General features: G+C 49.2%; 1 protein-coding gene across 1 annotated transcript; it reads right to left on the bottom strand.

The window, feature by feature from the left end:
• Positions 1-28,967: 28,967 nt before the first annotated feature.
• LOC135885822 (cytochrome P450 2D17-like) lies at positions 28,968-61,081 on the bottom strand. Its single transcript, XM_065414030.1, has 9 exons — positions 60,869-61,081; positions 46,283-46,454; positions 44,813-44,965; positions 43,878-44,038; positions 43,577-43,750; positions 35,140-35,281; positions 34,208-34,395; positions 32,892-33,033; positions 28,968-29,146 (listed from the first exon to the last, which is right to left on the bottom strand). Exons 1-9 carry the CDS (start codon positions 61,079-61,081, stop codon positions 28,968-28,970), a joined length of 1,524 nt encoding a protein of 507 aa, XP_065270102.1.
• Positions 61,082-71,446: the final 10,365 nt, after the last annotated feature.

Here is a 71,446-nt window from a genome sequence, read left to right as displayed (position 1 = left end):
CTGAGACAATATATTCTTGAATGCATTGCACATCGGCATTGGCAAACTGCTACATGTGTAAGCCTGCCAGGGTGCAAACTTGAGAAAGGGCAACATATGTTGTTCCTTCTTTGAATACAGTTGATCCAACATCAACCATAACAGAATCTAAGTTCAAGCCTTGGAATTTGTGAATGGACACTACATAGGAAATGATCAATGGAAACTGTTTACAGATAATAGACAAAAATCATTAACAGAAATGTCACTGAAACTCTTAACATTGGTTGAGACTGTCCCAGCTTATCATATTTAACAATGATTTCCTCCACAAATTGGTTGTGCATGTCATATTGGATGTATTGCACAAAGCCCATTCCTCCATTTACCAGGCCATTTTTAATGTCACTGTTACAGCAAGGCATAACTCTACATTGCCAAGTGATGGCTAGGGAGGTGTCTAAGCCTGCAGTTCTGGAGACATCTTATCTTGCTGCTGATTTTATTACTTACCCCTTTTACTAATCTTGGAGTCATGTTAAGTACATCTAATATGTCTAGGGCAGGAATTAGCATAGTGCTTTCATTATCTCTTTCAAGCATCATTTTATTAAAGTTATTACATGCTTTCAGTGTAGGCATGAGACAAACAGGAGCTGTTCATTGTTTGCCAAGGTCTTAAAGATTTCAGCAGCTTCCATGTACACACCCATCTCAGTTTTGACAATGCACTCCCCAATCTGACTAATGTCATTTGCTTCCAAGTTTCCAACATACACTCAATTAAAAAGGTGGCCATATTGCTCATCCTTCTATTGCCACACATTAATTTGCAGTTCTGCTTATTTGAAAAATTGCCAAAAGTTCACATGCCTATGTGATATTGTTGACATGAACTGTGACCGTATAGATCATTGTTGCAACCAGGGTCGTAAGATTGCAACAGGTCTTGTGCAGAGGAGGGAAAGTGGGGTGCCTATGGAAAAGTTGTAGTTTGCTGGTTATGCTTATGCTGTCTATATGTGTGTATCATTTTTGTATTTGAAGTTATGACTATTGGCTATGCACTTGTATCTCAATGTGTTTGATTCTAAGTAGCCTCAGGGCTTGTCTACACTGCCGCGCTAGTTCGGCGGCTGGGGATTGAAGTTCCGGGTTCGATTTATCGCGTCTGGTCTGGACGCGATAAATCGAACCAGGAAGCGCTCGCCGTCGACTGCGGTACTCCAGCTCGGTGAGAGGAGTACCGCGGAGTCGACGGGGAGCCTGCCTGCCGCGTGTGGACCGCGTCTGAACCGCGGTAAGTTCTAAGTAAGGTATGTCGAATTCAGCTACGTTATTCACGTAGCTGAATTTGCGTACCTTACTTCGACTTGGGGGGTAAGTGTAGACCAAGCCTTAGTGAAGCATTTGGTCAGCTTCTTGAGAAAGGGCTATTCTCAGTAAGTGCCCAATCAAGAAACACTTAACTGACAATGGACTTTGGGAGACGCCAATCCACGTCTGCGCTTTCCTGGGAATGTTCAAACTAACATGTAAACAATGGCGTAGACCTGCAAAAAGCTGAATCATTCATAGATATGTGACTTGCCTAGTAGCTACAAACTCCATCTTGTTGCTATGATTTTGCACAGGAGAACAAAGGGGTTTTCACCCACAAGAGAAAGAATATAAAAGGCCCTGGAAACCTCTCCATTTGGTCTTCAGCTGGCTTAAGAGATGGCCTCTCCACTCCCAAGAGCTGCCTGAAAGAAACTGGAACAAAGGACAGTAACTATGGGGGTGTGAGTGATTGCTGGACCCAGACTAGGAAGGAGCCCAGTCTGTGAAAGAAGCTTATTGGACCATCTCTAAGGGTGAGATTTACCTGTATGCAGTTTCTTAATGTATTAGACTTAGACTTACGTGTTTTGTTTCATTTTGCTTTGTAACTTACTTTGTTCTGTCTGTTATTACTTGGAACCACTTAAATCCTACTTTTTATACTTAATAAAATCACTTTTGTTTATTATTAAACCCAGAATAAGTAATTAGTACCTGGGGGAGCAAACAGCTGTGCATATCTCTTTATCAGTGTTATAGAGGGCGGACAATTTAGGAGTTTACCCTGTATAAGCTTTATACAGAGTAAAACTAATTCATTCAGGGTTTGGATCCCATTGGGAGCTGAGTGTCTGGGTGCTGGAGACAGGAGCACTTCTTAAGCTGTTTTCAGTTAAGTCTGCAGCTTTGGGATGTGTGGTTCAGACCCTGGGTCTGTGTTGGAGCAGACTGGTGTGTCTGGCTCAACAAGGCAGGGTTCTGCAGGCCCAAACTGGCAGAGAAAACGGGCTCAGAGGTAGTCTCAGCACATCAGGTGACAGTCCCAAGGGGGTCTCTGTTACCCAACCCATCACAGCCTAATACTGTCAATAGTAATAACATGTAGTTAGTGTGTCAAATACATGTTCTGTCTGACAAGTGTCATCTACATGAGGTCTCCAAAGAGAATGACATCTTTTCCTCAAAAGAGCAGGTGCTACTCAGTTTTGAGAACCTCTTGAAACCATAGGCATATTAATGCCAACATTGAGTTGGACACCATGCTGATTTCATTCACAATCAGAAGTTTAATTTGTTTCAGTGTTTTTCCAGCCTCTACTAATGCTTCTCCAGTTGGCTATCTGTATTCTGATGACTTTCCATGTTTACTGGAAGCATGAGAAGGTGATGCAATGTGACAGCTAAACCTGTAGGTGGAGACATCACACAGGCTAAGGGAGATCCACTTGTGTCCTGTATGAATGTAGAGATGGTATGGATTACAAAGCTTTACCTAGAGCCTGTGGGACCACTGTCATAGAGAAGAAGACTGTAATCTGTACAGGAACATTGCTCTCATAATGAAGTCTGTGCTTAAAAGTGGATGTTGCTTGTGTGACCCTAAGAACCCTTCAATGTCAGCTGGCAAAGGGTTCGCTGTTCTATAACAGCAGCTCCTAGCAGGCCTGACAAACTCACTAGACCTCGCACACGGCCATCATAATATTTAGCTATAAAAATGTCGTGTGAGATCTTAAATGACAGCCAGGATCACACTGGTGATTAATGTCATTGTGAAATGTATGTACTGACACTATGTAAGGAGTTACATATATATACTGGAAAATATGTTTTAAGGTCTGAATCAAAGCCAGGTGGACCAATAAATTTCGCCAGACAAAGAATGTATATTCACCTGGCTGCCTCAGTTGACATGTAAATTAAGCATTGTAAGCCAACACAATGAAAGACCTATTTGCGTACAAAGTCAGCATAAGGATGTGAATTCAACATGAAGTCAGCACACCAGGGAATAAACCCCCAGGGGGTCATCCTGATTTTGGGGACAAAACAATGAACTTTGGGGGTATAAGGAGAAAGCAAAAGGACATTGTTTTATTCTTCAACAAGGAAACAAAGAGGACAGTGCTTTCTGCATTCATGAAAGAGGGATCCCAGCCATGCTGGGTGGAGATGCTGGGACATTGCATTAGGTGAGATAAAGGTTTAGACTGTTAAAGTTACATTTAGACTGTAGAAAGTGTGTTATACTTTGTGTTTTATATGTGATCCTGTTTGTTTCCATTATTATCCTTACTTACTATCTCTTAAATCTGTCGTTGGGGTGCCCCGTGCCAGGGCACCCTGTGTTTCACTGTAAATCCGCCTCTGTCTTCTAGGGAAATCAAATCAGCAGCACGCCTAAAATATATCCTTCCTTTTGACAGTCCTTCAGCAATATGTGTTACAGTGATGCCTTTGAAATGCATTTATCAAGTGATGTAGTGTAGGGGAATCCAGTTCTTTGGGGAGCAAGCATGTGGCATATTTCTGCAGTGTTGCTTCCAAACAGTGGTGCGTCCTCTCCCCATAGCAGCATATGAATGGGGTGCATCGCACATTCATGACTCTCATATTCCACCAGCCAAAAGAAACATTACTCTGCCAGTGAAGGATTGTCTTTTGAAAGAAGAAAGCAAAGCATAGCAGCACATCTGGAATGAAAGTGTCGGAACACGTTCACAGGATTCGTAACACAGAGTGCTCCGACTGACATGTTTTCAATGACTCAAACGTCTTGATTTGCCCAACAGAGCATTTCCAGAAGTTGAACTCAGGATTCACCAAAACGTAGTGTGCCAAACAGGGCCGGCTCTAGTTTTTTTGCTGCCCCAAGCAAAAAAACTTTTGGCTGCCCCCCACCCCAGCCCTGGGCTCTCCCCCTCCCAACTGCACCCTCCTGCTGCCCCAGCCCTGGGTCACTGGTAACTCGCTCCCAGGGCGGGTCATTCAGTAGGAATTTTGGATGTGCACAGAACACAGACAGGATTGGTTCCCATATGGTTACAGAACTGCAGTAAAGTGGAACAATTTTCAGCTTGTGTGACTGGAGGATATCTGGATGCGCATTATAAGACTGTCCTACATAAATGAGGAAAAGTTGAAGTGCCTTTATTATTCTTTTGTTCCATTCTTTGTTTCTATGGGGAATCTGCCAATGCACTATCACGGTCTTTCTTTTAAACAAATAAAACTAAAACTTAAAAAAAAAAAAAAAAAGCAATGGCTGTTGAAAATAGCAATTCCAGTCCTAATAACCACTGGGAAGCATTTCTTGCTCAATTTATTCTACTTTTTCTACAGCAAGTTACAGTGGATCAGTATATTTGATTTGGGGGAAATGAAGTAACAGCTGCCCAAACTGAGCTTGAGCACTCCTGAATTTTGAGGGTGTTCAAATCTGGAAGGCAGGTGCTAGAGTCCCTTTCTGAATATTAGCTATATCTGGAGAGGAAAAGTCAATTTGTGCTTCCATGACTCAGAAGTGGAAATCCTCCTAAGTGCCTGGTACTGTATCTAAAGCTGCCCAGGTCCAGAGCCTCCCCTCCCTTACTTTTCATTTTAAATTCTAGTGGGATCCACATACCTCCCTTGCTAGGCTTCAGATAGAGAGGTGCACCGTCCATTTAGTCCCCCCAATTCCTTCTTTGGGGGAGAGCCCAGGGCTGGGGCGGCAGGAGGTGCGGGTGGGGGGGAAGAGCCCAGGGCTGGGGCGGCAGGGGGTGCGGGGGGGGGGGGGGGGAAGAGCCCAGGACTGGAGCAGCAGGAAGTGCGGGTGGGGGGGGAAGAGCCCAGGGCTGGGGGAGCAGGGGAGTGCAGGTGGGGGCCAGAGCTGGGGCTGCAGGGGGTGTGGGCGGGGGAGAGCCCAGGGCTGGGGTGGCAGGAGGTGCGGATGGGGGCCAGAGCTGGGGCGGCCGGGATGCGGGGTGGGGGGGGGGAAGAGCACAGGGCTGGGGCGGCAGGGGGTGTGGGCGGGGGGAGAACCCAGGGCTGGGGCAGCAGGGGAGTGCAAGTGGGGGCCAGAGCTGGGGCGGCAGGGGGTGCGGGGGGGGGGGGGAAGAGCCCAGGGCTGGGGCAGCAGGAGTTGCGGGTGGGGTGAGAACCCAGGGCTGGGGCAGCAGGGGAGTGCAGGTGGGGGCCAGAGCTGGGGCAACAGGGGGTGTGAGCAGGGGGGAGCCCAGGGCGGGGGGGGGGCAAAAAACCTAGAGCTGGCTCTGTTCCTACCATTCACAACAAGCTGCAGATTTCAGTTCCATACTCCTTTCCCACACCCCTTCCTGTTGCTAGTGGCCAAGGGAATGCTGGGAAATGTAGTTCTTTCCCTGCTCCAGGGCTGGCTCTATAGGCAGGGAGCTAACCAAGGAACTACAGCTCCCAGGGTCCCCTGTTGGTTCTTAGCTCCCATGCTGGATTCTTGCGCCCCTTGCAAATCTGCCGCCCCAAGCAACTGCTTGCTTTGCTGGTGCCTAGAGCCGGCCCTGGTGCCAAACCAGCACAGCGTGCACTGAACCTCAGAATGTGTGAGATGTCAGTACTCCTTGGTCGCGCGCATGATGGGCAGGATATTCTTGAAAGTAATGTAAAGACTGTCATCCTTTTGTGCTACACTGTCTAGTAACTGTTGAGCAGTTAGCTGTGTGGGCAGTGCTAGCTGCTAGTGTACTCAATTCCCTCTCCAGTAGCAAGTGGAATAAATATTGCATGTGTCTGCAGAATTGCAGATCTACAGAATTAATGGGACTGCTCCAGTATTCACATTTGGAAATTGATACCTCCTGACTGTCGTGAAATCCCCCTGTACCGTGTGGGAAATGGTCAGACATGTTGCTTCCAGTATTTTCTTTTACACACTAAGGAGTGAGTCATTGACAGGTTCCATTTGACACAGATCAGTATTGTCCCCAACTGGATCTTGACTATGTAATGGTGTATTGTGTACTGGTTGTATATGGGTTCCCTTAAGTGCTGCTGCATATTATAACCATATGGTGCAATTCAGACTGGGAGCTTATGCAATGTAATGTACAATATATTCACTTATTTTAATTTGCAAATTGCATTCCTTACTTGTACAAAATGTATCAAGTCTTGCCAAGTATGCTGGTTTTTAGTGGCAACCCCATTGACTAGAATTAACAAGTGCTCAGGGATATCAGTATTTTCTCCAATGGTTACAAGAGTCTCCCATAAAGGTAAAGCAAGATAAACTACGGTACTTTTTCTTTAACTGCATGGATTAATTGTTTGGATAGAATGTTTCCCCGTTTAGTATTTAGAAATACCACTGTGTCACGTGCTGGTTGGTCCTTTAAGGGGGGTCAGGCTTGACCTTGCTTGTGACCATCAGCTACACTCCCTGCTGATCCTAACCAGCTGGGGATCAGGTTGCCATGGCTAATGATTGGACCTAGCTGAGAGAGTAAGGGATTTTCACGAAGAGCTGAGAGCTCAATTAGGGCACCTGGTTGCACCTGGAGGGTGGGCCAGACCCAATTCAAGATGAGTCCTAGATGGGGGAGGATCTGGGTGGTTACTATAAAGAGAGGAAGCCCAGAGTAGGGGGATGGCTGCAGAGAGAGGGGGAAAGAACTCTGCAGTACCTTTCTTGGTGGTGGAGAGTAGAGACATGGAGAAGCCACTGGGGTGTGGCAAGCCCTAGTAAAGGGCAGGACCCAGACCTCCAGGGAAGAAGCCCAGGGAAACATTCAACTGAGTAATGGAGCACAGGAGAAAGTGAGGGATGGACGTTCAAGCCCAAGGAGAGCAGCAATGGTTTACATTTATATTTTCATTTGGAATTTATTGGAGGTCACCGTGGGGAGCACTGCAAACCCATGCCCTGAATGTAGGGTGAGCCTGGAGAGGCTGTGGAGCCTGAGAAGATAGAGGTCATGAATCCCTGAGACAAGGGGTGTAAGGAACACTGAGCGCCGAGTCTATGAATTATTTGTTGGACTTTTGTTTGCTGGACTCTGTTACCCTGGAAAACGGGAGACTATAAGTCATTGGGCTGGAGGGCTGAGTCACAAGAAGAAGCAGACCACCATAGGGCTGGAGCTGCTGTCAGCGGGAGACACTAGATGAGGAGAACCTGCTATGCCATGTCTTGCCACAGGGAGGCACTCCAGCAGAGAATCTCCACTCTTCTACACACTTTTTGGAAAGGCTTAACTCTTTGCACTAATATTTTCTCATATAATTCAGACTTTTAAGATCAGAGGGTAATAGATGCTCAAATACATTATTCTGTAGATATTATTGTTATTCAGACTTGGCATTTTATGGCACCAGATTTTCCCAAGATGTATTTGCAGATATACATAGCATCAGTGCAATCCTCATGTTTGGCACTGTAACACACTGTAATTGCTCTTCCTAGGTCACATGCCTCAAGGTCATTCATTTCCCTCACCATTCTGACCTGGTGATAATAGAACATCATTCACAAGATGTGCTCACCTTGTTAAATCTTTTAGCTTGCTCCAAAGCAGCTAGTTCTTTGTGAAATTTTGAACATTGTTCTCTGAGTGAATGTCTGTGGAAGCAGCTGTTGAAATTGCAATTAATGGGGTGTGAGGTGGTTGCTAATGAACTCATTTATGTTAGTTATCTGTTCACACAAACAGAAGTATTCAGAGTTTGTTCAGCTAATGCTAATGAGCATACACAAAGCTGTTTGAGCATATTCCAAGTGCCACTGTTGTGCATTGCCAGGATACACATGTGCCTTAAACTACTCAAACAGTTTTTTGAATGTGCACATGCAAGCAGATGTCCTGCCCATTGTGGTTATTGTAACATGTCTAAAGTTTTTAGAATTTTTTTTGCAAATCTGCATGTAAAATAAGTTCTTATAAAAAGTTCTATTGCCTGTATAAATTCCACTGGCTATGTATATGTTGAGAGACATGGTCATTTTGCTCACATATGCTGGGGGGAGGAGGTTGCTTCTGCTTGGAACATTTCACTGGTGTGAACAGTGTTGGGGGGGGGGGGAGAAGGGGAGAGAGAGAGAGAGAGAGAGTTCAGTGAGTATATAAGGGTATGTCTACACTACGAAATTAGGTCGAATTAATAGAAGCCGGTTTTATAGAAATCGGTTGTATACAGCCGATTGTGTGTGTCCCCACATAAAATGCTCTAAGTGCTCTAGTCGGCGGACCGCGTCCACAGTACCGAGGCTAGCGTCGACTTCCGGAGCATTGCGCTATGGGAAGCTATCCCACAGTTCCCGCAGTCTCCGCCGCCCATTGGAATTCTGGGTTGAGATCCCAATGCCCCAATGATGCAAAACAGTGTCGCGGGGGGTTCTGGGTACATGTCGTCAGGCCCCTCCCCCTCCGTCAGAGCAACGGCAGACAATAGATTCGCGCCTTTTTACCTGGGTTACCTGTGCAGACAACATACCACGGCAAGCATGGAGCCCGCTCAGCTCAGCTCACCGTCACCATATGTCATCTGGGTGCCGGCAGACATGGGACTGCATTGCATCAGCCCCTTGCCTTTTGCCTTTTGGCAGTAGATGGTGTATTACGACTGGTAACCGTCGTCATCGTACAGCAGTGGCTGGAACTCCATATGTCCCCCATCCCCCCAGTCATATTCTGCTGCCTTCACAATGACGATGATGGCTATCAGTCGTAGTTACCTATTACAAGTTGGATCATCGCACATTAGCAGAGTCTAACTGCCAAGCGCCCAGTATTTGCTGCCAAGCACCCAGAAGATGCCGAGGGCTATCAGTCATAATAATAATAATTATAATAATTAATGGAGATATGCTATCTCCTAGAACTGGAAGGGACCTTGAAAGGTCATCGAGTCCAGCCCCCTGCCTTCACTAGCAGGACCAAGTACTGATTTTGCCCCAGATCCCTAAGTGGCCCCCTCAAGGATTGAACTCACAACCCTGGGTTTAGCAGGCCAATGCTCAAACCACTGAGCTATCCCTCCCCCCGGGGGATAGCTATCCAGGTTATCCCGAGGGAGGGATAGCTGCACCGTCATGCTGCACCGTCATGCTGCACCGTCGTCTTAAGATGTAAAAAATAGATTTGTTCTGTATTCATTTGCTTCCCCCTCCCTCCGTCAAATCAACGGCCTGCTAAACCCAGGCTTTTGAGTTCAATCTCTGGGGGGGGCCATTCTGTGTGACAGTTGTTTGTGTTTCTCCCTGATGCACAGCCACCTTTGTTGATTTTAATTCCCTGTACCAGTACGCCATGTCGTCACTCGCCCCCCCCTCCCTCCCTCCCTCCCTCCTTCCCCTGGTCCGTCAGATACTAGTTTCGCGCCTTTTTTCAGACCAGACGCCATAGCTAGCACTGAGATCATGGAGCCCGCTCAGATCACCGCGGCAATTATGAGCACTATGAACACCACGCGCATTGTCCTGGAGTATATGCAGAGCCAGAACATGCCAAAGCTAAACCAGGACCAGCCGAGGAGGCGATTGCAGCGCGGCGATGAGAGTGATGAGGAAATTGACATGGACATAGACCTCTCACAAGGCACAGGCCCCAGCAATGTGGAAATCATGGTGTTACTGGGGCAGGTTCATGCCGTGGAACGCCGATTCTGGGCCCGGGAAACAAGCACAGACTGGTGGGACCGCATCGTGCTGCAGGTGTGGGACGATTCCCAGTGGCTGCGAAACTTTCGCATGCGTAAGAGCACTTTCATGGAACTTTGTGACTTGCTTTCCCCTGCCCTGAAGCGCCAGAATACCAGGATGAGAGCAGCCCTCACACTTGAGAAGCGAGTGGCGATAGCCCTGTGAAAGCTTGCAACGCCAGACAGCTACCGGTCAGTTGGGAATCAATTTGGAGTGGGCAAATCTACTGTGGGGGCTGCTGTGATCCAAGTTGCCAGGGCAATGAAAGACCTGGTGATATCAAGGGTAGTGACTCTGGGAAACGTGCAGGCCATAGTGGATGGCTTTGCTGCAATGGGATTCCCAAACTGTGGTGGGGCCATAGACGGAACCCATATCCCTATCTTGGCACCGGAGCACCAAGCCACCGAGTACATAAACCGCAAGGGGTACTTTTCAATGCTGCTGCAAGCCCTGGTGGATCACAAGGGACGTTTCACCAACATCAGCGTGGGATGGCCGGGAAAGGTACATGATGCTCGCGTCTTCAGGCACTCTGCTCTGTTTCGAAAGCTGGAGGAAGGGACTTTCTTCCCGGACCAGAAAATAACCGTTGGGGATGTTGAAATGCCTATCGTGATCCTTGGGGACCCAGCCTACCCCTTAATGCCATGGCTCATGAAGCCGTACACAGGCACCCTGGACAGGAGTCAGGACCTGTTCAACTACAGGCTGAGCAAGTGCCGAATGGTGGTGGAATGTGCATTTGGACGTTTAAAAGCGCGCTGGCGCAGCTTACTGACTCGCTCAGACCTTAGCGAAAAGAATATCCCCATTGTTATTGCTGCTTGCTGTGCGCTCCACAATATCTGTGAGAGTAAGGGGGAGACATTTATGGCGGGGTGGGAGGTTGAGGCAAATCGCCTGGCCGCTGATTACGCGCAGCCAGACACCAGGGCAGTTAGAGGAGCACAGCATGGCGCGGTGCGCATCAGAGAAGCTTTGAAAACGAGTTTTGTGACTGGCCAGGCTACGGTGTGAAACTTCTGTTTGTTTCTCCTTGATGAACCCTCCGGCCCCCCCCACCCAGCTCACTCTACTTCCCTGTAAGCCAACCACCCCACCCTCCCCTTCCCCCTTCGAGCACCGCTTGCAGAGGCAATAAAGTCATTGTTACTTCACATTCATGCATTCTTTATTAATTCATCACACAACTAGGGGGATAATTGCAAAGGTAGCCCGGGATGGGTGGGGGAGGAGGGAAGGAAAAGGACACACTGCAGTTTAAAACTTTTACTCTTATTGAAGGCCAGCCTTCTGATGCTAGGGCAATCATGTGGGGTGGAGTGACTGGGTGGCCGGAGGCCCCCCCCACCGTGTTCTTGGGCGTCTGGGTGAGGAGGCTATGGAACTTGGGGAGGAGGGCTGTTGGTTACACAGGGGCTGTAGCGGCGGTCTCTGCTCCTGCTGCCTTTCCTGCAGCTCAACCATACGCTGGAGCATATCAGTTTGATGCTCCAGCAGCCGGAGCATCGACTCTTGCCTTCTGTCTGCAAGCTGACGCCACCTATCATCTTCAGCCCACAACTTGCTCTGTTCATCCCGCGATTCAGCACGCCACCTCTCCTCTCGTTCATATTGTGCTTTTCTGTAATCAGTCTTTGACTGCCTCCACGCATTCTGCTGTGCTCTGTCAGCATGGGAGGACATCTGTAGCTCTGTGAACATGTCATCACGCGTCCTACGTTTTCTCTTTCTAATCTTCACTAGCCTCTGTGAAGGAGAAACATTTGCAGCTGGTGGAGGAGAAGGGAGAGGTGGTTAAAAAAGACACATTTTAGAGAACAATGGGTACACTCTTTCACGTTAAATTTTGCTGTTCACATTACACAGCACATGTGCTTTCGTTACAAGGTCGCATTTTTCCTCTTATATTGAGGGCCTGCCGGTTTGGTGTGAGAGATCACTCACGCAGTGCCAGGCCACAGATTTCAGCTTGCAGGCAGCCATGGTAAGACACAGTCTTTTGGCTTTTTTAACCTTCTTAACATGTGGGAATGGTTTCAAACAGTAGTGCTCTCATTTCCCATACCAAGCACCCGTTGGGTTGGCCATTTAAAATGGGTTTGCAATGTAAAAGGAGGGGCTGCGGTTTCAGGGTTAACATGCAGCACAAACCCAACTAACTCCCCTCCCCCACACACCCAATTCTCTGGGATGATCACTTCACCCCTCCCCCCCACCGCGTGGCTAACAGCGGGGAATATTTCTGTTCAGCAGAGCAGGAACGGGCACCTCTGAATGTCCCCTTAATAAAATTGCCCCATTTCAACCAGGTGACCGTGAATGATATCACTCTCCTGAGGATAACAAAGAGAGATAAGGAATGGATGTTGTCTGCATGCCAGCAAACACCAGGACCATACGCTGCCATGCTTTGTTATGCAATGATTCCAGACTACGTGCTACTGGCCTGGCGTGGTAAAGTGTCCTACCATGGCGGACGGGATAAGGCAGCCCTCCCCAGAAACCTTTTGCAAAGGCTTTGGGAGTACATCCAGGAGAGTTTTCTGGAGATGTCCCTGGAGGATTTCCGCTCCATCCCCATACACGTTAACAGACTTTTCCAGTAGCTGTACTGGCCGCGATTGCCAGGGCAAATTAATCATTAATCATTAAACACGCTTGCTTTTAAACCATGTGTAATATTTACAAAGGTACATTCACCAGAGGTCCCCTGTGTGCCCTCAGGGTCTGGGAGCACGCCTTGGGTGAGTTCGTGGGTTACTGGTTCCAGGTCCAGGGTGATAAACATATCCTGGCTGTTGGGGAAACCGGTTTCTCCACTTCCTTGCGGCTGTGAGCTATCTACATTTTCTCCATCCTCATCTTCCTCGTACCCCAAACCCACTTCCCTGTGTTTCTCCAGTGAGGGAGTCATAGCACACGGTTGGGGTAGTGGTGGCTGCACCCCCTAGAATGGCATGCAGCTCCGCGTAGAAGCGGCATGTTTGCGGCTCTGCCCCGGACCTTCCGTTTGCTTCTCTGGCTTTGTGGTAGGCTTGCCTTAGCTCCTTAATTTTCACGCGGCACTGCTGTGCGTCCCTGTTATGGCCTCTGTCCTTCATGGCCTTGGAGACCTTTTCTAATATTTTGCCATTTCGTTTACTGCTTCGGAGTTCAGCCAGCAGTGATTCATCTCCCCATATGGCGAGCAGATCCCGTACCTCCCGTTCTGTCCATGCTGGAGCTCTTTTGCGATCCTGGGACTCCATCACGGTTACCTGTGCTGATGAGCTCTGCGTGGTCACCTGTGCTCTCCACGCTGAGCAAACAGGAAATGAAATTCAAACGTTCGCGGGGCTTTTCCTGTCTACCTGGTCAGTGCATCTGAGTTGAGAGTGCTGTCCAGAGCGGTCACAATGAAGCACTGTGGGATAGCTCCCGGAGGCCAATAACATCGAACTCCGTCCACACTACCCCAATTCCGACCCCCTAAGGCCGATTTTATCGCTAATCCCCTCGTCGGAGGTGGAGTAAAGAAACTGGTTTAAAGGGCCCTTTAAGTCGAAAGAAAGGGCTTCGTCGTGTGACCGTGTCCAGGCTTAATTCGATTTAACGCGGCTAAAGTCAACCTAAACTCGTAGTGTAGACCAGGCCTTAGGCTGCAAGGGGAAGTAGGCAAGTATGTGGCTCTGTAGTAAGACCACTCCATTAGCTGTTATTGGAATAACAGATTTGTCTGTTAAGGACGATAAGGCCATTGCGGAGAAACTAAATGAATTCTTTGCACCGGTCTTCACGGTTGAGGATGTGAGGGAGATTCCGAAACCTGAGCCATTCTTTTTAGGTGACAAATCTGAGGAACTGTCCCAGATTGAGGTGTCATTAGAAGAGGTTTTGGAACAAATTGATTAACTAAACAGTAATAAGTCCCCAGGACCAGATGGTATTCACCCAAGAGTTCCGAAGGAACTCAAATGTGAAATTGCAGGACTACTAACTGTCATCTGTAACCTATCATTTAAATCAGCTTCTGTACCAAATGACTGGAGGATAGATAATGTGAGGCCAATTTTTTAAAAGAGCTCCAGAGGTGACCCTGGCAATTACAGGCCAGTAAGCCTGACTTCAGTACCAGGCAAACTGGTTGAAACTATAGTAAAGAACAGAATTGTCAGACACATAGATGAACATAATTTGTTGGGGAAGAGTCAACATGGTTTTTATAAAGGGAAATCATGCCTCACCAATATACTAGAATTCTTTGACGGGGTCAAAAAGCATGTGGACAAGGGGGATCCAGTGGATACACTGTATTTAGATTTTCGGAAAGCCTTTGACAATTTCCCTCACTAAAGACTCTTAAGCAAAGTAAACAGTCATGGGATAAGAGGGAAGGTTCTCTCATGGATTGGTAACTGGTTAAAAGATAGGTAGGGTTACCATTCGTCCGGATTCCCCCGGACATGTCCGGTTTTTAGAGTTAAAAATAGCGTCCGGGGGGAATCTGTAAATGTCCGGACTTCCCCCTCCCCTGCAGAGCACGCGCTGCTGACAGGGCAGCCGGCCGGATGGTGCCACTTACATGGGGCTCCGACAGCCAGAGAGAGCCCCTCCTCCACTTCCCCCTCCTCTCCCCTGCAGCTGAGAGTACTCCCTCCCTCCCTCCCTCCCTCGCAGATCACCAGCCGGCCGTTCGCACCGGCAGTCTGGAGCTCCTCCCCCTGCTCCTCCTCCCCAGTACGCTGGTCTGAGCGGCAGAGTAAGGGGGCCAGGGGGTCGGAGAAGGGGCAGGGAGGTTCTGGAGGGAGCAGTCAAGAGACGGGGGGGGTCGGGCGTTTGGGGGGGGCTTTCTGGGGGTGGGGGTGTGGATAAGGTTTTGGGCAGTCAGGGTACAGGTAGGGGGTAGGATCCTGGGGGGGGCAGTTAGGGTGGGGGGGTCTCAGGAGGGGGCAGTTAGGGGACAAGGAACAGGGAGGCTTAGGTAGGGGGTGGGGTTCTGGAGGGCAGTTAGGAGCAGGGGTCCCAGGAGGGGTAGTCAGGGGACAAGGAGCGGGGGGGCTGTTAGGGGGCAGGGGTGGGGAGAGGGATCGGAGCAGTCAGGGGACAGGGAGCAGAGGGGTTTAGATGGGTCGGGAGTTCTGGGGGGGGCTGTCAGGGGGTGGGGAGTGGTTGGATGGGGCGTGGGAGTCCCGGGGGTCTGTCTGGGGGTGGGGGTGTGGATAAGGGTTGGGGCAGTCAGGGGGCAGGTAGGGGGTAGAGTCCTAGGGGGCCAGTTAGGATGGGGGGAGGGTCTCAGGAGGGGGCAGTCAGGGAACAAGGAACAGGGAGGCTTAGGTAGGGGGTGGAGTCCTGGGGGGCAGTTAGGGGCAGGGGTCCCAGGAGGGGGCAGTCAGGGGACAAGGAGCAGGGGGAGGGTTGGGGGTCCTGAGGGGGGCAGGAAGTGGGAGGGAGTGGAAGGGGCAGGGGCGGGGCTGGGGCGGGGCTAGGGCAGGACTGGGGCGGGGCTCCTCCCGTCCTCTTTTTTGCTTGCTGAAATATGGTAACCCTAAGATAGGAAACAAAGGATAGGAATACACGGTCAGTTTTCAGAATGGAGAGAGATAAATAGTGGTGTCCCCCACGGGTCTGTACTGGGACCAGTCCTATTCAACATATTCATAAATGATCTGGAAAAAGGGGTAAACAGTGAGGTGGCAAAATTTGCAGATGATACAAAACTACTCAAGATAGTTAAGTCCCAGGCAGACTGCGAAGCGCTACAAAAGGATCTCTCAAAACTGGGTGACTAGGCAACAAAATGGCAGATAAAATTCAATGTTGATAAATGCAAAGTAATGCACATTGGAAAACATAATCCCAACTATACATATAAAATGATAGGGTCTAAATTAGCTGTTACCACTCAAGAAAGAGATCTTGGGAGTCATTGTGGATAGTTCTCTGAAAACATCCACTCAATGTGCAGCAGCAGTCAAAAAAGTGAACAGAATGTTGGGAATCATTAAGAAAGGGATAGATAATAAGACAGAAAATATCAGGTTGCCCCATCTCAAAAAAGTTATATTGGACTTGGAAAAGGTTCAGAAAAGGGCAACAAAAATTATTAGGGGTATGGTATGGCTGCCGTATGAGGAGAGATTAATAAGACTGGGACTTTTCAGCTTGGAAAAGAGATGACTAATGGGTGATATGATAGGTTTCAGAGTAGCAGCCGTGTTAGTCTGTATCCGCAAAAATAACAGGAGTACTTGTGGCACCTTAGAGACTAACAAATTTATTAGAGCATAAGCTTTCGTGGGCTACAACCCACTTCTTCGGATGCATATAGAGTGAACCATATATTGAGGAGATATATATACACACACATACAGAGAGCATGAACAGGTGGGAGTTGTCTTACCAACTCTGAGAGGCCAATTAAGTAAGAGGAAAAAAACTTTTGAAGTGATAATCAAGATGGCTCAGTACAGACAGTTTGATAAGAATGCTTCTTATCAAACTGTCTGTACTGAGCCATCTTGATTATAAATAAGGAAATGCTTCTTATCAAACTGTCTGTACTGAGCCATCTTGATTATCACTTCAAAAGTTTTTTTCCTCTTACTTAATTGGCCTCTCAGAGTTGGTAAGACAACTCCCACCTGTTCATGCTCTCTGTATGTGTGTGTATATATATCTCCTCAATATATGGTTCACTCTATATGCATCCGAAGAAGTGGGTTGTAGCCCACGAAAGCTTATGCTCTAATAAATTTGTTAGTCTCTAAGGTGCCACAAGTACTCCTGTTATTTTTGGGTGATATGATAGAGGTCTATAAAATCATGACTGGTATGGAGAAAGTAAATAAGGAAATGTTATTTACTCCTTCTCATAACACAAGAACTAGGGGCCACCAAATGAAATTAATAGGCAGCAGGTTTAAAACAAACAAAAGGAAGTACTTTTTCACACAACACACAGTCAAGCTGTGGAACTACTTGCCAGAGGATGTTGTGAAGGCCAAGACTATAACAGGGTTCAAAAAAGAACTAGATAAATTCATGGAGGATAGGGTCCATCAATGGCTATGAGCCAGGATCGGTAGGGATGATGTCCCTAGCCTCAGTTTGCCAGAAGCTGAGAATGGTTGACACGGGATGGATCACCTGATGATTACCTGTTCTGTTCGTTCCCTCTGAGGCACCTGACATTGGCCACTGTCGGAAGACAGGATACTGGGATAGATGGACCTTTGGTCTGACCCAGTATGGCCGTTCTTTTGTTCTTATGTCTCTGTGGATGTTTGAAGCAGTTTATAAGAAGTAAGCCTCAGAGTGTTTTGTGAGAATCCAGGTTCCTCATAAAATTACACAGTAGTTTCCAGTATGCAAGCCACGAGTACCAGTCAGTTTAGCAAAAGCTTTGTCTGTGATGCTATGGTATTGGGAAATGAGGCTCATAAGCACTCTTCTCAGCATTTTCTTCACAATGATAATTTTGTGCGCTACTTGTGTGGCAGTGACTTTCTGGTGCACACATTGAAACACATGCTTCAGTTTCTTAAAGGAAGTGTGTAAAAGGGTGGCAATTGTCTAGTCAAGGACGGCTCTTTGATAAGAAGCTATGTGCCAGATTGAGAGCTGTCAGCCTGCAGTTTTTTGGTTTGGGTATTGTGATGTCTGCCTCTAGAAGTCGGTAAGCGGGCCCCAAATGGCTTCTCAGCATGGATTGTTTGGAGATTGAATACACCGGTTTGGTGTAATGTGCATTGTGGCATCTGACTCTTTGGTATCCTACCTTGAAACTGACGTAGTTTGCTGCACGGTTTTGATTAAAAAATTATGTCTGCTTACCAAGGATTCTATACATGTCTCTTGCTGCCCCTTGGCTTGGTTCTATCTCTGCCATTTCCTGATCTCTGCGCACAGCAATTTGGAGGCCAGGGTTGTCCTTAGGCATAGGCAGCATACACAGCTGCGTAGGGCACCCAAAAATTTGGGGCACCCCTGGGTCTTAGTGTCCACCATCCCGCCTCTTCCTATCCCTGTTCTGACCCTTCCTGCAGGCTCCCACAGCTGGCTGCTGAAGCCTGGTGAGTCTTCCTCCAGAGGGGAACTAGTAACTTAAAAGTGAAAAAGCTTCCAGCCTGCCAGACCTTGACACTGAAACTGTTAAAGAGCCATTCAAATGGTAATGAAGCTATTTAACTGGCATTTGCCAACCCCCAGGTATATACTGTCAGTTTCTGAATGTACTGACAAAACCAGTTGTGCATTACTGTAATATTTACTCAGAACATGTTAGTCTACAGGACCTTAGTTTAAAATTTGCTTTAAAAATATTTCATTAGAAGATTGCTGAAGATTATAAAATCACATCTCTAAAAAATCCTTGCATAGATTTTTAGATCCACAATCTGAGTATTCATCTTTAGCCTTAAATGCTTGGATCTTCAGACATATGGTTTTTTAAATAAAAAGACCTTCAAAAGACCACCCTTATCTAAAATACACATTTTAATTTTAATTACTATAGTACAAAAAACTTGCTTCCAAAGTCTTCCTGTCCATCCCTTTCTCCCTTCACACCCCTGTGGAAGAGAGGCTAGCCCTTAAAGGGACAACACCCCTTTCCTTCCAGATAGTTGGACAAACGAGTTTGTTGAACTAGTTTTAAGAGAACCCTCCAGCAAAATCAGTACCTTAGTAAGATATAAAATCCTTTGTTATGCCTAAAATCTTTGGAAACATATTTTTTAAAGTTGGTGAAATTTCATAAACATGTCTGTTGTTATGAAGATCACACAAAGTAAATTAGTGTTCCCTTTTTCTAAAAGCAATGAACGTTGTTATGAACACACTAAAACTCTGTGACTGATTAATTTAAAATAACGTCTTTGGTTCAGTGAGTTAAATATGAAGTAATCTGGAATGACTACTTTATGAAGGCTTAAGAGTACATTTAAAATATAAAATCAGCCTAGAAATACTGATTAAGAAAATGTAAAAAATGTATTCCATAATATTTAATGTTATATTCAGCAGGACAGCTGACTTGCCCTTACTACAAAGTTTTTGCAAATAAGGGTATGTCTATACTACGAGAGTAGTTCGATTTTAGTTAAATCGAATATGTGGAATCGATATTACAAAGTTGAACGTGTGTGTCCACACTAAGGACAGTAATTCGACTTTGTGAGACTTTGTGAGTCCACACTAACGGGGCAAGCATCGACATTGGAAGCGGTGCACTGTGGGCAGCTATCCCACAGTTCCCGCAGTCCCCGCTGCCCATTGGAATTCTGGGTCGAGCCCCAAATGCCTTCTGGGTAAAAAAATGTGTCGAGGGTGCTTTTGGGTGCCTGTCGTCATCCGTCCGTCACTCCCGCCCTCCCTCCCTCCCTGAAAGCGCCGGCGGGAAATCAGTTTGCGCACTTTTCTGATTACTGACAGCGCGGACGCCACAGCAGTGCGAGCATGGATCCCGCTGCGACCATCGCTGCAGTTGTGGCAGTTCTCAATGCCTCGCAGCTTCTCATCCACCTTTACCAGAGGCAGCTGCAGAGAAATCAGGAGAGGAGGCTACGGCACCACCGTGAGGGCATGAAGTCGGAGAGTAGCTCCGAGCTCTCAGAAAACACGAGACCCTGCGCCCAGGACATCTCGGTGTCACTGGGTCTTGTGGATATTGTGGAACGGCGATTCTGGGCCCTGAAAACAAGCACGGACTGGTGGGACCGCATAGTGCTGCAGGTCTGGGATGAATCCCAGTGGCTGCGAAACTTTCGCATGCGGAAGGGGACTTTCCTCGAACTGTGTGAGTTGCTGTCCCCTGCCCTGAAACGAAAGGACACCCGGATGCGAGCAGCCCTGACTGTCCAGAAGCGAGTGGCCATAGCCCTCTGGAAGCTTGCAACGCCAGACAGCTACCGGTCAGTCGCAAACCACTTTGGTGTGGGCAAGTCTACCGTGGGGGTTGCTGTCATGCAAGTAGCCAAGGCAATCGTCAAGGTACTGCTATCAAAGGTAGTGACCCTGGGAAACGTGGAGCTCATCATAGATGGCTTTGCCGAGATGGGATTCCCAAACTGCGGTGGGGCTATAGATGGGACTCACATCCCTATCCTGGGACCGGACCACCAGGCCAGCCAGTACATAAACAGAAAGGGATACTTTTCAATGGTGCTGCAAGCACTGGTGGACCATCGGGGACGTTTTACAAATATCAACGTTGGATGGCCTGGCAAGGTTCATGACGCTCGTGTTTTCAGGAACTCTGGTCTGTTTAGACGGCTGCAGGAAGGTCTTTACTTCCCGGACCACAAAATAACTGTTGGGGATGTGGAGATGCCTACAGTGATCCTCGGGGACCCTGCATACCCGCTAATGCCCTGGCTCATGAAGCCCTACACTGGCGCACTGGACTCAGAGAAAGAACTCTTCAACTATCGGCTGAGCAAGTGCAGAATGGTGGTGGAGTGTGCTTTTGGCCGTCTCAAGGGGAGATGGAGAAGCTTACTCACTCGCTGTGATCTCAGCGAAACCAATATCCCCATTGTGATAGCTGCTTGCTGTGTGCTCCACAATCTGTGTGAGAGCAAGGGGGAGACCTTTATGGCGGGGTGGGAGGTTGAGGCAAATAGCCTGGCTGCTGATTACGCCCAGCCAGACAGCTGGGCGATTAGAAGATCCCAGCGGGACGCGCTGTGCATCAGGGAGGCTTTGAAAGCCAGGTTCCTGACTGAGCAGGGTCTCCAGTGACTGTTTAGTTTGTGGACACAGATGCTGAACCTGCCCCCGTTTCTTTACCCAGTTACTGTTGACTATCCTTCCAAGTTACATACCCCCTTCACCACCTTCCCAACAAATAAAATCTGTTCCGTTTTGTTAATGAACAACGTTCTCTTTCTTACTGTTTTCGCGGGAATGTTGTAAACCGGGGACGCAGACTGTGGCGGGGGGCGGGTTTAGTGTTCTGATGCAAATGATGCTAAAAAACTCGGGGAATGACAGGCTCCGCAGTGGTGGATTGGTTGTTTCAACGCAGCCTGCCAGCAGTCCTGGGCGGGACTGCGTGTATGTGTCGGCCAAGTGACTTTCTGGCAGGGGGCGGAGGGTTACAGACCCCCTGCTGCGTGGCTCTGTGATCCAGGATAAGGACCGCGGCATAAGATCTCTAACTGCCCTCCCCCGCCACAAAGTCACAGATCAACCCCCCCGCCCCCCAGAACATGAAAACCACCTCCCAGACTGACCAGGGTAACTGGTGACTGCACTGTGTATGTGTCCTGATGCTGGACCTGCCCCCGCCTCTGTAGCCTGCTAAAGGTGACTGTCCTGTCCAATTAACAAACCCCTTCCCCCCCTTCAGACAGAATCTCCTCTAAAAGACAATCTTGGAAACAGTACTTAACAGAAACAGATGTTTTATTATGAACCGCACATGAAAAGGGGGGGGGGGGAGGAAACTTGGACGGGGGCTTGTGTGAGATGGGTAGGAAAGGACTTTTCAAACTTTGTGGAACGAGAGCCTTCTATTGCTACAGCAGTCTGCAGGGGTTGACTGAAAGTTTTAACGGCCCTTGCCGCCCCTCCTTCTTTGGACTTTTGGTGAGGGGGGTGTGGGACTTTGTGGCGGGGGAGGGCGGTTAGAGATAGACTGCAGCGGGGCTCTGTCCTCCTGCCTCCGGTCTTGCAGAACATCCACTAGGCGCCGGAGCGTCTCCGTTTGCTCCCTCATTAGTCCAAGCAGGGTTTGAGTAGCCTGCTGGTCTTCCTGGCGCCACCTCTCCTCCCGTTCCATGACTGCTCGGTGCATTTGTGACAAGTTCTCCCTCCACTGTGTCGTCTGGGCTGCCTGCGCTCGTGAGCAGTCCATAAGTTCATAGAACATGTCCTCACGCGTCTTCTTCTTCCTCCTCCTAATCTGCGCTAGCCTCTGGGAGTGTGATGCCAGGCTGGGTTGGGAGACAGTCGCAGATGTGTCTGTGGGAATGGGAAAAAGGGAGTGAATTCCTGAGACAGATAAATGAAGTTGCTAACAAAGAACATAGTCTTTCTCTGTGAACAACACCATGCACTGCACCTTTCACATGCGCACTCAGGACAAGGTCGAATTTTCGGCCCTCGCCTTCAGTGCCTGGGGTCTTGCAGTTGCGATCTGAGAAGCGTGGCAGGACACCTCTACTTTTGTAGCAGGAAAACATGGTAAGCCGTAGACTTGTGGCAGCTTAAAACTTTAATAGTAGCACTGGGCTCCTTTCGCACTGAAAGCAATGCCACTCTCTGCTGGCAGCAATCAGGGAAGCATGAGCTCTGCCCCTGTCCCACCACCTCGCGGCTGTCCCAGGGAAAGATCCCTGTATGCTGCCCCTCTGCCGCCTCCACCGCGTGGCTGTAAAGCAGTCCCAATACTAACATTCCCCTCCCTAATTTAAAGCAGGGTGTCATGTGCGACATCACGCTGATGAGGATCTCGGAGAGCGACAGGGGACGGATGCTTCGGGAGAGCATGCAGAAGCCAGGGCCGTATGCCGCCATGCTCTGCCGTGCTATGATCCCGGACTACTTGATAGAGTCATGGCGTGGGAACGTGTCTTACCACGGTGGACCTAACAAGATCGCCCTGCCACGGAACCTGATGCGCAGGCTTGAGCAGTACCTCCAGGAGAGCTATGCTGAGCTCTCCCAGGAGGACTCTCTGTCAATTCCCGGACATATAGACCGTATTTTGGTGTAACTGTACTGGAAGGGACTACAGAGTGGAGCGTCCTGTGGTTGCCTAATCATGAAAATCCGGACATTATTTGATTTTTTATACATAGTTGGGACTAAATAGTTGCCTAAGGCAAAGAAATCATGAACACCCAATTGCTGATATAATTAATATTCCTGTTGTGTTATAACTAAAAGTTTCTATGTTTAAATGAGTGAATGAAAACCCCATTGTTAACAATATAAATATTCCAGTTATGTTAAAATTAAATGTTTAGATGTTTAAAGCACTCACTGCTTGATCCTTCCCCTGATTCGGTGTCCGGGGTAACGGATGGGGACGGTTGGTAGGGGATCTCGGTAAGGGTGATGAAGAGCTCCTGGCTGTCGGGGAAATCAGCGGTGCAAGCGCTGTCGACTGCCTCGTCCTCCTCATCTCCTTCCTCATCTTCCCCGTCCGCTAACATTTCCGACGAGGAACCGGCCGTGGACAATATCCCATCCTCAGAGTCCACGGTCAGTGGTGGGGTAGTGGTGGCGGCCGCACCTAGGATGGAATGCAGTGCCTCGTAGAAACGTGATGTGTGGGGCTGGGATCCGGAGCGTCCGTTTGCCTCTTTGGTTTTTTGGTAGCCTTGTCTCAGCTCCTTGATTTTCACGCGGCACTGCGTTGCATCCCGGCTGTATCCTCTCTCTGCCATGGCTTTAGAGATCTTCTCGTAGATCTTTGCATTCCTTCTTTTGGAGCGCAGCTCTGAAAGCACAGACTCATCGCCCCACACAGCGATGAGATCCAAGACTTCCCGATCAGTCCATGCTGGGGCCCTCTTTCTATTAGATTGCACGGCCATCTCTGCTGGAGAGCTCTGCATCGTTGCAAGTGCTGCTGAGCTCGCCACGCTGTCCAAACAGAAAATGAGATTCAAACTGCCCAGACAGGAAAAGGAATTCAAATTTTCCCGGGGCTTTTCCTGTGTGGCTGGTCAGAGCATCCGAGCTCGAACTGCTGTCCAGAGCGTCAACAGAGTGGTGCACTGTGGGATAGCTCCCGGAGCTATTACCGTCGATTTCCATCCACACCTAGCCTAATTCGATATTGCCATTTCGAATTTAGCGCTACTCCTCTCGTTTTCGAGGAGTACAGAAGTCGAATTTAAGAGAGCTCTATGTCGAACTAAATAGCTTCGTGGTGTGGACGGGTGCAGGGTTAATTCGATGTAATGGCGCTAAATTCGACATAAACTCCTAGTGTAGACCAGGCCTAAGTCTCTGACAAACTTCAGGGTATATCAAAATACCTGTGACTGACATTTTTTATTCCTAAATTTAGTGCTTTTAATTAGGTACCTTCTGCATATCCTGTCTTCACCTTCTGGCATGCATAAGGTTACCATATTTCAACAATCAAAAAAGAGGACAGGAGGAGCCCCGCACTAGCCCCGCCCCCGTCCTGCCCTAGCCCCGCCCCTGCCCCTTCCACTCCCTCCCACTTCCCGCCCCCCTCAGAACTCCCAACCCTCCCCCCGTTCCTTGTCCCCTGACTGCCCCCTCCTGGGACCCCTGCCCCTAACTGCCCCCCAGAACCCCACCCCCTACCTAAGCCTCCCTGCTCCTTGTCCCCTGACTGCCCCCTCCTGAGACCCCCACCCTAACTGCCCCCTCCTGAGCCCTACCCCGTACCTGTACCCTGACTGCCCAAAACCTTATCCACCTCCCCACCCCCTGACAGACCCCCGGGACTCCCACACCCCATACAACCACTCCCCGCCCCCGACAGACCCCCTCCCCAGAACTCCTGACCCATCCAACCCTGCTCCCTGTCTCTTGACTGCCCCCTCCAGAACCCCCCTGCCCCTTCTCCGACCCCCTGGCCCCCTTACCGTGCCGCTCAGAACAGCGTGTCAGGCTCTGCGCAGAGCCGGAAACACTGCCGCACTCCCCCACGGAGCGCATAGCCCGGTTCCCGCCCCCTGCAGAGTGCTGCGGAGCAGCGCGCTGGGCAGCAGGGGGCGGGGAGCAGAGGGAGGAGCTCCAGACTGCTGGAGGCCCGATGCGAACATCCGGCAATCTGTGAATGCAGGGAGGAGGAGGGGGGAGAGAGAGAGAGGAGGGGAGTGATCTCAAGCTGCAGGAGAGAGGAGGGAGAAGCGGAGGAGGGGCTCTGGCTGCCAGAGCCCCGTGCGAGTGGCACGATCCGGCCGGCTGCCCTGTCAGCCGCGCGTGCTCTGCATGGCGGGGAAATCCGGATATTTACAAATTCCCCCCGGACGCTATTTTTAACTCAGAAAAGCTGGACATATCCGGGAGAATCCAGACGAATGGTAACCCTAGGCATGCAGTGGAAAACGTGCTCCATTTTCTTTTGAAAAAAACACTCTTCTGCAATTTCTTTCTAATGTCATTTGCTTCATTTGGGTTCAGGGATTTGGCTGGAAGGGGGTGAGCAGGGAGGGGGAGGGAAGAGAGGAGGGAGACAGTGGAGGTGGGGGGCCTGGGCGGAGTGGGGGGCGGGGCCTGGGGTGGAGCAGGGTGGAGTATGGGTGGGGCCACAGGCAGAAGAGGTGGGCTGGGGAGCTAGCCTCCCCAAGCAGCAGCTTCACTCACCACCCATGACAGCAGGTAAGAGCGGGTCGGCTCCCACACACCCAGCGCGCACTGCAGTGTCCTTAGGCAGGGAACTGTGACTCTCAGCCGCCGCGAGTTGGGCCGGGTGGCTCAGTCTCCTTTGCTGCCTTGTCCCTTCCCCTTCTTCCCCTTCCAGCTGCGAGCCTGGGCTGCCGTCGGGCATAGAGGCACCCGTTTAATAATACTGCGTATGGCCCCATAAATCCTAAGGACGCCCTGTTGGAGGCATTATATATGTGACACCGAGAATACATGTAAAGAATAGGACCAATGAGCATATTTTTCTCCACATTTTCAAGCAAGCGAGTAAACCATAAATGTAGCAGTGATGGTAAGTAATGCCTATGCAGAAATGTAGTTTGCATGGGTGATAGCTTCCTAGTGTGGTAGAATAAGATGTGAAATCATGCTGCCTGGGAAGCTATCCCCATGCGATCTACATTCCTTGTGTAGACACTAACCCATAATGAAGTGGTTTATCCAGCAAGCAAGTGGTAATTAGGACAGACACTCACAAGACAGGATTTTCCTTCCAGCTAGATCCATGAGCATGCAATCCACTGGTGTCAAGCAGACAGGCTGCAGTCTTATGTCTAGGGAACTTGTGTACTACATATGTTAAACATTCAATTCAGTAACATCTTTTTCCCGCACCGGTTCTGGCCCATGGTGATTTGTGTTAAAAATAAATGTCCAATCAGATTTTTAGAGCGTGTTGCTATATATGTCTGTCCTGTAGGGGGTCTTCACAGCCACCCAAAGACCCCATGAAGTCAGGCATTCCAGCATTGCAAGTGTAAAGCAACTCATGCTTAAGCCCTAGCATGATTCACAAACTAGGCATTCCCCCGGCTATCTTGCCTGTGGGGCCCAATCCCAGAGGTGTACTCAGAGGCTGCCTTAGAGCATGTTTACTGGGTCTGGCCCCACATAAAACACAGCTGGAGGAGGAGGCGCTCTTGTACCCAATAACCCAGTGGTTACAGCACTCACTTAGGATGTAGAAGACCTAAGTTTGAATTTGTACACTGCCTCAGAGGACCACGGACTTGAATCTAGGTCACCTAGGTGAGTACCATAACCACTGGGAGAAGGGGTACTGTGGAGTGGGGGAGGGAGAGTTGTTTTGGAGAGACCCCAGATGATTCAGAAGAAATACAGCCAAGCCCTCTGGGACAAGCTTACATTCAGAAAAGGGAGATTTTGGGGCATAGGTGAAAAGAAGGGGGCAAACCCCAGGGAAGGGATAGCAGTGTATAGAGAGGTTCCCACTCTACCTTTGCTACTTATGTGGCCTCTCTCAATCTCTAACCTAGTTCTCCTCACAGCCCCTCAGCGAGGTAGAGCAGTGCTGTTATCCCCATTGTACAGATGGGGCACCGAGGCACACACAGACATAAGGACAGATTTTCAAAGCTATTTAGGCACCTAGTGGGATTTTGAAATGTGTCTATGTTAGGTGCTTTGTAAGCCCCACTAGATGCCTAGCTGCATCTTTGGGTATCTGAAAGGTTTTGAAACTCTGTCTCTAACGTACTGGCCTGAGGTCATACAGGAAGTCCATGGGGGGAGCAGAGCCCAGGTCTTTCAGGGCTAGCTCCCTATCCACAGGGCCAGCTCTACTGTTTTTGCCGCCCCAAGCAGCGTGCCGAATTGCCACTGCAGATGGCGGGGGCAGTCCGTGTGCCGTTAGGGCGGCACGCGTGTTTCCGCGGCGGCGGCAATTCGGCGGCAGCTTCAGTCTTCAAGAGAGAAGCCGCCGAATTGCCGCCGCGGGCAGCTGAACATAGAAGCTGCCGCCGAATTGCCGCCGCCACGGAAACGCGCGTGCCGCCCTAACTGCACACAGACTGCCCCCGCCGTCCGCAGCGGGAATTCGGCGCGCTGCTTGGGGCAGCAAAAACACACAGACTGCTGCCCCTTGCAGATTGCCACCCCAAGAACCTGCTTGGAATGCTGGTGCCTGGAGCCGGCCCTGCCTATCCAGCAGACCAGCCTCTTTCTCTGCTGCATGCTGCAAAAAAAGAGAACTCTGATAGATAGGGGCAAAAGCAAGGCAGCCAGTTCTCTGAGACTCCAGGAAACGGTCCCAGGCACTTGGGAAGGATGTCATGGTTGACAGCATGAAAAGCAGCACAGAGGTCAGGAAGGATGAAGAAAGAGAGAGAGAATGAGAGTCAGATGAGAGGAGATCACTTAACTCCCAAGCGGGGGCAGCTTCTGCCCCAGGCTGGGTTATAGAGCAATGGCTGCTGTGCAATTTTACATTTTAACTGAAAACTATTTTGTTTTGTCATTTTTTGTTCTGAGTTTGAGAAGAAGGAAGGAGAACATGTCGTATGAGTATCAGGTGTGTTTATGCCTCAGATTCTTAGGGTTTCATGTATCCAGGCCAATTCCAGAACAAAGAACAGAAATTGCATCCACAGAGTCCATAAAGTTGACGATTATTGTCATGATTTGTATTATTCACTGGGCACCATCTCTGTGCTCAGCACTGTTCAGAATATGCCAGAATACATAGTCCCTGAGCCAATGTGTATAAAATGTATAACCCTGGATAAGATGGTTCAGATATGTAAGTAGGAAGTGTATAGTTATTGAGCACGTTAATATCTATGAGTGGAGGCGCTGATGGCAATAGAAGTTTTACTGGATTAAGGACTAGAAGATTTGACCCTCCAACTTTCTTTCAAGAGGAAGAGCTGCCCAGAGCTCCTGTGCCTGTTTATTTTCCTTTCCTGCCTGCAGTGGCCCTGATATACCTCAGAAGTCTCCATTTTTTCCTCAACTTTAAAATCTGGAATTTTCTTGGTGTTTGGTTTTAAATGTTCTCCGGTGAGAACTGCAACTCGATCACTGTAGTGTTGTGTTTAAGAGCCTTCTGGAAAGTAACTAGCCTTTAAATAGAAGTGAGAAAAGTGTTGCCAACTCTCATGATTTTGTCATGAGTCTCATGATAATTATTATTTTCCTTAAAGCCCCAGCCCCTGGAGTCAGGTGGATATGTGATGATTTCAGCCTGCATTCTTAAAGAAAAATAAAGTTTCTAGCCCTTGTGGCTGTGGAGAAAGCTTCAAAATGTGATCATAGTGCACCTAAAGGCTCAAAAAGCAGAAGGCAAATAAAAAGAACACCAAATCTATTACTTTTACGTAATCTCATGATTTTTGGTCAGCCTGATTCATGATTTTTGAACATTTGGGGTTGGCAATACTGTGAAAGTGACTTGAAAGTGTCAGTTTCTAGTTTATTATTTGGAGTGAGGTAACACCCATACACCCCCAAGCAGGTGCAGTATAAACTCATGGGGCCTTGCCCGAGTAGGATGTTTCCAACATTAAATGGTCTATTCCAAGCTTGGTGAACTGCAAAAAGTGCTGGAAAGTAATTTGAATTTTCTACAATTGTTTCAACTGTTGTCTTCAAGAGTTAGTAACAAAGTCAGAATATACATGAAAATTTTAAATCTAACCAGTGTCCCTTAAGTGACTTGACACAAGATGTGAGAACATGTTAGTGTTACAGTTGAGTGAGCCTAATATTTATTTAATTCTCTTTATTTTAATATAGGAATTAGATACAGTGCTCCTATCAGCTAATTTCCAAGTTATTATCTGCAGAAAACCCTAGAGTTTTCAGGTGCCTAAGTAGCCCCTGGAATCATGGTTAAAGTTGCCCTCCTCCTCCATCTGAAATAGCACTCCTGTTATCTTGGGACAGCTTGGATCTGGTAGGGGTGTGGGGTGAGTGTCGCGGCAAAGTGTCCATCCTCTCGAGGCCTGGCCTGGCCCTCAGGGAGACTGATGGTGAAATGCTGCAGGAGGCTGGTGAAGAAGAGGAAGAGCTCCATCCTGGCTAGTTGTTCCCCCAGGCAAGCACGACGACCTGCAAGCGTGGGAGTGAGAAAAGAGGGAGGAGGCAGAGAGGAGGAGGATACAACACCACATGTAAATGACTAGTCACTGAAGGAGTAAGACCCTTACTGCACACCCACAGGTTGGAGTGAACAGAGAATCTGCCTCCATATGCAGCAGATGGTGAGTCTCCCTATTCTCGGACCCTGTGTGAACAGGAAGAACTAGGAAATAATTCTCCAGACCGATCAATGTTCTATTTAATCCAATTCCCTGTCTCTGATGGTGGCCAGCACCAGAAGCTTCAGTGGAAATGATAAAACCAAGGATTCTGTCAGTTGATTTGGAGAGGGGAATTACTGCCTCATTAGCCTGACTCAAAAGGGTCAGAGACACTCTAATACACAGGGCTAAATCCTCAGCTGGTTAAATTGGCATAACTCCATTGACGTAAAAGGATCTATGATAATTTACACCAGTTGAAAATCTGTCCCATACGCTCTTTGTGGAATTCTTTCCTTCTAGAATCGAAATGGGCAAATAAATGCCTTTAGATAGAGAAATCTGAGGTAGAACAACATGCCCATGCTACCAGGCAGGAGATTCTGGTTCAAGTGCAATCTGGGGACATTGGTTTCCTGGACTTGAGGCAAATACAAGTGGTGCATCTTCACCAATGAACCATGTCAGGCTAAACCACTGCAGCAAGCCTTTGCAGTACTCGTACAAACAGGATCACCTCACTGCCAGCCTGAAAGACATCACTGGTGCCATATCTACTCCCATAGCGACTGCAAAATCCTTCTCTTGGTCGTTAGGAACCTTTCTGACAACACCCCATTCTTCCTCTTTGGACTGTTCTCTTTGAAGATAGTAAAATGAAACTTTGAAGTCTATGAGTTGATACCTGAAGTGAATGAGTTATGGGTCAGACCATGTTATGAGCTGTGTGAAACCTTGCTATGGGTTGACTCAAAACCTCATTCAAACTGCTGTGTGAACACACCCTTCACTTAAGATAGTTGTAACCCACACCTAAAACAAGGCCTAATAGAATCTTTCCAGAAACTAGCATCAGGTGGGTAGGGAGTTCCACTTGGTATTGTGACCAGGTTGGGAAGATGGGGGGGGGGGGGAGAGGAGGGAGTTGCGAGTGTGTGAGAGAACACACAAAAACTGAGAACAGACAAAAACAGATAGAGGCAGAGACAAAAGCAAGAAGGACAAGCAGTAGTAGCCTGTGAGTGCAGTGTGACTCTGGGAAAAAGCTTTTGGGTCTGTTGGCAAAAGAGGCTTGGGGCCATAAGCTAAGAAACAGCTCCTTTTGTTATTGGTTCCTCCTGTGTTCAGAGGAGCAGGACTTGTACGTTCCTTATAAATAAGATTGCATCAAAGAAAATACCTGACTCCATCAATCTCTCCTTCCAACTGGAATGTCCCCAGGGCCGTGAAATTTGACTAGCTGTTCAAGATGAAAAGCAGCAACACTATTATCTAGCGTGGCTGTTGAGCAAATAGGAAAGGTAGAGGTGTTGTGCTTTGTGCTGCTAACAAAAAGTCCATTCTTGAATTATGTGAGGCTCTAGACCAGCGGGTCCCAAATTTTTTGCCAGTTTGACCCCATTTTAATTATTTCCTGCCAGAACCCCAGACACCATGGAAGAGCAAAATGGGCTCCTCGGCATAGCACGATCTCAGACGCACTGAAAGTGTGAGCTCACGCCATATGGCAGAGTCCTACAAAACGGTGTCCTCCACCCGGTGTGACCCCATACATATGGTGCATGCGAGATCATGCTGTACAGAGCAAAATGACGTCCTCTGCACACAAAGGATTGCCACGATCCCATGTGCTGATGGCACCGCCCCATTTGGGGTTGTGAGCCACAATTTGGGAACCGCTGCTCCACAGAGAGTGAAAGGCAGGCACTGACAAAGAGTGCAGGGGAGACACTCATTGCACTGCAGTGTGGCACAAATGGAGGGTGGCTGCTCAATTACCTGTTTATGGACTAAAATAAAATCATAGAACAAAAACTAATTTGGCTTTTAACCAAGGTTATGTCCACACTTTGAGCTGGAAGGTGTAATCTCCAGCTCGAGGAGACGTGCCTCCACTAACTCTGAGCTAGCTAGTGTGATAAAAAGAGGAAGTGTAGCCATGGGGGCGAAAGCAGCGGGAGGGGCTAGCCACCTGAGTAGATACCTAGTATCTTGGATGGGATCATCCTCAGGGCGACCAGCCCCTCCCATTGCGCACGCTGCAGTGGCTACACTCCTACATGCTATCGGTGACTTAGCGTGGGTATGTGTACCCAACCTGGAACATACACCCCCAGTCTGAAGTATAGATGTACCCGCTGAGCCAATATCTATCTCAGTTTAGTACCAAGAGAAAAACCCCCCAGTACTGCAGAGTATTCTGGAAATGCATTAGAAGCTGCCTAATTAAGTTTGTGACACCTTTTTTTCCTTTGATGGGACCTCAACCCCTCTCTGTAACTGAAATGGTTGGCTGCATTGAAACAAACCTAGAAAGCACCAACCACCCTGCTAAGTGTTCGTCTATTTTTGGAGGTGATCCGGTCACTGGGAAAGGTCCTGTGGCAAAGCTATAACACTGCTCAGTGCATAGATCCTCCTGGCTAAGCCTTCACAGCTCCCACTGCTGGAACTCCTGGGCTGCACTGGTACACGCCTGGCAGAGGCCGTGCCCCACCAGTTCAGAAATCCCTCTGCTGTGGATGTGGTGACCAGAGGGGTTAGGACAGACCCTACAGCCCCTCCACCAGCCACAGCTGGCCTCCTTTGGTGTCTATCAGAGAATCAGTATTTCCCTCTTCCCATCTCTCTAGTGAGTTTGGAGCATATGGGAAACTGGGAACATCCGTCTCCCTTTTATCCACTACTGATCCATGTACCCCATTGCAGTGGTCTCTGAGCCTCCAGTAACAAATGCCTTCCTTTGATCAGGGTGCCTTGCAACAGATAAAGAAGTATGTGGCACACAACAATTTTGATCATGCTTTAACAGAAAACCTTAACTATAACTTCCTCCTTTTCCCAATAACACACACCTCACCTGTGTGTGTGCACATTGCTTCTAAACCAATTCCTGGGCCTCCACCTTCAAGCAGATGTACTGGAGTATGAAGTAATTTCTCTGGGGAGATGCAGCATGCTCATGAAGAACAGAGCCTAACGTGACAGATGGGTGTATAGGCTTAAGGGACGAAGGTCCTCCTTAACCTGGCAGTTCTGCGCTCCTCAGGGATTAGGTAGGTGGGTTTCTTACATAAGCAACCGGAATTGATTTGTAACAGGTTTATTTTCTATTTAAATAACTACAGCAGTAGAAGATGAGCAATGAATTAATTAAGGTGAGGGTTGCCCAGTTTATTGCAGAGTACAGAATACAGGACTGCTTCCCTTTGGCCGAGTGGTTTACATAGGCCCTGGGGCAAGCTGCTCAGGCTCTCAAGGCCTGACCCTAAGTACAGCATTTCAAGGCCAGAGTTTCTGCGCTGGAGAAATAGAGAGAGGGAGTTATTTTGCAGCGGTTGCATATACTGGTACCACCAGGGCACTGTAGAACAGACCCAGCTCAGCACACGCTGCACTGATCTTCCACATGAGGAAGCTGCTCTCATGATGAGAGGGACATCTTGCTTTAGAGGAGACTCACTTTCCCATAACAGTAGTGGGTCACATCTCATGCACTGTGCCTCATTTCCACAGGGACGGCCTCTCCCAGTTGCCCCTCCCCTTGGATTTACCTGCAGAGAAAGGCAGGAAGGCCTCTCGCTTCACAAACTGCCCATCTGCATCCAGGAAGTGCTCCGGGTAGAACTGGTGCGGCTTCTCCCAAACTGTTTCATCCTTCAGCACCGAGGACAAGTTAGTGATGACTGTCGTCCCCTGATCCACCCCAGAGAAGAAACGGGGTACATAAGAATTGTCACATCAGAACAGGCCAGTCCCTCTGCATTCAATTTCCCATCTCAAGAAGTGGCCATTGTAGGATGCTTCAGAGGAAGGCACAGAACCCATCTCAGGTACCTAATTGTATAATCTTATAGCACAGTGGAGTGGGACACTTTCAATGAACATTGCTTTGTCAGCAGGAGAGCTCTCCTACCAACAAAGCTACTACCTCTCGTTGAGGGTGGAATTTTTTTGTTGGTGGGAGAGCTCTCTCCTGCCGACAAAGAGCGGCTACATGACACACCTTTTAGCAGCACAAGTGTCACTAAAAGGTGCATAGTGTAGACATAGCATAAGAGTATGCAAGTGGTGTTTTCATGTCTAATGAGGTTCATGTGATGAAAATTGCTTCTACTCCCCAGTTCCTTCAAATTTTTCTCAAGTTAATTTTAGCTCTGGTAAGAGTGTGCTGATTGAGAGACTCCGAACTACAATTCTCATTGTCTTCACAGAAAAAGCGAGATCTTTCCCCTCTCACATGCCTTAGGCCTGAGTTAGAGGAGCTTCCTCTAAGGGCGAAAGTGGAATTGACTATTGTATGTCTTTGGTCTCTCCAGTGAGACTGTCACCAGGGAAAGCAATAATTGCCCGTCATTGTCTCTTGTCCATTTGGAACTGGACTGAGATGCACAGTGGCCTCTGAACAGCCTTCAGATAATAGAGTTTTAGTTGCTACTGTTCTGGATTTGAACTGGTGACCTAGCAGGTAGTTTCTATATCCCATTCCAAATTCCCTCCACACAGTTAATCAGCATTACCTGTCTCCACCTTCAAGCAGATGTACTAATGTTATAAGGTGCCCAAGACAAACTTACAGTCTCCCTTGTAATGATTACAATCCTTTAGCTCGATTTGTTGTTTTTTCAGATATCCAAAGTCCTGTTGAAGATGGAGCTAACCACATAAACAAGGCTCCCTGAGGCCCAAGCCCTTTCAAAACTGCACATTTGATAACTTACCAATGGTTGTGTGATTCAGAGCCTGGTGCTCCACCCCCCACCCCCCCGCAAGGAACCTTGGGGAGATTCACATATGGAATGTCTGCAGCTTCAGGAGATAAGTCTGCAAGGGGAGAAGATGTCTGCATCCCCTGCCTGGCCATAGATACCTTTGGAATGAAGAAGCCTTGGAGCTCGGTGTCCCGGTATGTCATGTGAAGCATGCCAACAGGAGTAATATCCCCATAACGTTGAGTTTCACGGATCACAGCATTGGTATAAGGCATGTTCGCTAGGTCCTCCATCTTGGGTGACCTGTCCCTGCCAATCACCTTATCAATTTCCTCATGGACTTTACCTGGAAAAAGACCCTTTACATTGAGGAGGATGTAACATATTTAATGATGTACATCAACACCGTACAAGTGGGGAGCCTACGGATTTACCCTTAGGCTGTAAACTCTCTATGGCAGGGATTGTCTGTTTATCTTTATTTGTACAACGCTGAGAACAACAAGGAACCAATCTTGATTGGAGCCTGTGGGAGCTATTATAATATAGAAGTATAATAATAATAATTAATAATGTGGGTTTATAATCTGTGAGTTTGTTAACCAGCTTCCTATCAACTATTGTAGGGTTACCATACGTCCGGATTTTCCCGGACATGTCCGGCTTTTTGGGCCTCAATTCCCCGTCCGGGAGGAAATCCCAAAAAGCCAGACATGTCCGGGAAAATAGGGAGGGAGGGGCTGGTGGTGCTCAGCATTTATCCCTACGGAGACCCTAAGAGAAGGAAGAGTTACCAAGTAGCTACGAGGGTCTCAAAGTGCACTTGTCATGAAGAAAAGTGGTGAGCGCTCCCTCTGACACTGAAATCTTTAACAGGGGCTTGCTCTCTCCCTTCTCCCTTGCCACAGATCTTTGCTCTCCCCCTCAGAGAGTTTTCCAGTGGAATTATTTCCCCAATCAGAGCTGTGACTGCTGCTACGGCAGCGTGATACGCCCAGAACACAAAGGTGACAGCAGATGCTAAGAAGTTCTCAGTGGAAGATGCAGGGTTGGGAGAACCGGTCACATCTCCACCAGTCCTCTTGCTTACACTGGATGTCAGGATGGAGAAGCATGTACAGCAATGCCCAGCGCAGGGTGGTGGAGGTGGTCTCAGTGCCAGCGGTAAACAAGTCTATTGTTACCATACGAAGGTTGTTGTCATTGAAACTGCTCCCCGCATGCTCTTTAGCCTGAAGGGAACAAAAGAGAGCGTGATTTGACCTAAGATTTTTGTTGGGGAGAGAGGTGCAGACGGGTAGATAGTGGTAATTCATATTCTCAGACTGAAAGGTTGAATTGTTTGCAGAGTGCAGCAAAACACGTGCATATGACACCACACGCTGTAATGGCTCCTTGATCGCATACATTTCAAGGTAATAATTTATCCCACACATCATGGACTTCATCCGGAATAAAGCTCAGGACCTTCTGCTCAAAAAACACAGGGTATGTCTACACTGCAATATAAGCCCAGGGTTAGTGGCACTTGACTCAGCTGACCCTGGGTTAGAGAACCATGGGCTTGAGCATCTACACTGGGGTAGTCAATAGGTAGACCGCAGGCCAAATCTGGACTGGTAGATGCTTTTGAACAGACCCTGAAATCTTTTTATTTACTTATTAATTATTATTGTTGTTGTTTTTAATTTTCTCTGCAGTCTGGACCTTGCCTATACCTTGACCAAGAAATTTGAACCTTGACAAAAAATTGACTACCCCTGCAGAAGTCTATGTGGAGTGTCAACCCTACATTAAGAATTTTCTAGCCCAGGCATTAACCTGGGGTTCTGGCATCCACACCGTAGCAGACAGACCCGAGTCAAACCAACCATATCCCAGACTCCCTAGCACCCTCCCAGAATGTGGCCGCTCTAGCGTTTGACTGTGGGAAAGCTTTACAGCCCACCCTGCACGTTACAGGAAGTTTGACCAGCCTACCAACACTGCGTGCTGAGCAACATGGAAGAGGCCCCTTTTCAAGAACGTTTCTTGCTTGCACTGTCCCCCCTGTGTCAGGCAAAGTTTCCGTGAGGCGCTGGTGGACACTTCAGCTGCATTTTCTGACCCACCAAAGTCCAGGGGTGCGGGAACAATTTTTATAGTGGGGGTGCTGATGATGGAAAACCTGTATCTGGTGTTTGTTATTACTGCTTCAAGTCGGGGGTGCAGTAGCACCCCCTAATTCCAGCACCACTGCCAAAGGCACCTGAAAAAGCTTATGGTGGTGGAGGAGAAGTACCCAGGCACGGCAGACTCACACTGGCTGATGCTGCTCAGTACACTCAGCATACATGCGGGAAACTCTGCCCACAGTCTCTTACCACCATAGTTAAAGGAGGGTCTCCAGTCAGTTTTAGAGATTTGTGCCTCTGCAAGCACAAGAGGTTAGTGTGATCACTCACACTTGATCAGGTCAGGAATTCCATGTAGTAGCGAGCAGGGTGCAGCCAACATGCCAGCCAACAAATTAACATCAGGATTCCAAAAGTTCATATATGTACCGGTGAATAATAATTTGACAGTCCCTATTCCTGCCCTGGTATCTTCTATGAGATCAGGACCTCAGTGCTACCTACTGAACCGACAATCCCATTTTCTACAAGACAGGTCTCCCCACCAAGTACTCTTCAGGGCCACCTTGTTTAGCATACGAGATATGACAGAATCACAGCAGGAAGTAGTCTGGCTATCTTTTGTAATGCGGTGGATTTTATACGTCTGTTTTGTAAGGGTTTCTTATCTAGATTTTCTCAGAGCAATTCTGTAAATTTGGATGTAGACTTAACATGGGCAATAACTAATATGCTATTTAAGAGCCAATGAAAATGTAATTTTCTTTGTTTACGAATCAGAACAAGAAGTTGAAATTTAGAAATTTCCCACAAAATGAAAGTTTTTCAAAAAGGGTTTCAGGTTAATCAAAATTTTAAAAATACTATAAATAAAATTAATATAAAAATAAAACAAACCATAATAAAATTAAACGAAGTAATTTCTAAATGAAAAATTGAAATTGCTGTTCTGACAACCTCAAAAAAGAATGTTTCAAGCCTATCAAAATGTTTCATTTTTATTTTTTCTAAATGAAATTTTGTCAAAAGTGACACGTTTCCATGTTTCATTGTTTCAGTTTTGCAACCAGCTGTTCTAGAAAGATATAAAAACAGATCAGGTTTTTGTTCTGGAACATGTTTCCAGCCATGGAATTCCCAGCAGCCTGCCTTTGAACGAAGCTGTGACTTGGGAGGATGAAGGAAGTCTTCACTGTGACCTTTGCCAAAACGATTAAAAAGTGTCTCTAAACTGTACATGGTCGGCTTATGTCAGGGCTGTTCCACGGCCAAGAGAGCGAAGGACCCAGATACGGCACCCACTAGAGTCCATGGAAGCAGAGCCGTAACTAGGTATTTTTGCGCCCGAGGCAAGAATATAAAATTGCGCCCTCCCCCAGGGCCGGCTCTTTGGCAGCAATTCCGCGGCGGGTCCTTCAGTCCCTCTCGGAGGGAAAGGCCTGCCGCCGAATTGCCACCGAAGAATGAATGAAGTGGTGGCAGTAGAGCCTGTGATTTTGGGAGGTCTAACTCATGACTTTTGACTGCTTGGGCTGGTAATGTTGCTTCCAAGATGGTCTTTGGTTCCAGTCCAGTTCCAATCAGGGCTGTCCTTAGGATTTATGGTGCCCTAGGTGGGATTATTAAACTGGTGCCCCTATGCCTGACTTGCTCTTAGCAACACAAACATAAGCTTACAGTATTGGAAAATTTGCCACATGCACTTTATTAAAAACAGTTTAACTTAATTAAGCACACTGTAATGCTGGTAGACTAGCACTAAAGAAGTAGCGCTATAGAAAAAATTCTGATTTATTGACAGAATGATGCAAATAATATAATATAATATAATATAATATAATATAATATAATATAATATAGCCGTGAGTCTGTGACCTTGAGCTAGTGTGAAGACACCTCACAAGGCGCTCCGCCCTGACTGAGACACGGTAGAGTTGGAAACCCACGTCATTTTTACAAAGCCAATTTTTAGTTTTAAATGTATAGTGGGCATCAGTCTTAATGTTAGTTACAACTCTATATCAACCTTATACTGTAAATAGATTAATGGCATTATCCAGTTTAATAAGCTGGGTTTCCAAGCAGTGGGAAAATATAACCCTAGTTTTACTCCTAGGTAAAGCACAAAGTGACCAGAATGAAGTCAGTACAGAATCATCTCATCTAGATTAAGGTAGCACAGAAATGTTACAGAAGTCCTATTGTGCCTTATTTTTCTTTGGAAAGACGTGAGCAATAGCAGCACATTTGGGGCACTGCCAGAAATACATGATAAATCACTGCCTCTAAAGTTCCATCAAAAACTGACATTTTCACAGCTCTAGCATGATCTGCTGCACAGATTCTTCACAAGGAAGTGTCCCTGGCCTTTTAAACTCATATTAACCATGTATTTATTTATGAAAATTGGACAAAACATTGTGAAAACGTAAGTCATTGGCTGCCCAACCTCTGGGCTGGCAAAAGCTATACTGACTCACTGGGAAAAAAAGCAAAAGAATCTTAGTACAACATATGGTCACTCTAGACACTAGTAAGGAGATGAGCATATTCCAGTTGTTGGAGGGCTCTAGTCAGCAGTAACAGGGCTATAGGAAAGCCAGTCAACATTTTTTGTTTCTCTGATGAAAACTGGCCCACTCCCTGCCCCAAACCAAACCTGTCACAAATAATTGTCAACAACTTACTTTTCTGTTTTTGGCAAAGAGATTGATTTTTTTTTTTAAATATTGAAATTGGATTCAGGATTGTTAGCAAGCATTTTTGGCAAACAAAGTTGTTAAATGACAATCTAAATGGCAACACAGTCCTGCTTTTCTGCTTGGCTCACCCCCGGCCTGCTGGTCCCACAGCTGCAGTAGAGGAGGAGATCGGTGGAAAACTGCAGGACCCCAAAATCCACCTCTTGGGGTGCAGAGTGGTAACAGCAGCAGCAAGCCCTCAGGTCCGATCACACGCCACTGGGCACCACCGCCAGCCCCACGGACCATGGTGAAGTTAGCCCAGCATCTGATCTCAGGGACGGGGCACCCACGGAGCCACCGCAGCTCCCCCCGCCCTGCGCAGCTCCCCCCGGATGAGATGGATCGCTGCCAGCCCGGGGGAGAGATGCGCTCCCCAGCTAGGGTGACCAGATGTCCTGATTTTATAGGGCCAGTCATGGTATTTGGGGCTTTGTCTTATAGATGCACCAATTACCCCCCACCTAGGGTGACCAGACAGCAAGTGTGAAAAATCAGGACAGGGGGTGGAGGGTTAAGAGCCTGTATAAGGGGGAAAAAAACCCAAATTGGGACTGTCCCTATAAAAGTGGGACATCTGGTCACCCTGCCCCAACCCCCTGTCCTGATTTTTCACACATCTGGTCACCCTTTCCCCAATTCAGCCAGCTGTTTGTGACATTCCAACCCTGGCTAGCTGCCAAGGAAGTGAGTTAGTTTCACTTTCATTCCTCAGCACGCAACGCCCCCCCCCTTCCCCTAGCACCTCACCCAACCCAGCCCTGCTGGAGGGAGAGAGGGGTGCTCCGTGGGGGGGGGGAGAAGAATGGACATTATGGGGGGGGGCAACAAAGGATACTGCCAGAGCCACCCAGTCTGCCTCACCTCACGCCGGGGGAGAGAGTCACAATCACAGGTGAGTTCCTTCCCCCACCCCTTCCCAGAGACCCCAGCAGCCAATCCCCTCCCTCAGACTGTGTTGCAGGCATACGGCTCTCTCTAGGACCCAGCGCAGCTCTTACATGCTCCACTGCTTCCCATCTGTCCGGCAGAGTGTGTGGTGCCCCAGGAAGAGCGGTGCCCTACGCGACTGCCTATTCTGCCTATGGCTGAGGACGGCCCTGATTCCAATCCAGAGAGGGACTCACAGGTTAAGAGGAGGGAGGTGCTGGATATCAGCAGTGGCCACTAGGGATCAGCATGTGTCCTGAGAATGCTGGGAGTTCAGGTTTGCAGGGCAGGATCAGGGATGGCAGGTTTGTAGAAATTTTAGTGGTGCCCAGAATCCCCCACCACCACCCGCCCAAGGCTCTGGGAGGGAGTTTGGGTGAGGGAGGAGGTCTGGGGTGCAGGCCCTAGGCTGGGTCAGGAGATTGGGGTGCAGGCTCTGGGAGGCAGGGGCAGCTCTAGGCACCAGCAAAGCAAGCACGTGCTTGGGGCAGCCCATTTGCAGGGGCGGCAGAGATCCAGCATGGGAGCTGAGAACCAACAAGGGGGCCCTGGGAGCTGTAGTTCCTTGGTTAGCTCCCTGCCCATAGAGCCAGCCCTGGAGCAGGGAAAGAACTACATTTCCCATCATTCCCTTGGCCACTACCAACAGGAAAGAGGGGGAGGGAGTGAGGAAGCTGAGACCTCATGCTGCAGCCTGCTATGAATGGAGAGCTGCACTGTGAGTAGGGATACCATATTTTAACATTCAAAAAATAGGACACTTCATGGGGAGGGAGGGTAGCCCCACCCTGCCACCATCCACTCCCTCCGACTGCCCCCCACAGAAACCCCAACCCATCCAACCCCCCTGTTCCCTGTCCCCTGACCGTCCCCTGACCACCCCCTGCCCCAACTGCCCCCAGGATCCCACCCCCTATCTAAGCCCCACTGATCCTTGTCCCCCGATTGCCCCCTTCCAGGACCCCACCCCCTATCTAAGCGCCGCTGCTCCTTGTCCCCTGATCACCCTCTCCTGGGACCCCTGCCCCAACTGCCCCCCAGGACCCCACCCCCTATCTAAGCCCCACTGGTCCTTGTCCCCTGATTGCCCCCTCCCGGAACCCCACCCCCTATCTAAGCCTCCCTTCTCCTTGTCCCCAACTGCCCCCTCCTGAGACCCCCCTAACTTCCCCCCTAGGACCCCACCCCCTACCTGTCCCCTGACAAACCCCTGGGACTCCCATGCCTGTCCAACTGCTGCCTGTCCCCCGAACCCCTGACCCATCTAACCCCCAACCCATCTAACCCCCCCTTCTCCCTGCGCCTGACTGCTCCCCCCGAACCTCCGCCCCATCCAACCCCCCGCTCCCTGTCCCTTGACTGCCCCCATGGAACCCCCTACCCCTTCTCCAACCCCCCAGCCCCCTTACCGTGCCACTCAGACCAGCGTGTCTGGCTTCGCGCAGCGCCAGACACGCTGCTGCATACATGCTGCCGTGCTCCCCTGCGGAGCCACAGCCCCCTCCAGCACCTGCCTTCCAGATTTGAACACCTCAAAATTCAGGAGTGCTCAAGCTCAGTTTGGGCAGTTGTTACTTCATTTCTCCCAAATCAAATATACTGATCCACTGTAACTTGCTGTAGAAAAAGTAGGATAAAATTGAGCAAGAAATGCTTCCCAGTGGTTATTAGGACTGGAATTGCTATTTTCAACAGCTATTGCTTTTTGTTTGTTTGTTTGTTTGTTTGTTTGTTTGTTTAAAAGGAAGACAGTGATATTGCATTGGCAAATTCCCCATAGAAAGAAAGAGTGGAACAAAAGAATAATAAAGGCACCTCAACTTTTCCTCATTTATGTAGGAGAGTCTTATAATATGCATCCAGATATCCTCCAGTCACACAAGCTGAAAATTGTTCCACTTTACTGCAGTTCTGTAACCTTATGGGAACCAATCCTGTCTGTGTTCTGTGCACATCTAAAATTCCTGCTGAATGACCTGCCCTGGGAGCAAGTTACCAGTGACCCAGGGCTGCGGCGGATGGAGGGTGCAGGTGGGGGGGAGAGCCCAGGGCTGGGGCGGCAGGAGGTGTGTGTGTGGGGCAATGGTGGGGGGGTAGGGGGGAGCCCAGGGCTGGGGTGGCAGGGGGGTACGGGTGGGGGGGTGAGAGCCCAGGGCTGGGGCGGCAGGGGGGTGTGGGTCGGGGGGGAGAGCCCAGGGCTGGGGCGGCAGGGGAGTGCAGCGAGGAGCCCAAGGCTGGGCCGGGGGGCAGCCAAAATTTTTTTTGCTTGGGGCAGCAAAAAACCTAGAGCCGGCCCTGCTGGGAGGGAGTTTGGGGATGGGAGGGGTCCAGAGGGATCGGGTGCAGGGGTGAGGGCAGTGGGTTGTGGCTGCAGATGAGGGGTTTGCAGTGTGGGAGGGGCTCAGGGCGAGAGTAGGGGTGAGGGCTCTGTCTGGGGCTGGGAATGGGAGGTTTGGGGTGTGGGAGGGGCTCAGGGCTGGGGCAGAGGGTTGGGGTGTGGGGGTGAGGGCTTTGGCTGGGACTGGGGATAAGGTGTTTGGGGTGCTGGAGGGGCTCGGGCAGAGGGTCAGGGTGTGGGGGGATGAGGGCTCTGGCTGGGACTGGGGATAAGGTGTTTGGGGTGCTGGGGGGCTCAGGCAGAGGGTAGGGGTGCGGGGGGGTGAGGGCTCTGGCTGGGTTTGTGGGCTCTGGGGTGGGGCAGAGCAGGGGATGTGTTTGGGGTGCAGGCAGGCTGCTCCGGGATAGGGGCCAGAGAGGAGGACTCCCCCAGCCCTTTCCCTGCCGGCAGCAGCAAACTCTGGGGGAGGAGCCCACCTTTCCCACCCCCACCCCCAGCAGCACACTCACCCCCACCACTGTCACTGCATGTGCTCCTAGGGCCTCTCTCAGGTCCAGAAATCTCCCTTACCTCCCCCGTGGTGGGTGTCGGGGGGTGCTGCGTGCGCCTCCTCCCCTGCTGTTGCTCCTGACTGTAGCTTCACTGGGGGTGAGGGATGGGGCTGCCTCCTTGCCCAGCATGGGGCAGGAGCGGTGGCTGTGGGGGGGAGGAGGGAAGGGGCTGTGCTGGTGGAGGGTCCCATTGGAAAATGAAAGGGTCTGAGGGGGGAAGGGCAGGCTCACAGTCAGTCTGCCCTGGCAGTGGAGATGGGGGGCACTAGGACCCTGTGGCAGCAGTTGCTGCAGGGAGGTAGCATGGAGCTGCTCTGCTCTGGGGCTGGGAAGAGGGGAGGGAAGCAAGTCGGGGTCGGGGGACACTCGGGGGAGGCGCGGGTGGGCTGCAGGTGGGGCCGGGGGGGGAGATCACCCCGGTTATAAATATCTCCGTGCCAGCAGCTTTTTTTTTCTTCTCTCCACCGCTTTCTGTGTCGTCGTCCCCCCCCACCCGCTTTGTGTGCCCGAGGCAAGTGCCTCACTCGCCTCGCCCTTGTTAAGGCACTGCATGGAAGTCTCACCTTTGACTTCACTGGACACTGCCTCAGGCTGTAAGTGCCTTATCAGTACATATTAAAATACCAAGTATCAGCTATTCTTCAGCTGATTTCTGAGCATGAACTCATTAGACTCACTAGATAAGGGAAAACCAGAAGAAATAGAACAGGGAGCTGTTCATAGCAGTTCTATTAGCAATAAGATTTTACTTGTAAACTTTACAACAAGGGACAAGGGAAGCTAATAGGGAGTGTTCCCATCACTAATATATTCATAGAGCCAAAGAGATCTACACCTGCCTTTCCTCTCCTACCTTCTCTAGCTCTTGTAGAAAAGCATCTGTGAAGTCTCTCTTTTGGGTAGGATTCCAGGTTGTCCTGTGCTCCTTCACAAGCTCATCTGTGAAGTTCACGACCTCCTTTTGGGATCGGAAGACGCTCTGTGGCACTCCAGGGATGCGCAGCAGCCAAGGTACTACGAGAAGGAGCTAAGATAATACAGTGAGAGAGAGAAAACCACACCCTATGGCTCCCAGAAAAGAATCACTAAACTACATTCTTACTGATCAATCAAATGGCAGCTTCTTACCGACCAAATCATACGTGCTGAGTTACCTGGGGCAGGAATCCAGCTTCTTCGTTCAAGGCCTGTTCAATCAAATGCAGCATCCTCTGAAATTTCTTATTGTCATAGTCAAAGCGCTCACCATAGATGAGGGAGCAGATCACATTGCTAACTGCGTTGTTTATAAGAAAATGTGGATCAAAAGGACGACCTGAAAAACATACAGGACCAACCAAAGACATTAGGAGTCACAACATCATTGTAGCCTGCCCCTCACTGCATGGAACACACTGAGCAAGAACCTCTAACATTTCAAGACTGCTTATGGAACAAACCAGTTTAAAGTCCATGCTCATGTAACCTGGGGAAGTTAAAGATGTCTCACATACTAACAGGGTTGGGCCTGGTCAATACTTGGAAGAAAGAGCACCATGGAAAACTTAAGAATTTCAGGTTTGTGCTCCGGATTCAGTCAGTGGTACTCATCTCTTTGCCTCAGTACTGAACCCATGCTTCCTGTGTAAAGACAGATGTTACTATGCTGCTACAGATGTTTTTAAGTTGAGGCATAAAAGTGATGTCCTTAAAGACTTCATGGCATGTTTTGGAAATGTGTTACGTGTTGATGCCTTCACCAAATTCCAGCTGAGGTAATTACATTCTACCAACCTAAAATTCCCCTTGCACATTCAATTGGAGATGTTGGGTTTTGTTTGTTTGTTTTTACTTCCCATCACAAACTGTCATGTTAAAATAGCTGTCAGGTTCGACCCCAGAGGTGGCTTTATGATAGTGCTGGATGAATGATCACTATGTGTCTGGTCTCCAAAGCACTTTAGTATCCTTCTGGCTATAAGGCATTACGTACAAATGTGAGATACTGTGTTGTTATTCCTTCCTTCATAATCAGTCATTTTATCCTTTCATTTCCTTATCTATGGGAGTTACACTGATCCCCTGCCCCATCTCCCTTGATGCTACAAACCTTGTTCAGAACAGAATGCAGAGCATAGAAATCCAGCTTCCTCAGTCATACGCTGCTCCAGGGATTTCTTTCCCATCCCAAAGTTCTTCAAGGTGGAGAGTGCAAATCTCCTTTGCACCTTCCAGGCATGACCATATCTTGCAAGCACCACCCCTGGAAAGTATTAATAAACAAGAGACATAATAACCTCTGGGAGCACACCATGCAAAATTCGCTGGACAGCAACAAAATAGGGCTGACCTGGGGGGACTGGTTTGTGAGGAAGGATAAAAGGAACTAAGTATAGCTTCACCAAATGGCAACTAATGGGAGCTATTTTTGCATCCTTCATAGTGCAGAAGGAGAGGGATTATTCAGGGAGGTCCAAGATATAGCTAGGAGTAATGGGATGAAATTCAGGGTCAGATCCGCAGCTGGTATAACTTGATGTAGTCAATGGAGCTAAGCCATGCTATACTCTGAGGGAGTGAGCTTCAGGTTGGATGTGAGAAAACATTTCCCAATTATTAGATCTACTAAACTACTCAATAGTCTCTCAAAGGAATTAATGGATGCCCCATCACAAGTCATTTAAAATTGGATTGGACAAAGCACTGGAGAACATACTATAGGGAGCATCCCTGCATTGGCCAGAGTATGGGCCAGGGCGAGGTTGAGAATATGTGACTCTACAGATATTTTTCCAGCTCTAATCTTTGTTATGAAAGTGCTTTGGGATAACCCGAGATTATTCCAGCCCAACAAGCCTCCCTTTTAGGTTGCATTTCTTTCTACCCTCCCCCACTTTCACTCTTGGGTCCTGGAGGTTCCTCAGAAGGAGGTTATTTCTTTTACAAGCCGAGGAAGGTACATACATATGGTGAGGGATAGGAAACTGCCCGTTCTGACAATGGCAGCCAATCAGTATTGATTAGCATGTACATTCTACTGAACATTTCAGACTGGCCACGTCTTAGTAGTTGTTGCAGCGCTGCAGTTGGGAAGGAGAGTCCCCATTTTCATCTAACCTGACTTCCTCCTCATGAGAGGTAGTGTCAGGGGCAGACTCCAGCAAAAGTGACATCAGCAGAGGGACAAGAAAGGGAGGCAGTTCACTCCTTACAGGGCCGGCTCCAGGGTTTTTGCCGCCCCAAGCAGCCGAAGAAAAAAAAAGAAAAGAAAAAAAAAGCCGCGATCGCGATCTGCGGCACTTTCGCCGCAACTCGACCTCCACCGCTTCATTCTTCAGCGGCAATTCGGCGGCAGGTCCTTCCCGCAAGAGGGACCGAGGGACCCACCGCCGAATTGCCGCCAAAGAGCCGGACGTGCCGCCCCCTTCCATGTGCCACCCCAAGCACCAGCTTGCTACGTTGGTGCCTGGAGCCGACCCTGACTCCTTAAGTCCCCTTCAACCTCTCCACAAGCTCAAATGATAAAGCCAGTCCCCCTGCAACACTACCAGAGAACAATGTTAGTTTCCAAGGTACTTGCCTTCGGAGTTCTCTCCATAACCCAACTGCTCATGTATAGGAAAGTATGGTCGGTCAGCAAAGTCCTCTGATTTCTGGACCAATGCTTCCTTTACTGCTTTGAATCCATTCACTACTATCATATTACTCCAGCAGTTCTGGAGACTAAAGACATTTCCATATTTTTTACTCAGCTGCCAAAAAAAGAAAAAGGAAAAATATATTGTTGGAAGCCAGATGACATTTAAATTTGCTGGAAAGCAAGCCTGAAAAATATCATCTTGCATTTCTGTACGCTCTCTAACGTCGAAGGATCTCAGAGCACTCTATTGGGCTTGTTAGCTAATCACTGATGTGCAGCCACCTCTGGAGTGGAACAACTCACAGCAGCACTACACAGCCAGTTACACAAGGAGTGAAGAATACCACCATTGTCAGCTGAAGCTGCGGAAAGAGTTTATGTCAGCAGAACATAACTAACCAAGTTGAAATTTGGCCAGGGATCTTGTGAAAGTGTCACGGGGTCTTTAACGACTACCGGCGGTCAGGACCTCTTTTGGTGTCTTCAAATATAACAGACCCAAGCGTACATTGTTCCTTAAAACCATGGTGTGGCACTGGTTTAACCACCGACACAGAGAGCCTTCTACAACACTTCCTGCAGCACATGGCTTTGCCTAGGAGATATCCCATTCTAATACTGACCAGGCCCAACCTTGCTTAGTTTATGAAATCTGATATTATCACAGAGGGTATAGCAGTGCTAGCTACAGATACATACAAAATAAAAATTACTGACATAAGGGATTGGGGGGGGGCATTTCCTGTGATGCTGGCAAACGAGGTGCCAGCTCTTGCCCAGGCTGCAGGCACTATCTAAGAACTAACAAACTCATTGCTGGAGACCGACCAGTTCACCTATATGTTAGTTTGCTCAAATAGGTATTAGTCTTACAAGAATGTATTTAGTGTTTAGACTATGAAATGCTTGTAAGTTGCTGCAGGCATTAATCTCACTTGCAATGTCTGTGTTCCGCGCCATAAGAAAATATGTAAGTTTTGCTTTATAACTTTGCAAATGTCTGCTCTAAACAGGGGTGGCTCCAGGCACCAGCGCACCAAGCGCATGCCTGGGGCAGCAAGCCGCGGGGGGCGGCCTGCCGGTCGCTGTGGGGGCGGCAGTCAGGGAACCTTCGGCGGCGTGCCTGGGGGAGGTCCGCCGGTCCTGAGATTTCGGCGGCGGGTACGCCGAAGCCGTGGGACTGGGGACCTCCCGCAGGCGCACCGCCGAAAGCCGCCTGACTGCCGTGCTTGGGGCGGCAAAATACATAGAGCCGCCCCTGGCTCTGAACTTGTGAACACAGGCACAGGAATTCTCTACCACCCCATCCAGAAGGACTATCAAAATCAGCTGGGTCATCAAGGAATATTGCAAACAAAGGATTGGCTAATGGGCCTATCCCACCTTGGAAATGCCATGTGCAAGGAAGCTTGTCCTGTGGACTTGGAAGCTGAATGAAGGAAATAAAACAAAGTCACAGGAAAATTTTCCATCTGTTTGGCTGTCTGAACTCTGACAGGGCGAGAGTTCCCCAGGGCTGCCTGCTGGATCCACCCTGAAAGACACTTTGAATAGACAGATCACTGCAACTCGGTCACTCTTAGGATTTAGATGATAACTCATTTGTGTGTATACGTTTGCTTGCTTGAACCTGCAAATAACTCTGTTATTTCTTTTTCCTAGTTAACAAACCTTTGGTCATTTATTACAGGATTGGCTACAGGCGTTGTCTTTGGTGTAAGATCTAGGGTACCAACTGATCTGGGGTAAGTGACTGGTCTCTTGGGACTGGGAGCAACCTGAATGTGGTGTGATTTTTGGTGACCATTTATCACTAAGTCCAGTTTGTCTGGGTGGCAAGATAGACTGGAGAGTCTAAGGGGACTGTCTGTGACTCCATGGTAAGTCTGTTATAGTGATCCAAGAGCAGGGGTGCCAGAACGACGGGGGTAGGAGGAGGGGGCAGGGAGCCATGGCCCCCCAGTTTTAAAATTGGGAGGGCCAGGCCTGCCCACTTTTTAACATGGGCATAATTTTGGGGGCAGAGGGCTGCATTCAGAGGTGAAAGTAAGCCAGTATAGTATGATACGGCGTACCAGCAAGAGCCAGTACGCCGTAACAGACCACACCAGCTTCCGCGGTGGGGATTTAAAGGGCTCTGGGCTCCCCGCCGCTGCGGGAAGCCCAAAGACCTTTAAATCCCGCCCGCAGCTCGGCGCCCGGGCTGGGGGCGGGCTCGGAGCTCCTGCTGCTGTGGGGAGCCCAGAGCCCTTTAAATCCCGCCCGCAGCCCCAGTGGCCGGGCTGGGGCTGGGATTTAAAGGGCTCAGAGCTCCCGCCGCTGCGGGGAGCCCAGAGCCCTTTAATTTGCCCCTGAGCCCGGGGGCTCCCAGCCACCTCTGCAGCTGGGACCCCCGGGTTGATTTAAAGGCCCTGGGGCTCCCAGCCACAGCTGGTGCCCCAGGGCCTTTAAATCTTGAGAGATCCCGCCTCTTCCGGATGAGGCCACGCCCCCCTCAGGACTCCGGCAGTACTGGTAAGTCCTACAAGTTACTTTCACCCCTGGCTGCATTCCCCCCCACCCCCCACACACCCAACTGCAACCCCCGGCAGGCGCAGAGTGGCACAGGCAGAAATCATCAGCTCCCCCGCCACAAGGCGCAGCCTCTGCCTGCAGCACCAGCCGCTTCTCAGTGGCCCCACCCCGGCTCCTCCTCTTCTCCCCGATGCCCTGTCCCCTTGCCAGGCTGGAAGTCGGAGCCAGGCTACGACCCAGGGAGCCTGGACCACTGTAAGGAGTCCTGGACCCTCCATCAGCGCTGGGCGGCATGGCCCGGGGGGCTGAGGGGATAGGCATGGGGCTGCTCTTGGGCACCCCAGCCCCGCACCCAGGCTCCCTGGGTGGCTCTTAGTACCGCCAGGTTCTGGCTTCCAGCCTGGCCAGGGGGCCGAACCTCAGGGGAAGAGGAGGAGGAGGGGGAGGAGCTATGGGGAGGGTGGGGTAGAGGGAAGAGGAAGGGTAGGGACATGGAGCAGGCTGGGAGGTTCTCTGAGGCAGCAGTGGCTCCGTCCTGCTCCCTGCCCAGCTGCCAGGGAAAGCGGCCGAACGTGCCGGGGGAGAGATGCAGGAGAGGACAGAGCCCCTCTCCCTCCCTGCCCCAGGCAGGCCAATCTGGGGGGGCACTTAACCCCCCATTAGGGTGACCAGACAGCAAATGTGAAAAATCGGGATGGGGTGGAGGGTAATAGGAGCCTATATAAGAAAAAGACCCAAAAATCAGGACTGTCCCTATAAAATTGGGACATCTGGTCATCCTACTCCCCATACACGTTGCCTCTGACTCCACGAGCACAAAATGTGCCTGATGTAAGGGAGGACCAGGGCCACTGTACCCTGGTGACAGACAGGCATTGCAGAGCGCAAAGCAGAACAGTTTAAAGCAATTATCAAATAGTTTAAACCGCAACTTTAACCTTTTTTCACCTATTATTTGTGGGATTTCTTGAGGATTGTACACACATGTGGGAGAAAATGCCCTTCTGGGCCAAGAATTTAGGGACAAAAAAACCACAAGTAGTTGTTTTATATGTACATGAAAAACACAAAAAACGATGTATTGTGTTCCTGCTTGTCTACAGTAGCTTTCCTCTAAGCCAGGGGTGAGCAATAATTTTCGCAAGGGGGCCACTCCAGGAATTTTGGTAAGTCATCACGGGCTGCACATTTCTACTATATTAATGGAGTTGGTGCGGGGTCTGGGAGGGAGTGTTGGAGTGCAGGAGAGGGTGAGGGGTGTGGGATGTGGGAGGGAGTTTGGCGCAGGAGGGGGCTCCGGGCTGGGGCGGAGGATTGGGGTGCAGGGTCTGGGAGGGAGTTTGGGTGAGGAGGGAGCTCCGGGCTGGTGCAGAGTGTTGGGGTGTAGGAGAGGGTGAGGGGTGTGGGCCCTGGGAGGGAGTTTTGGTGCAGGAGGGGGTTCTGACCTGCGGCAGGGGGTTGGGGTGTGGGAGGGGGGTGCGAGGGGCAGGGTCTGGCCGAGAGGTGCTTACAACAGGCGACTCCCAGCAGGTGGCGCCCAGAAGGGCTCAGGCAGGCCGCCTGCATGCCGTGGCCCCACACCGCTCCCGGAAGCGACTGCAGCCGGCTGCTGCTGGCACGTCTCTGTGCGCCCCTTGGGGGGAAGGGTCAGTGGGTCTCCGTGTGCTGTCTGTGCCTGCAAGCACCGCCCCCGCAGCTCCCATTGGCTGGAAACCAACCAATGGGAGCTGTGAGGATGGTGCTGGCGGTGGGGGCAGCGCGCAGAGCCGCCTCCCACCCCCGCCAGTGGCGCACAGAGACATGCCAGCAGCAGCCGTCTGTTTCTGGGAGCGGTGTGGGGCCACGGCAGGCAGGCTGCCTGCCTGAGCACCCCGCTGCGCTGTGGGAGTTTTAGTGGCCCGGAGCTCTTGAGGGGGCAGCCAAAGAGCCTGGCGGGCCAGACAAAAATGTTAGATCGGCCGGAGGCTAGCTCCCCATCCCACCTTTTCCGCCCACGGCCCCATCCACACTCCAACCCCGCTCCACCCCAGGCTCCACCACCTCCCTTGCTCGGCTCCCACGCCGCTGCTCTGTCCTCCCCCTTTTCCTGCTCGGCCCTCCCTGCTGTCATCCCTCCTCCCCCACCACTCAGCCCCATCCCTGCTCACCAAGTGCAACCCTCCTCTCCTTCCCCCTTCCCGCTCAACCCCCGCCCTACCGCTGCTCACTGGTCCCTCCTCCCCCACCCTCCCCTGCTTTTCCCCCTCACTGCTCGCTGCATGCATCTCTCCTCCCCTTCCTGGTCGGCCCCCCTGCTGCCCCTCACCGTGTGCGGGTCAAGCAGGGGGGGGAGGGACCAGCGAGTGGTGGCGGGGGGGGCAAGCAGCGATGAGAGGAGGAACAGGTGAGTGGCAGTGGGGACCTCCAGAGAGGGGGTGGAGAGTGCTGGAGAGGAGCAGCCAGGCGGAGAATGCCGAGCTTTTATATGCGCCATGCAGGTTCCCGGGTGGCTGAGGAGGGCGGTATCTGCTACTCCGCTTCCTGGGTTCATCAGTAATGTCTCTGGGGAGTCCAAGGAACTCGGGACGCTGAGTAGCAGATACCGCCTCCTCAGCTACCCAGGAACCTGCATGGCGCATAATAAAGTAGCAAAAACTTCCCGCAGAAGCCCATTCCCAGCAGGGAGGGGAAGAGGTGAGGCCACCACAGCCCAGGTGTCCGGTGGCAGGGTCGGCGGTGGCTGCACCAGGGGAGGTTTTTGCCTTTCCTGGCCTATTATACCTGCTGCCCATGCAAACCTGCATCTGTAACAGTGCCTAGCATTCCAGGCATTCACCTCATTACCAGAAAGATACTGATTAAAATGGGGAGAATTCAGAGAAAAGCCACAAAAGAGATTAGGCAGCTGGATGGGCTGATTCATGAGGAAAGATAAAATGATCTAAATATATAGACTGGTCAAATATCTAAGGTGGGAGACTGATTGCTGCCTGCAAGTCTTTGAAAGGTTCAAATGCAAAGGATGGAGGGAAATTGTTTAGGGTTGGATGAAGGAGTAATGGAATGAATCTAAATAAAGGAAAATTTACTCTGGACATCAAGAAACAAATCCTCAGCGAGAGTTGTATCAGTCTGGGGAAGTTTCTTTGGAGAAGTGATGAAAGCCTCATTGCTGGTCATTAAAACTGGATAAAGCCCTCAGGGGCATACCACTAGAAGGTAGAGGGGTGGATAAGAATAGACCATTTCTATCTTTGATTTCCATGATTCTGTAAGTAAAAGGAGCAGTTTTCGTTTCCGTTCTGTCAGAAATGCAAAAAAGCAAAATGAAATTGTGTGAAATGGAAATAGGGACAGAAAAGGGAATAATATGTTGTTACTAAAAATGTGGAGTTAAAAGCAGCTACAGGTCAAAAGTGTTGTTGCTAGCATTGTCATCATCCAATTTGATCTGGAAACTCAAAAGCTCTTTCTACTGCATGGTGAAAACAAGAACCAGACCCAGTTTCCCTGTGACTGGAGTGTTGAAAGGTACCAGCCTAGAAAAGGGGTCTTTGGAGTTTGGCAAATCACAAAATATAATATGATTTAGTTGCCACAAGCTACTGTGATGTTGCACTCTATATGATTTTATATGCTTCATGCAAAAGGTCTCTTGTAAGGTATCATTACAAAGCTTATAATCTACTGAGTGTGGTCATCCTATTTGTATAAATGTATCACTCTTATATCTGAAACTAGAAATATGAAATATAACTCTGAGGGCCTATTTAATTATGCAAAGTGTGGGCCATTAATGGTGGTTTGGAATCTTGATGACTTCCATCAACCAGGACAATTGACTGTGGACGGCTCTGTTTGCAGGCAAGCCTTCCTGTGAGTCAGGCTGGGAGGAATGAAGGCTTGGGGTCTTACAGTGACATGTGATCATGTCACCTAAACTGGTATCCATTTTTAACCTAGTGCTTTTCCATTGGGGGGGAGGGGGAGTCCAGAGGGACAAAGGATTCCCGCCTTATGCAAAAGATAAATAAATGGGTGGAACAGAACAAAGAGGAGAGCCATCATGAGGAATCCCCTAGCTACCACCTGAGCTGGAACAGGAGCTGTACCAGGGGAAAGAATTGTGCCCAGGCCTGGAAGGTGTCCAGTCTGAGGAAAAAACTTACTGAAGCATCTCTGAGGGTGAGATTATCTGTATTCAGTTTGATTAGACATAGATTTGCATGTTTTATTTTATTTTGCTTGGTGACTTACTTTGTTCTGTCTGGTACTACTTGGAACCACTTAAATCCTACTTTCTGTATTTAATAAAATCACTTTTTACTTATTAATTAACTCAGAGTATGTATTAATACCTGGGGGAGCAAACAACTGTGCATATCTCTCTATCAGTGTTATAGAGAGCAAACAATTTATGAGTTTACCCTGCATAAGCTTTATGCAGGGTAAAACGGATTTATTTGGGAGTTGGGCATCTGAGTGCTAAAGACAAGCACACTTCTGTGAGCTGTTTTCAAGTAAACCTGCAGCTTTGGGGCACGTGGTTCAGACCCTGGGTCTGTGTTGGAGCAGACAGAAGTGTCTGGCTCAGCAAGACAGGGTGCTGGGGTCCTGAGCTGGCAGGGAAAACAGGGATAGAAGTAGTCTTGGCACATTGGGTGGCAGCTCCCAAGGGGGTTTCTGTGATCCAACCCATCACACCCTCCCAGCTCCGGGGCTGCGGCAGGGAGAGAGGACTCCGCCAGCCCAGGGGCTGGGGCGGAGAGAGGCATTTCTCCCATGGCTCCAGCCCCAGAGCTGCTGTGGCGGAGAGAGGCACCACTCCCCTGGCCCCAGTCCTGGATCTGCTGTGGCAGGGAGAAGACTGGGGGGAGTCCTTTCTCCCCACTTCAGCTCTGGGGCAACCTGCACCCCAAACACCTCATCCCCAGCCCCAGTTGGAGCCCTCACCACCCTGCACCCCAACCCACTGCCCCAGCCCCGAGCCCCCTCCCACACCCTGAACCCCTCATCCCCGCCTCCATCCCAGAGCCCACTCCCCCAGTCAGAGCCCTCACCCCCTGCACCCCAGCCCTAAGCCCCCTCCCACACTCCGAACCCTTCGGCCCCACCCCTGCCACACATCGCCTCCATGTTGGTGCACATAACAAAATTCATTCCGCACATGGATGGGAAAAATTAGAGGGAACATTGTCCCACACCAGAGTGAAGTGAAGGCAGGGGCCTGCCACTTGAAAGTAATGTATTAAGGGGACTGGAAAAGGGTCTCAGAAGGAGTTTATGATTTATACAGGGTAAAACGGATTTATTTGGGTTTAGACCCAATTGGGAGTTGGGCATCTGAGTGTTAAAGATAAGAACACGTCTGTTAGCTGCTTTCAGGTAAGCCTACAGCTGTTAGGGGACGTGATTCAGACCTGGGTCTGGGTTTGCAGCAGGCTAGCAAGTCTGGCTCAAACCAGTCAGGGCACTGGAGTCCTAAGCTGACAGGGCAGGAAAGCAGGAGCAGAGGTAGTCTTGGCACATCAGGTGGCAGCTCCCAAGGGGGGTTCTGTGATCTAACCCGTCACAGCTACATCTATAGTTTCCCAGACAGGAAAAAGAATTCACTTGAAACAACTAACCCTGCAGGGGTTGTATGTGCTCTTGTTAGGGCAGACACAGCCAGCAAGCACATCCTAAAGTTTCCTGGAGATTACATAAAAGCATATCCTGGAGATGATGGTTTTGTTCACTTTTGCTGAGACTCTTAATCATTTCTACAAGGAAGCTGTCGTCTATGCATCCACATCCCCAAACCAGAGAAACTTTTGAATTAATGGATCTGAGCAGAGACAAATGAATTTTCATATACAATAAATCTTTCACTAGCCCTTTTCATCCCAGAGGCTATAAATGGTACATAAAAGGACCAGTTCACCCACCACTGAAGTGCAGCCATCTCTGAGGTGGAATGCAGCAGCAGTTTAACGGTGCTAATATTGTGCAACATCCCAGCACACTACAATGTCTCCAACTGAAATTACAGGGCGAAGGTAAAGAGAGAGAGAGAGCGAGAGAGAGTGTCACTCTCCTCCAGCGCTATCACAACATGTGCAGAGAATTCTACTGGACTTGGGAGTGGAATGTTGCCCTCTGGATTCTAGAGCCAGAGCAAAGCCACAGCAGATACAGGAGAACCTCGCAGTTAGGGACACCTCAGGTGTCCGTCTGTAACTCTGAAGAGGAGGTTAGGGACATCAGCGGGGTGGGGGGAGGGTTGGGGCTGCAGCCCCAGGGGGGGGGGGGGGGGGAGTCAGAGCGGGGGCGGGAGAGTCGGAAGCTTCTGACCCGGGGCGGAGCGCTCAGGGCTTCTGCCCAGCAGGAGCGCCAGGGCTCAGGGCTTTAGACCGAGGGGGAGGGGCTTCAGCCCCGCGTCTCTGCGCCTGCCCTGGCCCGCGGGGGGTGCCGGGGCTCCCCTCGGCTCCGTTCCCAGCTTCAGCGAGCGGCGCCAGGACTTGGGACTTTAGCTACAGTGGGAGCGCTGGGGTGCTCCCCTGCTAGCTAAAGCCCTGAGCCCCGGCGCCCTACCCGGGGCTGAAGCTAGGAGCCCCATCCCTCCCGCCCCTAAAGCTCTGAGCCCCGCTGCTCCCGAGGGTCAGAAGCCCCGAGTCCCCCCAGCCCTGATTCCCTCACCCTGCGGCTGCGGCCTCAACCCCCTTGGCTGAAGCCCTGAGCCCCAGGCAGAACGGTATTTGCGGGGGTATTTTTTGTTGTTGTTGTTCTGCGCTGCTGCCTGTCTGATTTATTGAGGACTTCCGGTTCCAGAGGGTGTCCGGTTGACCGGTAAGTCCACCACTCTGATGTTCCTATCTTTGAGGTTCTGCTGTAATCAGAGGCCTGGTCTACACTAGGCTTTTATGTCGAATTTAGCGCCGTTACATCGAATTAACCCTGCACCCGTCCACACCACGAAGCTATTTAGTTCGACATAGAGCTCTCTTAAATTCGACTTCTGTACTCCTCCAAAACGAGAGGAGTAGCGCTAAATTCGAAATGGCCATATCGAATTAGGCTAGGTGTGGATGGAAATCGACGGCAATAGCTCCGGGAGCTATCCCACAGTGCACCACTCTGTTGACGCTCTGGACAGCAGTCCGAGCTCGGATGCTCTGACCAGCCACACAGGAAAAGGCCCGGGAAAATTTGAATTCCTTTTCCTGTCTGGGCAGTTTGAATCTCATTCCCTGTTTGGACAGCGTGGCGAGCTCAGCAGCACTGGCAACGATGCAGAGCTCTCCAGCAGAGATGGCCATGCAATCTCAGAATAGAAAGAGGGCCCCAGCATGGACTGATTGGGAAGTCTTGGATCTGATCGCTGTGTGGGGCGATGAGTCCGTGCTTTCAGAGCTGCGCTCCAAAAGACGGAATGCAAAGATCTACGAGAAGATCTCTAAAGCCATGGCAGAGAGAGGATACAGCCGGGATGCAACGCAGTGCCGCGTGAAAATCAAGGAGCTGAGACAAGGCTACCAAAAAACCAAAGAGGCAAACGGACGCTCCGGATCCCATCCCCACACATCCCGTTTCTACGAGGCACTGCATTCCATCCTAGGTGCGGCCGCCACCACTACCCCACCACTGACCGTGGACTCTGAGGATGGGATATTGTCCGCGGCAGGTTCCTCGTCGGACATGTTAGCGGACGGGGAAGATGAAGAAGGAGATGAGGAGGAAGAGGCAGTCGACAGCGCTGGCACCGCTGATTTCCCCGACAGCCAGGATCTCTTCATCACCCTTACCGAGATCCCCTACCAACCGTCCCCATCCCTTACCCCGGAGACAGAATCAGGGGAAGGATCAAGCAGTAAGTGCTTTAAATATCTAAACATTTATTTTTACAAGAACTGAAATATTTATAATATTAACAATGGCTGTTTCTTAAAGTGCTTAAATATGTAAACAATTATCTGCAAAAAAACTGGAATATTTACAATAGTAACAAAGGGTTTTTCATGATTTGTCTGCCTTAGGCTCTTCACAATTTAGTCCCAAGTATTTAAAAATTTTTTTACAATGTCCGGTAACTCATGATTATGCTGCCCAAGACGCTCCACTCTTTAGTCCCAGTGCACCTACGCGAAAATCCGGTCAATATGGCCGGGGATGGAGGCGAAATCCTCATAGGAGAACTCCTCGTAGGTCTCATGAAGGTACATTTCCAGCCTGTTCATCAGGTTCCTGGGTAGGGCGATCTTATTGGGCCCTCCGTGGTAGGACACGTTACCGCGCCACGACACCATCAGATACTCTGGTATCATTGCCCTGCAGAGCATAGCGGCAAACGGCCCTGGTTTCTGAAGGCTTTCTCGAAACATCCTTTCCCTCTGGGAGTCCGAGATCCTCAGCAGGGTGATGTCGCTCATTACGCCCTGCTTTGAATTAGGGAGGGGAATGTTAGTATTGGGACTGCTTTACAGCCACGCGGTGGAGGGAGAGGGGCAGCATACAGGGATCTTTCCCTGGAACAGCCGCGAGGGGGTGGGACAGGGGCATAGTTCATGCTGTCCCGATTGCTGGCAGCAGAGACTGGCATTGCTTTCAATGTGAAAGGAGGCCAGTGCTACTAGTACAGTTTTAAGCAGCCAGAAGTCTACGGCTTACCATGATTGCACGCTACAGAAGTTCAGGTGTCCTGCCACTCTTCTCAGATAACTGCAAGACCACTGCAGGACCCCAGGCACTGAAGGCGAGGGCCGAAAATTCGACCTTGTCCTGAGTGCGCATGTGAGAGGTGCAGTGCATGGTCTTGTTCACAGAGAAAGACTAGGTTCTTTGTACACAACTTCATTTATCTGTCTCAGGAATTCATTCCATTTTTCCCATTCACACAGACACATCTGCGACTGTCTCCCAACCCAGCCTGTCAGCACACTCCCAGAGGCTAGCGCAGATTAGGAGGAGGAAGAAGAAGACGCGGGAGGACATGTTCTCAGAACTAATGAGCTGCTCCCGAGCCCAGGCAGCCCAGCAGACACAGTGGAGGGAGAACTTGTCCCAAATGCACCGAGCAGTCATGGAACGGGAGGAGAGGTGGCGTCAGGAGGACCAGCAGGCTACTGAAAAGCTGCTTGGACTTCTGAGGGAGCAAACGGACACGCTCCGGCGCCTTGTGGATGTTCTGCAAGACCGGAGGCAGGAGGACAGAGCCCCGCTGCAGTCTATCTCTAACCGCCCTCCCCCGCCACCAAGTCCCACACCCCCCTCACCCAAAGTACAAAGAAGGAGGGGCGGCAAGGGCCGTTAAAACTTTCAGTCAACCCCTGCAGACTGCTCTAGCACTAGAAGGCTCTCATTCCCCAAAATTTTAAAAGTCCTTTCCTACACACCTCACAGAAGCCCCCATGCAAGTTTCAACCCCCACGTTTCATGTCTGGTTCATAATAAAATATTCATTTCTGTTAATTACTGTTTCCATGATTTTATTTTGGAGGAGAGTCTGTCTGAACGAGGGGAAGGGGCATGGTAATTGGACAGGACAGTCACCTTTACCAGGGTACAGAGGCGGGGTCAGGTCCAGGATCAGGACACATACCCAGTGCAGTGACTAGTGACCCTGTTCAATCTGGGAGGTGGTTTTCATGTTCTGGGGGGGGGGGTGTTGCTCTGTGACTTTGTGGAGGGGGAGGGCAGTTACAGATCTAATGCATCACAGAGCCCCGCAGCAGGGGAGCTGTAACCCTCCTTCCCCTGCCAGACAGTCACATAGCCGACACATACACGCTGTCCCGCCCAGGAGGGCTGGCAGGCTCTGTTGAAACAACCAGTCCACCACTGCGGAACCCGTCATTCCTGGAGTTTAGAAGCATCATTTGCATCACAACACTAAACCCGCACCCCGCCACAGTCTGCGTCCCAGGTTTAAAACATTCCCGCGAAAACAGTAATAAAGACAACGGTGTTCATTATCAAAACAGAACAGATTTTATTTTTTGGGAAGGGGGTGAAGGGGGTATGTAACTGGAGAGGATAGTCAACGGTAACTGGGTAAAGAAACGGTGGCAAGTTCAGGTTCTGAGTCCACAAACTTAAAATTCACTGGTGACCCTGCTCAGTCTGGAAACTGTCTTTCAAAGCCTCCCGGATGCACAGTGCGTCCCGCTGGGCTCTTCTAATCTCCCGGCTGTCTGGCTGGGAGTAATCAGCAGCCAGGCGATTTGCCTCAACCTCCCACCCCACCATAAAGGTCTCCCCCTTGCTCTCACAGAGATTGTGGAGCACACAGCAAGCTGCAATAACAATGGGGATATTGGTTTCGCTGAGATCACAGCGAGTCAGTAAGCTTCTCCAGCTCTCCTTGAGATGGCCAAAAGCACACTCCACCACCATTCTGCACTTGCTGAGCCGGTAGTTGAACAGTTCTTTTTCTGTGTCCAGGGCGCCAGTATAGGGCTTCATGAGCCAGGGCATTAGCGGGTATGCTGGGTCCCCGAGGATCACTGTAGGCATCTCCACATCCCCAAGAGTTATTTTGTGGTCCGGGAAGTAAATACCTTCCTGCATCCGTCTAAACAGACCAGAGTTCCTGAACACGCGAGCGTCATGAACCTTGCCCGGCCATCCAACGTTGATGTTAGTAAAACGTCCCTTATGGTCCACCAGTGCTTGCAGCACCATTGAAAAGTAGCCCTTTCGGTTGATGTACTGGCTGGCCTGGTGCTCCGGTCCCAGGATAGGGATGTGAGTCCCATCTATAGCCCCACCGCAGTTTGGGAATCCCATCGCGGCGAAGCCATCTATGATGGCCTGCGCGTTTCCCAGGGTCACTACCTTTGACAGCAGTACCTTCACGATTGCCTTGGCTACTTGCATGACAACAACCCCAACGGTAGATTTGCCCACGCCAAACTGGTTCGCGACTGACCGGTAGCTGTCCGGCGTTGCAAGCTTCCAGAGGGCTATGGCCACTCGCTTCTGGACAGTCAGGGCTGCTCGCATCCGGGTGTCCTTGCGCTTCAGGGCAGGGGACAGCAACTCACAAAGTTCGAGGAAAGTCCCCTTCCGCATGCGAAAGTTTCGCAGCCACTGGGATTCATCCCAGACCTGAAGCACTATGCGGTCCCACCAGTCCGTGCTTGTTTCACGGGCCCAGAATCGCCGTTCCACAGTATCCACAAGACCCATTGCCACCGTGATGTCCTCGGCACTGGGTGTCGTGGTTTCAGACAGGCGTGTGCTACTCTCGGAGTTCAGGTCCTCACCCCGGTGCCGTAGCCTCCTCGCCTGATTTCTCTCTATCTGCCTCAGTGAAAGGTCGATGATGAGCTGCGATGCGTTGACAACGGCCACAACTGCAGCGATGGTCGCAGCGGGATCCATGCTCGCAGTGCTGTGGCGTCCGCGCTGTCACTGACCAGAAAAGTGCGCGAACTGATTTCCCGCCGGCGCTTTCAGGGAGGGAGGGCGGGAGTGACGGTTGGATGACGACAGTTACCCAAAACCACCCTCGACACATTTTTTTACCCAGAAGGCAATGGCGGCTCGACCCAGAATTCCAATGGGCAGCGGGGACTGCGGGAACTGTGGGATAGCTGCCCACAGTGCACCGCTTCCAATGTCGACGCTTGCCCCGTTAGTGTGGACTGACAAAGTCGAATTACTGTCCTTAGTGTGGACACACACGTTCGACTTTGTAATATCGATTCCACATATTCGATTTAACTAAAATCGAACTACTCTCGTAGTGTAGACATACCCAGAGAGCGTTAGAGCCCCTCCTCCCCTAGTGGACTGACTGCTACTGACATGCTCCAGCATGTAAAATAACCCCTCCAGCCCACACCTGCTGGATTAAGGAACCACCAGCCCGCACCAGCTCTGTTCCCCAGCACACTGTGCTTAGGGTGACCGGATGTCCCGATTTTATAGGGACAGTTCTGATATCCAGGGTTTTGTCTTATATAGACACCAATTACCCCCCACCCCGTCCCAGTTTTTCACACTTGCTATCTGGTCACCTTAGCTGTGCTCTCCAGCCCCTCTGGCACTGACCTGGGTAAAGGAGCGGTTCGGGTTGTGGAAATCGATCTGCAGCATGGTCCCAATGAAAGGCAGAGAGGTCGGCCCTGGTGGGTAGCGACTCCAGCTCTTCCTGCGCTTCAGGAAATCAAATAGCAGAGCGAAGACTGTGAGGGCTATGCCCAGTGCTGGGAGGTTGTTCCCGCAGGATCGAAGCTGGGACCAGAGCCACAGGAGCAGCTCCATGATCTCTCTCCCCTTTGCCTCCCCTCCACGTGTTTTTAACTCTCACCCCTGCCTCTTTTTCCTGCTCCTGTTCTCTCACTCTTTGCTATTTCTGTCTCCCTAGTTTCCTCCACCTGTTCCCCTTCTCTCTCTCTCTGTTTATTTCTCAGACATCCGTCCCTCTCTTGATAATGTCACAGCTTGGAGCTGCCTGGCCAGAATTTCTCTGTAGCCCCTCCTCTGCCTGGACAATACAAACTCGCAGGGGAGTGGTAAGGAAGGGTGGCCCAGCCCTTGCAAAAGGGAAAGGGCATAACTCCATTTCCAGCATCTGTGGTATGTAACACAGTGGTTCTCAAACTTTTGTACTGGTGACCCCTTTCACATAGCAAGCCTCTGAGTGCGACCCCCCCTTATAAATTAAAAACACTTTTTAAATATATTTAACACCATTATAAATGCTGGATGCAAAGCGGGGTTTGGGGTGCAGACTGACAACTCACAACCCCCCCTATAATAACCTCGTGACCCCTTGAGGGGTCCCGACCCCCAGTTTGAGAACCCGTGATGGAACATGAGGGAGAAAGGCACCTCCTGATGCCAACTGGCAGAGGTGCACAGAGTTTGACAGGAATCCCCCCTAAATAATGTATAATAATAATGATGTATAATAATTCACTAACAGGTGGCATGTGAAGATTGGTGTAATGTGCATTGTGGCATCTGATTCTTTGGTATCCTACCTTTTAACTGATGTTGTTTGATGTGGTTAGGATTAAAATCTCATGTCTGCTTACCAAATCTCATGTCTATACATGTCTCTGGCTTGGTTCTATCTCCGCCACCTTCCTGCTCTCTGTGTACAGCAATTTGGAGGCATTATATATGTGACACCAAGAATACATGTAAAGAATAGGACCAATGAGCATATTTTTCTCCACATTTTCAAGCAAGAGAGTAAACCATAAATGTAGCAGTGATGGTAAGTAATGCCTGCGCAGAGATGTAGTTCGCGTGGGGGATAGCTTCCTAGGGTGGTAGAATAAGATGTGAAATCATGCTGCCTGGGAAGCTATCCCCACGCGATCTACATTCCTTGTGTAGACACTAACCCATACTGAAGTGGTTTATCCAGCAAGCAAGTGGTAATTAGGACAGACACTCACAAGACAGGATTTTCCTTCCAGCTAGATCCATGAGCATGCAATCCACTGGTGTCAAGCAGACAGGCTGCAGTCTTGTGTCTAGGGAACTTGTGTACTACATATGTTACACATTCAATTCAGTAGCATCTTTTTCTCGCACCGGTTCTGGCCCATGGTGATTTGTGTTAAAAATAAATGTCCAATCAGATTTTTTGAGCGTGTTGCTGTATATATGTCTGTCCTGTAGGGGGTCTTCACAGCCACCCAAAGACCCCATGAAGTCAGGCATTCCAGCATTGCAAGTGCAACTCATGTTTAAGCCCTAGCAGGATTCACAAACTAGGCATTCCCCGGCTATCTTGCCTGTGGGGCCCAATCCCGGAGGTACTCAGAGGCTGCCTTAGAGCATGTTTACTGGGTCGGGCCCCACATAAAACACAGCTGGAGGAGGAGGCGCTTTTATACCCAATAACCCAGTGGTTACAGCACTCACTTAGGATGTAGAAGACGCAGGTTCAAATCTCTACACTGCCTCAGAGGACCTGGGACTTGAAATAAGGTCTCCTAGATGAGTACCATAACCACTGGGACAGGGGGTACCATGGAGTGGGTTTTTCTTAATCTCTCCCATTGAAGGTTTTCCATTTTGTATAAATACTCATCAGACCAGGGCCTTGAAGTTGGGTCTCCCGTATCTGAGGTGAGTGCCTGAATCACTGCACTATATAGTCAACCTCTCTCTCTAGCGCAATGACTATTTAAGTATTAAGGGTGAGATCTATATCAGAAAGGAAGGGCAGGGGCGCCATTTGGGGGGGCAGGAGGAGTCCCTCCCTCCCTCCCCGAGTTGTGCTCCCAGGTGGAGCTCTTAACTATAACACAGCATTAGCGCAGAGGAGAGGTGCCCCTGTGGCAGGGAGTGAGTATTTTGTTTACAAACAGAGGCAGGGTGATCAAGATAAAAAAGGGCTGGTGATTAAATTAAGGATCTGGCAGTCAAGCTTTGGGGGGAGGGAGGGAGGGAGAGTTATTTTGGAGAGAACACAGGGGACTCAAGAAATACAGCCAAGTCCTCTGAGCCAAGATTACATTCAGAAAAGGGGGAGATTTGGGGGCATAGGTGAAGGGGCCAAAACCCAGGGAAGGGATAGCAGTGTATAGAGAGGTTCCCACTCTACATGTGGTACTTATGTGGCCCCTCACAATATCTAACCTAGTTCTCCTCACAGCCCCTCGGTGAGGTAGAGCAGTGCTGTTATCCCCATTGTACAGATGGGGCACTGACGCACACAGACTAAAGGCCAGATTTTTCAAAGCTATTTAGGCACCTAGTGGGAAGGTGAGGTGCTTTGTAAGCCCCACTAGATGCCTAGCTGCATCTTTGGGTGCCTAAAAGGTTTTGAAACTCTGCCCTTAACGCACTGGCCTGAGGTCATACAGGAAGTCCATGGGGGGAGCAGAGCCCAGGTCTTTCAGGGCTAGCTCCCTATCCAGCAGACCAGCCTCTTTCGCTCTGCTGCATGCTGCAAAAAAAAAAAAAAAAAAAAGAGAGAACTCTGATAGATAGGGGCAAAAGCAAGGCAGCCAGTTCTCTGAGACTGCAGGAAACGGTCCCAGGCACTTGGGAAGGATGTCATGGTTGACAGCATGAAAAGCAGCACAGAGGTCAGGAAGGATGACGAAAGAGAGAGAGAATGAGAGTCAGATGAGAGGAGATCACTTAACTCCCAAGAGGGGGCAGCTTCTGCCCCAGGCTGGGTTATAGAGCAATGGCTGCTGTGCAATTTTACATTTTAACTGAAAACTATTTTGTTTTGTCATTTTTTGTTCTGAGTTTGAGAAAAGGGAAGGAAGGAGAAAGTGTCGTATGAGTATCAGATGTGTTTCATCTTAGGGTTTCATGTATCCAGGCCAATTCCAGAACAAAGAAAAGAAATTGCATCCACAGAGTCCATAAAGTCGACGATTATTGTCATGATTTGTATTATTCACTGGGCACCATCTCTGTGCTCAGCACTGTGAACATAGGTGCCGACTCCATGGGTGCTCCGGGGCTCAAGCACCCACGGAAAAAAAATAGTGGGTGGTGAGCACTCAGGTGCCAGAGCTTGAGTGTGGAATGGGATGAGTTCTGTGCTGCAACAGAGGATGGGTACTTCAGATAAAAAAGGCTTGTCATTAAATTGAATTAAGGATGGTTAGATGATCCTGAAAGTATTCCCAGGCACCCCAGTTACATGATAGGAAACAAAGGATAGGAATAAATGGTCTATTTTCAGAATGGAGAGAAGTAAATGGTATTGTCCCTCAGGGGTCTGTACTGGGACAAGTGCTGCTCAACATATTAATAAATGAGCTGCAAAAATGGGTAAACAGTGAGGTGGCAAAGTTTGCAGATGATACAAAATTACTCAATATGGTTAAGTCCAAAAAGACCGCAAAGAGTTACAAAGGGATCCCACAAAACTGGGTGACTTGGCAAGAAAATGACAGATGAAATTCAATGTTAAATGCAAAGTAATGCACATGGCAAAATATAATCCCAACTATACATACCAAATGATGGTGCCTAAATTAGCTGTTACCCATCAAGAAAGAGATCTTGGAGTCATTTCCAGTACTCTGGAAGCACTATGTTTCCAGAGTACTGCAAATTTATAAGAATCCTTCTCACTGTGCCCGTATCATCCCGAACTCATTCTCCAGCTTCAGAAGACTTAAAAATTATCTCCAGTCATCAATGGGACAGATGCAACTGAATAAAGTAGCTGTCCTTAATGTGCATCAAGACCATACCAGGAACTAGATGTAAATAAGATTTCTGACAGTTTCATCCAGAAAGCTTCAGTGAGACATAATGTCTTTAAACTGGGACCTTAGTGAATACAGCTTGTAGGTGATTGCAATGATTTTAATATACTGTAATTCATGATCATGTAATTATGTAGTTCATAACAATTTAATCATTATTAAAATAGTAAAGATACAAATGATAGACACATGCAAAAACTAGAATATGGAAGTGTATAAATATGCTGAAAATAGCCTCCCCCAATACTGGCAGACTGCCCCTCCCAAACACACACACCTCTTCAAAAAGCACCCACTGGCAAAAACAAAAGTCAGCACTGTAGCCTGATTTGGGGTAGGTTAGTAGTGTTGATTTAATTTATCCACTTAAGTTTATTTTTCATTAATTAATTACTAATTTTATTAATTTTAATAGTTTTAATAATGATTGTGAATATTAATTAGTATGGGTATTTGGCTCGCCAATTTGTTTAATCAGAAGATAGAGTTCATCCTGAATCAGGCTTCACAGAGTTTATAAAAGGAAATTCGGGGTTGTGACAGGAAGTTTACACAGAAACAGATGTGGTCATAAAGACTTTTTATTAAAATCAATGAAGATAGTAAGTAAATGGTAAAACAGTTAGAATTACAGAGTTACACTTGTATCACAGTTCTTTAAGAGAATATAAGGCTATACACTGCAAAATGGATTAATACTCACACCCTGTTTTTGATAATAATCTGGTGCTGGCAACACCATGGGCATTTTTCACACTTCTAGTAAAGAAAGCTACTGCAAAGTGACTTGCTTTCTAAATTAACTCTATATGCCTTATCTAAATAAAATGTAAATGAGATTAAATCCCTTTTTAATTTACAGTCTTGAAAAGAATGAAGAATGACCTATCAATAGTTAATAGTCGTGTGGAAGATGAATAGTATCGATACGTAGTTGAAAGGTGGAGGCAATGAAGAGTAGACAGGAGCAGATAGGTAGGTAGATTGCCTGTCTAATGGCAAGCTGCTTGCCTTTTTATAAGGTATTTAATTGGAAATCCTCCCTCTTATACCCATATTTCATTCTTCCCCCACGGAAATGTTAGGGTACACTTACCCATAGGCTAGTATGCATGTGCATATGGATGACAGGTATGTACGCACTTGTGGTAAATATGTTAGAATGTGGGCAAAACCCCTCATTTTCCACCCCATTTTACTATTGGTTTAGGTAAAGGTCTTTAGACATCTGCGTGGGTGTTTTGCCTAATTTTACTTTTTCCTGGGAAGGGTCTCAAAAAGGTGTTAACTACGCATTAGCTTTAACATACAGAGTTTAACCTGTAGGTAGGTCTCTTGCATTACAGCTAAACTTACTTTTAATATAAAATCTATAAATCTAATACATCAAATACTCATTTTATAAGAAAGATATATTTATACAGACAAGCCGATTAATCCTTAGGGCTACAGCACCTATGGTTCAGCATATGCCAGTATACAAAGTCCCTGAGCCAATGTGTATAAAATGTATAACCCTGGATAAGATGGTTCAGATATGTAAGTAGGAAGTGTATAGTTATTGAGCACATGTTAATATCTATGAGTGGAGGCACTGATGACAATAGAAGTTTTACTGGATTAAGGACTAGAAGATTTGACCCTCCAACTTTCTTTCAAGAAGAAGAGCTGCCCAGAGCTCCTGTGTCTGTTTATTTTCCTTTCCTGCCTGCAGTGGCCCTCATATACCTCAGAAGTCTCCATTTTTTTCTCAACTTTAAAATCTGGAATTTTCTTGGTGTTTGGTTTTAAATATTCTCCGGTGAGAACTGCAACTCGATCACTGTAGTGTTGTGTTTAAGAGCCTTCTGGAAAGTAACTAGCCTTTAAACAGAAGTGACAGCAGTGTTACCAACTCTCATGATTTTGTCATGAGTCTCATGATAATTATTGTTTTCCTTAAAGCCCCAGCCCCTGGAGTCAGGTGGATGTGTGATGATTTCAGCCTGCATTCTTAAAGAAAAATAAAGTTTCTAGCCCTTGTAGCTGTGGAGAAAGCTTCAAAATGTGACCCCAGTGCACCGGAAAGACTCAAAAAGCAGAAGGCAAATAAAAAGAACACCAAATCTATTACTTTTACGTAATCTCGTGATTTTTGGTCAGCCTGATTCATGATTTTTGAACATTTGGGGTTGACTTGAAAGTGTCAGTTTCTAGTTTATTATTTGGAGTGAGGCAACACCCATAGAGCCCCAGGCAGGTGCAGTATAAACTCATGGGACCTTGCCCTAGTAGGAGGTTTCCAACGTTAAATGGTCTATTCCAAGCTTGGTGAACTGCAAAAAAGTGATAGAAAGTAATCTTGATTTTTCTACAGCTGTTTCAATTGTTGTCTTCAAGACTTAGTAACAGAGTCAGAATATACATTAAAATTTTAAACCTAACCAGTGTCCCTTAAGTGACTTGACACAAGATGTGAGAACATGTTAGCATTAGAGCTGAGTGGGCCTAATAATTATTTAATTCTCTTATATATATATATAAATATATATATATGAGATACAGTGCTCCTATCAGCTAATTTCTAAGTTATTATCTGCAAAAAAACCTAGAGTTTTCAGGTGCCTAAGTAGCCCCTGGAATCACAGTTAAAGTTCCCTCCCCCCTTACCATAATCTGAAATGGCGCCCCTGAGAAAGGTTCCAACCGTTAGCCACATGTAGATTGGGGTGGGGAAATTCAGTCAGGTCACGGTTGCAACCTGATGATTTGAAAGCAGTTGAGGATCAAGACTGCCCCAAGCTGGAAATTTGAGTAGCAAATGTCAGGTGTGGACCCACATTCAAGTGGGCTGAATTAATGTCTAGCGTATCTTCCAGTTGCTTTGCCAACCTACCAACTTCATCTAAGGCTTGTCTACACCATGCATTTTTTAGCAACAAGGCTGTGTCGACACAGCCTTGTTGCTAAAAGTCAGTGTGTGTAAACGTTCTTTGTCGGTACTTTGTCAGCACTTTTGCGGACAAAATACTTCCAGGCCTGCGAGCGGTGTTAGCTTTGTCGGCAGGAGAGCGCTCTTGCCGACAAAGCCGTGTTCACACTGCCACTTGCTTCAGCAAAACTTTTGTCATTCACGGGGGGGCTTTTTTAAGTACCCGTGAAAGACAAAAGTTTTATCGACAACTTCACAATGTAGACATACCCTAAGTCTTCTGTGTGCTGAGTCTCAGACAGATGCCCCTCATTCAGGCCCCAGTCTTATACATATACTGTTAAGTTACTCAACAGCACCATCTGTGTTACACATACTGGAGCTAAAGAGCTGGTGCCATCAACCTAATGGCAACCTCTGAGCACATCTACCGGATTGGGGCTATGCTGGGGTTTACAAAACCCACAGTAAGGCCAAGGCAGGGAAAAGGCTGGAGCAGTACTGAGCCAGGAAAGCTCTGCCCTCAGGAACTTCTGTGCATGCTCCTGGGGAACATAGCAGTATAAAGAGAGTTACGGCAGCCCCCAGGCAAGAGGAGAGAGCAGGGGTGGTGAATTATATGGGCCCGTGGTGCCCGTGTTCCAGGAATATTCAGGGCCCGGCTCCACCAATGTTCGGAGCCCAGTCTCTCCCCCGGCCCCACCTGCCACCCCCACGCGTCACTCCCGGAGTGTCTCCCAGCCCCACCTGCCACCCCTGGGTGATTTAAAAGGGCCCGGGGGCTCCTGGCTGCCGCCGTCACTACCAGCAGTACAGCAGGGCTAAGGAGGCTTCCTGGCCACCCTCACTCCGCACCATTCCTGGAAGCGTCCAGCACGTCCCTGTGGTCCTGAGGGTGGTGGTGTCTCCACGCGCTACCCCTGCCCCAAGCGCCGACTCCGCAGCTCCCATTGGCTGGGAAGCAGCAGTGTGCAGAGACCCCCTCACCCCCCCACCTAGGAGCTGCTGCCAGAGGGGTGTATGGGTTGCTTTCGGAAGCTGCCGAGGTAAGCACCGCACCCCTCACCCTCTCCCACACCCCAACCCCCTGCTCCAGCCCAGAGCCTGCACCAAGCGCTTAAACTCCCTCCCAGAGCCCACACCCCTTCTGCATGCAAACTCCCTCCCAGAGCCTGCACTTCAAACCCCCTCCCACACCCAAACACCCTCCCAGAGCCTTAGGCAGGTGTGGGGGGCAGTGAGACTTAAGAAACCCTTATGGAGGAGGTCTGGCTGTAAATCTTTCTTCCCCACTCCCTTCCCCCCCTCCCCTGCCCTGACCTTTTTAGACATCACCTCAGGGGGAGGGAGAATGTGCAGGGGCACCAGAGAGTTGGTTGCATCAGTCTAAAACTGTGGGGTCTGAAGCAAAGGACTATAATGAAACAGCATCGAATCCCCAAACTAAGCCATCGTATGTGTTAGGAAGAACTCAGGGAAAGGTGAGCAGGAGGTAGGCCAAATGTAGGGCATCCCACATCTTCAGGGCCCTGGTCCAGGACTCAGTGGAACACGAGGGACTGGGTCTCCCTGCACCTAGCCCTGAGACAGGCAGGGCTAGGGGCAGGGCCGGCTCTAACTTTTTTGCCACCCCAAGCAAAAAAAAAAGCAGTGCCGCTCCGCCGAAGCAACCCTCCCCACCGAGCGCCGCCTTGCCCCGCCGAAACAAAAAAAAACCCTCGAGCACCGCCCTGCCGAACCAAAAAAACAACAACCCTCGAGCGCCGCCCCGCCACCCGAAGATTGGCTCCAGTTCTTTACTACATCTACTCGGTTAGATTCCTTTCCAGATAAAGTGTCCCTGTATTTCCAGGAAGAGTCCATGAGGAAATTGATACGGTGATTGGCAAGGACAGGTCACCTGTGATGCAGGACCAGGCAAACATCCCTTCCACCAGTGCTGTGGTCCATGAAATTTTACAATATAGTGATACCAGTCCTGTTAGAGTACCTCATGGGATCTGCCAGCACACCGACATTCAGTGCTTCTTCATGCGTAAGGTACAGCACTTTTGAAATGAAATGTCATTTTTTGACATTTTGTTTCCAATGTTACTTTGAAGCAACGTCTTCAAAATGGTTCATCTCAATTTTTTCCCCAAAATGAACCATTTTGACACTTGGGGTTTTTGGGGGGGTGGGAGGAGTTTGCCCAAACTCTTTCTCAAATTTGAGCTGAATTTGTGAATAGTTTCAGTGCCCTGAAAAATTTACTATTTGTCAAAATAATTTCACTCAGCTCTACACAGAACGTTGGCAGGGGCACTGGAACAATGTGTATAGTGGGGGAGCTGAGAGCCATTGAACCAATCTGTAAACCCTGGATCTAATGGAAACCACTTGAAGCCAGGGAGTGCGGCAGCACCCCCAGCACCTATGAGCGTTGGGTGACTCAGGATTCAGAATGGGACATGGAGCCTCTCATTTCCATGGCAATAGTTCCGATTTAGTCAGTAGTAACCGTTACCATCAGTTACTATCTGATGTCCAGGTGTTGGCCTATATGAGATGCTGCTGTTGCTGTTATTTGAATTAGCGTAGCACTTAGGAGCCCTAGTCACAGACTAGGTCCCCATTGGGCGAGGTGCTGTACAAAAACAGAACAAAAAGAGGGGCTCTGTGCTAAAGAGCTCACAGTCTAACTCTAAGGCACAAGACAACAGCTGGGTATGGAGAGGCAGAAGAGGACAATGAGACAGTATTGATCAGGATGATAGAAAGTGGTCTCAGCACACCAGAAGACAAGTGTCCACACTGCAAAGCAACCATCAGACTTAGTATCTTTTGGTGCACTTGCTGGTCATCTCACTGTAAAGAGGCCAAGGACTGAATGAGTCATGGAGGCAGAACTCTCCTCTCACTCATTAGCTCTGCCTCCACCAAGAAATTGACCCACTGATGATATGTACAGCTCCCTCTGAACCGGTGCTGAAAATCATTTACCGCTTGTGTAGAAGAGACAAGTGTTTGAGCCCCAGTACTGAGAGAATGGCAGAACACATTTTGTATTGGTGCTGAAGATAGCTTTGTGACACTAGCCGTTAAATCATTAATAAGGCAATAACTTCTCAGGGCAGGTACATTATTTTCATATCTGTCTAAAGTGCCTAGAACACATGCAGCATTGCCAACATCAAGCATTTAAAAATCATAAGTCAGGCCCCCAAAATCGTGAGATCGGATGAAAATAATGAGATTTGGACCCCCCCCCCCAAAAAAAAAACCCCAATCCAACAACATGGGGTCATTTTGCTTGGATTCTGGATTGTGAGCTTTTGCAGTTAACATTTTCATACTTTTCTCCTAATCAGATGGAGTCTGAATTTGCTCATTAACTTCTAATTTTACCATTCAGACAAGTTCAGCTTTTACTTGCCCTTTCAGCATTAGAGGGATTTTACTTGGTGACTTGCAGTTTTGGTAGCATAATGAGAGCTACAGCTATATGATGTATAGTATCCTTAATGCATCCAAGTCCAT

The sequence above is a fragment of the Emys orbicularis genome, chromosome 1 (genome assembly GCF_028017835.1).
Source record: "Emys orbicularis isolate rEmyOrb1 chromosome 1, rEmyOrb1.hap1, whole genome shotgun sequence".
Classification (NCBI taxonomy): domain Eukaryota; kingdom Metazoa; phylum Chordata; order Testudines; family Emydidae; genus Emys; species Emys orbicularis.
This window is presented reverse-complemented; position numbering and strand designations above follow the sequence as displayed.

What these genes read in the sequence shown, in the direction of transcription:
- LOC135885822 (XM_065414030.1), bottom strand. Translation starts at nt 61,081, where the DNA reads ATGGAGCTGCTCCTGTGGCTCTGGTCCCAGCTTCGATCCTGCGGGAAC. An exon ending in CGAACCGCTCCTTTACCCAG is followed by an intron (nt 46,455 to 60,868) that starts GTCAGTGCCAGA and finishes TTTTTTTGGCAG; the next exon opens with CTGAGTAAAAAATATGGAAA. An exon ending in AAGCTGGATTCCTGCCCCAG is followed by an intron (nt 43,751 to 43,877) that starts GTAACTCAGCAC and finishes GTATTATCTTAG; the next exon opens with CTCCTTCTCGTAGTACCTTG.